A 56,814-nucleotide genomic window follows, 5' to 3' on the forward strand; every position below is an offset into this window, starting at 1 on the left:
ATCTTAGTTCCATCCTAGTCATACTGCCTTCCAGAATTTCTCCTACAGGGATTTTAATGCAGAGGGAAGATATTATTTTAGAGTGGATATTTATACCTCATAAACCAAGTAAAAAATTAAAAACTTATGTAGAAAAGGTTTCAGAATTAATTATAAAAGGTAAACTGAGACTTCGTCAACTAGCAGGTATAGACCCAGCAGAAATTATAGTGCCTTTTACTACTGAGGAAATAAGAAAGTTATGGGAAGATAATGAACCATGGCAAAGAGCTTGTGCTAATTTTTTGGGAGAAATTAGCAGCAACTATCCCAAAAGTGATAGACTTAACCTCATAAAGAGAACTTCTTGGATTCTTCCTAGAATTGTACGTGATGCTCCAATAACTGGAGCTCGGACATTTTATACCGATGCAAATAAATCAGGGAAAGCAGGTTATAAATCAGAAGAATTGAGTAAGGTGGAACAAAGCCCTTATAATTCTGTCCAGAAGGCAGAATTATATGCCATTCTTATGGTGCTAAGGGATTTTAAAGAACCTCTTAATATAGTTACAGATTCACAATATGCAGAAAGAGTTATCTTGCATATTGAAACCGCTGAATTCATACCAGATGACACAGAGTTGACTTCATTGTTTATCGAGGTACAGGACATAATTAGGAATAGGCTTTGTCCAATGTACATAACACACATCCGGTCCCATACCGGTCTGCCTGGGCCTCTAGCACAAGGTAACGCTGAAATTGACCAATTATTGATTGGAAGCGTTCTGCAGGCCTCAGAATTTCATAAAAAACATCATGTCAATAGTAAAGGCTTAAAGAAAGAGTTTTCCATTACATGGCAACAAGCTAAGGACATTATAAAGAGATGTCCTACTTGTTCTTTCTATAATCAAACACCATTGCCTGCAGGGAGTAACCCAAAGGGTACTCAAAGGAATGAAATCTGGCAGATGGATGTGTTCCACTTTATGGAATTTGGTAAATTAAAATATGTACACCACACCATAGACACGTATTCAGGTTTTCAATGGGCAACTGCCCTGAGCTCAGAAAAGGCTGATTCGGTAATCACACATTTATTGGAAGTTATGGCCATCATGGGTATACCTGCACAAATAAAGACAGACAATGGTCCAGCATATGTATCTAAGAAAATGAAACGCTTCTTTGCTTATTATAATATAAAACACGTTACAGGTATACCAAATAATCCTACAGGTCAGGCAGTTATAGAAAGATCAAATCGTACTATAAAGGATATGCTAAACAAACAGAAAGGGATGAAAGATACCCCCAGAAATAGATTGCATAATGCTTTATTAACCTTGAATTTTCTTAATGCTAATGAGAAAGGAACAACAGCAGCAGAGAGGCATTGGATAATGGAAAAAACTTCTGAACTAAACCAACCTGTTTATTTCAAAGACGTGCTGACCTCTCAATGGAAGCCAGGAGATGTGCTACGTTGGGGAAGGGGTTTTGCTCTTGTTTCCACAGGAGAAGAAAAATTGTGGATACCATCAAAATTAATAAAGGTTCGATTTGAAGAGGAGAAACCTCTTGGAAAGGAGAAATGACAGCATCTACAATGATGATAACCATACAGGTGGTAAGAAAAGCATATAGAATGGGGGCAGGGTTCTGTTCTTATCTCCACAGGAAAACACTGATCTTTGAAAAGTTCAAGGGACCCTGGATATTTGAATACTGACAGATGGAAAATAACGGCCCAATAGGGACTATCAAGAAAACTGAATAGGTTCTGTAAGTACCATATACTAAATCATATTTCTAAATTTATAGAGCTGGTTTTAGAGTTGAACTCTGGCTCAGTCCCTCTCTAATTCCAAGCCTGTTGTTTAAAGAAAAACCCAGAGTTTCTGGAGTTTCTGTCTCATGTCAAGAGCCATGATATGGGACAGAAAGAAATATGAGTTTAGAAAACATCTTTACTTTTCTTCATATCTATCATACCTTCATTAAATATATCTATCATGTCTCTCATTGAATATAGGTATTCATGTATATGTCTATATAATTAATGTTTAAGTTTTCCACAATGAACAATGAGTTTTTCCTACAGTGACATTTGAAGTTTCCAGGAAGAAGATGGGGCCCCATAACAACAACTCCACCTGGTTGATATGACGTCATGATACTGATAGCGCTACTACAAGACCTGTTTTGGGTACCAGCTGCACAAGACGGTTCCAACGTGCTGAAATGGTGCACATCTTGTACAACATTCTGGCCAGACCTCCACAAAATACTCAGAGACTATTTGCAATTTTAAAAGACATTGATCTTGAAATTTAACCATCATTTTACTTTCACAGGATCCCCCAGAAAGAACGTCGCCCCCATGACAGCTGGAAGTAATTCTAGAGAACGACGTCCCCTCTCCCAATAAAGTTTGTCCTTGGGTTTAGGGACATCATTTAGGGGTTGGTTATAATTAGTATACGGTTGAGGGTTGGGGGAGGAATTTTATAAGCACAGGAATCTTAAAAAAAAAAAAAAAAAAAAAGGAGGGATAATTGGATTATGGGATAAATAGATTTGTACTTGTGAGTTATTGCTTTTAGACAAACATATTGGTATCGATTCTTATATATTGATACAAAGTTAAATTATGTTGACTATTTTATGCATGCATGCTTCATGCTTCTACCTCTGTTTAAAACATTTTTATGTATTTGTATATATATATTGTATTGATATATGTATATTTACCATATTGCATTGTACACTTCTACCTCTGATTAAGATACTTATATATTGTTTATGTATTGATATATATTTACCATATTGCAATGTATACTTGCACATTGTTTATATTTGGAGGTCTCATTGTCCTCATTTATTGCACACTTGTTTATTATCTCAGTCTTTAAGTTAGATAGATATTGAGAATTATATAGATCAACAGTCATCTAAGTTTGTCATTTATAATTAGACTAATCAGGTTCTTTAGATATATAGAGATTATATTCAGTATAGATAGATAATCTTCAACCTCTTCAAAGAGCTGTAGAAAATGGCCTTTAATCTAATTCAGAGTTCTATGGTAGGGAGACACAATCACTCCTGGCAACACTGATCTATGCCCGAGAGAATGTTGAGCACCAAAGACACTCCACCTGGAGCCTTTCTTCTTGGCAGAACTGGCCTTTGGGTAAAAAAATGCTCATACCTCAACTACTGACAGAGTTACAGAATATCCGTAAATGGATAAAACAAGACTGTCATATCCTGCCAAGACAGGGTAAGATAGTTTTGAAGTTTCTTGCCTTTGAAAATGGTATGTCAGTTACATCAGGCCTTAGCCAAAGTTGGTTGCTTCAACGCTGCAAATGTGACTTTGGGTGTTTGTCCAGGTAGCCAGTTGTCTCTGCGATTTGGTACATGTTCTGGAAGTTGTTTGATTGCACTTCCTAATTACTCAGATAACATTATTTCCCTTCTCAGATCTTCGATGGGATTGAAGATTATATAAATGTAGTTACTTTCCTTTCATGACTTGGCCAAGTTATTTGTTATACAAGACTTAAGCTAGTTAGAATAGGATATTTGTATTTATTGTGTATAATTTCGTAGGTTTGTACTTATTGTATATAATTGCGTAGTAGGCTTAGAACTCTCTTACTTAAACAAAAGGGGGAGATGCTGTGGGAGTTCCTTCAGCTCCTTCAGCCAATCGCCGCTGAGTTACCAGCCCATTGGGGCGTGGTCTCTCCCTTTAAAAAAAGCAGCGGCTGTCCTCCACTCTCTCTTTGTCTTCCGGCTCCGTTTCCGGCCCCTGGACTCCTTTCCTGTTCGCGCGGAGGGGCTGTTGTCTGGGACGGTAATCTGTAAGTTTTTTCCCCTTTGAATAAATAACCATTCTATTAATCATAATTCCAAACTGGTGTGGGATTGTCTGTGACTTACGCCTTCAGCGGGGCACGTAGGATCCTTCTGCAGAACAGCTTTTTAATGCATCTTGAGAGCGAGAGCATAAGCCGACATGGCGGAGACCCAGAGCGAGGTGAACCCAGCCCTTATAAAGGAAACAGTCCCCACCTCGGACGTGTCACTCTCAGATTGGTCAGCTGCCCATCATCCCAGATGACGCCTCGGGAGAGGCAGGGACTACAGCGTTGGAAATTTGCCAACACATGCGCATTATCCTGTTCACCGGGCGGGGGAACCGGATGTCAGCGCCATCTTGCAATGGCGAATGTGGTTGCGGTCCTCTACACCCTCCCTCCCTCCATCTTCTTTCCTTACTTCCCTCTTCCCTTCCTCCTTATTTCCCCCCTCCTTCCTTGAGTTGCCTTTGTCAGGTACGTGTCATAGCAGTGAGAAAAGTCACCCCAGAATTTGTGTACACCAGGCAAGATCTCTATCAATAAGTTGTTATTTCTCTCTGGTTGAAATTGGAAGGGCAATCTGGTAGGATGTCCTCCTGGGGTGCAGGCAGGGAGAAAGTGGGTCAAGAACTTTCGGGCCACCATGAGAAACAGGAAGCGGCTAGACCTGCTGCAAGAGTCCACACTGTGACAGTGCTGCTCTTGACAGACGGGATGATCTGGCAAAGGTCCCCTTCCCCATCTGCCTGGTTCTCGGCAGCTGGAACTTAGCAGCACATACTGTGGTGGGCAGGTGTGCTTCGGACTGGCCCTGAGGACGGCGGGTAGGGAGCTTAGGAACCCTAAAGAACAGCACATGGTCCTCAAAGCAGGGTGACGCTTGTAACAGCAAGTCCCTTCAAACAGGGCTGGTTTCACCCTGGGGCCTGGGAGGGGAGGAGAGGGAGGTGTGATTAAATCCTGGACTCTGTCCTTCTGACAAGGTCTCAGGTACCACTAATGCTGGGCCTAGAACCGCACTTGAGATCCTCGTGACCCTCTGAAAGGGACACTCCTCAAAGGTATTCCCATGACCTGGGAAAGCCATGTATTGTTTCCCCCACTTCAGTCCTGGGGATCAACTCTAGGGCTTCGAGAACTCCTGGCAAGCTAACACCTGACACCACTGAATTTATACCCAGCCCTATTTGTGTTTTATGTTTACTTCTTTTATTTGTGTGTGTGGGTGGGGCATGTGTACAGGATTGCACACTTGAGGAGGGTGGAGGATGACTTTGGGGAAGTCAGTTTTCTTGGTCTACCATGTAGAACATGGGGATCAAACTCAGGTTGTCAGGTGTGACGGCAGGTGCCTGTACTGCTAAGCCATTTCACCAGCCCCAGCCCTGTTTGGTTTTTTTTTTTTTTTTGACAGAGGGTCTCAGTAAATTGCTTAGGCAATTCTCCTGTTCCAGTGTTGTCAATCTACCCAAATAACTGGCATGACAGGCCTAAATTTTGATCAGATTTCAGGGTTCCTAGGCCTTCAGGAAGACTGCTTGGCAGATACCTGCTTTCCTTGGTCAAGGTCACCAGCGGTTGGTCTCTAGTGCTCAGTAGAACCATGGATAATTTTAAGGCAGTGGCAGAAGCCAGGGAATGGGATGAACCCAAGTGCTCTTCTGAAGTTGAGCTCAGCAGGATTAAGAGTTTGGTTGGAAGTTTAGGGTGAACATTGCAGGATATTTGATTGAACTGACACTCTAAGACTGTTAATAAAGTTAACCTTGAATGAGGAGGCAGACTCAAGGACTAGCTGACCGAAATGAACTACAGGGATGCCAGGAATATGTATAGAGACATACATATTCAGAGACAGGAATATGCACAGGAAAGAAGGGATGGACTTGGATCTCTCTGAGGTCTTTTTTGATCTGGGAAGCATGGAGAGGTCAGCTGGTCATCCCTCCACTGCTTTCTTGCTCTATCAGGTTATTACCCCATCTGACTCCTGACTCCTGAGGCTTTTTTGGGGGGAAGGGGTAATAGGACAACTTAGATGAGCACATCAGGTGAAGGAGAAGTTACACGTCTCAGACTTTCTCATCAGATCACCTGGAGGTCTGAATGCAGGTATCTCCCTAAGATGCTTTGGGAACCAACTATTCTGAGGACTTGAGTCTTGAATTCACATCCTAAAAAAGCCTGCAGTGAGCACTTGCTGCTCTAGCAGAAGGCTTGAATTTGATTCTCAGCACCCTGCTGTTTAATAATAACACTGGTTGGTGTGACCCCATCTTGGTCCGTGGTCTAATTTTGATGACTTTTCCAGAGTATGTGGCAGTAGCTCTATTTCCCAACTAAGACTCTAGTGACCTAACCTGGCCTGGCCGAGTCCATCTGATGTGGCACTGTGAGCCAAGGGCAGTAGCTCTCATCCAGCTGGATGGGATGTGGGAAGTCATTTGGCAATGCCTGAGGACATCTTTGGTGCTGTGTTAGTGTGTCCATCGCTGTGAAGAGACACCGTAACCACAACTCTTATGAAGGAGGGTGTTTCATTTGAGTTGGCCTACAGTTCAGAGGCTTAGCCCATTGTCATCATGGCAGGAAGCATGGTTTGGCACACAGGCAGACATGATGCTGGAGAGGTAGCTGAGAGGCCTGCGTCTGGATCAGCAGACGGTAGGAAGGGAGAGTGCCACACTAGGCCTAGCTTGAGCATCTGAGACCTCAAATCCCTCCTCCAACAAGGCCATATCTACTACAACAAGGCCACACCTCCTAATCGTGCCATTCCCTATGCACCTACGGGGCCATTTCTTTCTAACTGGCACAGGTGGTGTCCCAGCTGTGGTGGGAGAGACCCGGAGCCACATGGTCACATGCTGGACAAGGCACAGGGGCAGCCGCTTGCAGCAGAGACACGTCAGGTGCGAAGGTTCTGTTGGTCTGCCTGTGCACTAATGACAAAACTCTGAGCCCACGTTGTTTATAAATAAACATACCTGTTCATTGTTCTGGGGGTGTCTACATCCAGACCAAGGCTTTGGAGACCCACGTCGGACAAGGACGGAGTCTTTGCTGCCAATGGCAATACAGGGAATTGAACAAAAATGTGGGAATATTCAGTCTAGTTCTAAGGGGTCTACTGGGTTTGGGAGAACAAAGTAATTATTTGGTATCCCCAAATCACTGTCCACCATAGCAGTTATTTATGGCCTGAAAAACTCAATACAAAGTCACCAGAGGGCCACCAGGTATCTCATTGCGTCTGTCCTGTGATGTGCATTTTCTCTTTTAATGACGGCTTGCGGGATCCATGGTTAGATTGCCCATTGCTCACATGTGGAATCTTGACACACGTGTTATGTGATGAGAGAGCATCTTGGCCTGGACCTTAAGCAACCCACATCCTAGTTCTGCTTCCGTAATGTCCTAGAGCGATGGCCTCAGAGAAGTCAGTTCCCCTCTCCAGGCCTCAAGTCTCCTTTTCCTCTAGACGTGTGTTTGTCTAGGGGAACACTACGTGTGTCATCTACCCTAGTCTTCTCTCACCTGTATGGCTTGCACAGTCTACTTTGTTTTCAGCAAAGTATAATTGTGAAGCTTAATGAGAATCAACATGTGTTCAGTGGGAAGGGGACAGCAGTGCTCGCCGTTGCCTCTTCTTGCCTTAGTTGTGTTGCTTGAATTCCTTATTAACCTAAGACCATTTACATTTCACTCAGTATGGATCACCAACTTCCCAAACAGATTTCAGATCTTCACAATATAAGATACAGTTAGACTATTAATGTATAAGTGAGACTAATGTAATTTTGATTGCCTTAGAAGCTAAAGTAAAAGTGATAGATAATGCAGAAAAATTTTCAGACTTCTTCCAATCCAAAGTCCTAGAAGGAATGTATCATGTGAATTTTTTCCTTATTTTACAGGAACTGCGGATAGACATTAAAACTGATCTTTCTGGCTGAGTGATTGTTACAGGGAGTGAGGAAGAATCAAACTACAACAGTTTGGCTAGTTCCGATCATTAGAAAGCAGCAATCCTTTCTACTGACGCCTTAAAATTTCACACAGATAAATGTCACTTAGTAAGTCTGAGTCCTCAGAGCCGGGAGCTATTTATATCTCACAGGCATGGATATGTGCTTACCTTGTATAACTTGGCCACAAATATCAGATTTTTAAATACTGGCAGCTGTTCTCATCCCCTGAACTCACTCTGAGGCAAGCCTGTACAGATGAGGATGTAATTATGAAGATGCCCGTGGTGGACTTAACTTAGAAAATGACTAGAAAGTACATACTGTTGGAGGCTACAATAAGTCCTATCGTGGTGAAGGGTATCTGTGTGTTTGGATATGGGAAAATGTTCAGAGACATAAAGTCAAATAAGAAAGTGAGGCGTTGACGCTGAATGAATCTTCTTCTCTATAAAAAGACTGGGAGATGCAGTTTATAAATTGAGATGTATGTTTATATGCACTGATGTGTATTTTCCAGAAGCTGTAAGCAGCAGTTTCCTTTGGAAGGCAGAGTGATCACCTTGGGAGGGAAAAAGACCTCGCTTCTAAGACTTATTTTACTCTCTAGACCTTTACGAAGGATACCCGCTAGGTTGATGGCGCAGAGATGACGCAGACTCTGTGGACGCGGATGACGGCTACTGATGACGCGCTCGCTAGGTGAGCGGCGCGGGGGTGATGACGCATAGCTCTACGGACAACGCCTTGCCCGGAGCGCCTGGTTTGAAGCCTGCTCTCATAGCAGGCGTGGTCGCGCGTACGCCGTCGCCATGGAGACTGTCGGCGTGTTCTGATGACGCATCTCAATGTGGCGGGCGCCGCTGTGATGACGCGAATCTTCGGCGCCGCAGACGAGACAGTTCTGAACCAGCACTGCACAGGGGGCGTGTCCGCGCGTCAGTCACCGCCCCCGTGGTCCGCCATGTTGAGGGCTGAAGCGCCGTGATGACACAATCCTCTGTATTCCCGGTGCTGCTCTGATGACGTAGTTCTTCCGCGCCGCGGACGCTCCCGTTCTGAAGCTACGCTGAGCAGCAGGCGTGTCCGCGCTTCTGCTACCGCTGTCCCCGTCCGTCCGCTTTTCCGGTCCGCGTGTTCGTTGCCCTCCCGGTCCGTCCACGCGCACTTCCGCCCGTCATGCCGCCGCTACAGCCCGTCCTGAAGCGGAAGGTGGACGAGCTCTTCCTACGCTGGCTCAGCGACCCCAACACCCAGCGCGCGCTGCACGACAGCCTGCGCCGCATCCGGGACGCGCCGGGGAGCGATGACGCCACCCGCGGGGGCCCGGGAACGCCCCCTGACGTCACCCGCCACAGACCAGAGCCACCTGATGTCATCTGCGCCCTGCCCCTGGCCTGCTCCCGCCCTGTGCGTACCTCCTGCAGGAGCCCTGGACATAGGAAGGTAAGTGCACAGGACAGGGGACCCCAGGGACATGCCTGCAGACGTGTTCACACGTGCAGAAACATGTACACGCATGTTCACACGTGCAGACACCTGTACACACATGCTCACCCATGTGCTCTGTTCATCTGTGCTCACGTGTGCTCACCCTGTGCTTACCATGACCCCCAACCCCCAGGTGCAGCCTCCCCAGGAGGACCCGCCCCCACCGGCCTCCAGCTGCTGCATCCCCACTTTCTACTTCCCACATGGGCACCCACCAGAGACACTAGACGTGGACGCTGTCCTCAGCCGTATCAAGAGAGTCTTCGCGGAGTTCCCGCAGGAGCGGGCCACTGTAGGAGACATGGGCCGCGTGGCCAAGGTGGGTGTTGGGGGTGCATGGAAACCACGGGAGATGCCATGGCACGGAACATGGGATGAATGACCAGGGTGGGGATGGAGGCCATGGGTACTGGCCATGGATGGGGAAGTTGCCCCTCCCCCCAACCCTTCCCCTTGGCAACCCTGCCCCTCCCACCAGCCCCACCCACCGAGTCTCCCGCTCTTCCCCCCCCAGGCCTGCGGCTGCCCGCTCTACTGGAAGGGGCCACTGTTCTACAGTGCGGGCGGGGAGCACACGGGCTCTGTGTCCATGCACAAGTTTGTGGTCATGTGGAGGAAGTGAGTGGGAGAACGTGGCAGGAAGTGGGGGTGGTGACATAGTCGGAATGGGCATGACTAGAAGCAGGGGGCATGGCCGGGAGCAGGGCTGGTGACATCATTGGTGGGGGGCGTGGCCAGGATCCATGTCCCTGCACATATTCGTTGCCCATTGCCCATGGTGAAGGGAGTGCCGCGAGGCTCGTGGTCATGTCTGGAAGTGGGGTGGGCGTGTGACATCGTCGGGTTGGGCGTGCCCCCCAGGATCCTCCTCACGTGCCACGACGAGGCCGCCAGGTTCGTGCAGCTGCTGATGGCGCCGGGGAGCAAGGGGCTGGTGCAGGAGGATTTTGTGCCACTGCTGCAGGTGCGGGGGACCGGGGGACAGATGTGTGGACAGGTGGATACGTGAACAGACAGGCAGGCACACAGTTACCCAGGCACACACAGACATGCACATACGGACAGATGGGCACGCAGATAGACGGGCACAGAAGTGGAAGGACACACAGACAGACCCACAGAAGGAGAGATTTGCACGCGGTCACAGACACAGAGGGACACAAGGACCGACGGACATGCAGGCTGACACAAACACGGACTGACAGACGCATACACACACGGTCCCTCCCCCAACCGTCAGGGACCCTTCATGTTCCCCAGGATGTGGTGAACACGCACCCTGGCCTGTCTTTCCTGAAGGAGGCGCCTGAGTTTCATTCCCGCTATATCACCACGGTAAGTAATGACCACGACTGCATGATCCCCGTGACCCCCTCCCCATGATCATCACTGTGGGGTTGGTGAGCGGGCCTGACATAGGCTGTCACTCAAAGTACATCGCCATGGTGAGTCATGGCCACGTGTCTCTGTGCCAATACCGTGACACCCCCCCCCCCACAGACACCCTAACCCCCACCCTGACCCTCAGACCAACCGACCCCCTGACCCCACGCTGAACCCCTGACCCACAGGTCATCCAGAGGATTTTCTACACTGTGAACAGGTCGTGGTCCGGTTGGATCACATGCACCGAGCTGCGGAGGAGCAACTTCCTGCAGGTGGGGGCAGGACCTGGAGCCAGTGGGCGGGGCCTTGAGCCAGTGGGTGGGGCCTCCCGTGACCTCACCCATACATTTCCAGAATGTGGCGCTGCTGGAGGTAGAGCCTGACATCAACCAGCTGACTGAGTTCTTCTCCTATGAGCATTTCTACGTCATCTACTGCAAGTTCTGGGAGCTGGACACGGACCATGACCTGCAGGTGGATGCACAGGACCTGGGTCGCCACTCCGACCATGGTGAGGGGTGGGAGGGGAGGGGTTCCGGGTCTGGGCGGGGCTTGAGTGGGAGGGGCTTTGGAATGGGGGTAGGGCCTGCAGGTGGACGAGCAAGACCACAGTGAGGGGGAAGATCCATGAGGCCTGCGGGTTTGAGCGGGGCCTGGACAGGAGGGACTTGAGTATGTGGGAGGAACCTGCAGGTGGACACTCCGACCTAATGTGCCAAGGCAACCACAGTCAGCTGTGGAGGAGGGGCAGCTACTGCATTGGGGCTAGGTGGGGGTGGGGCATTGGATGGGATGAAGCCTGCATGGGCGTGGCTGACCCGGTCCTGTCAGTCATCAGCCGTGACCCTCCCGTCCTGCCTTTCTCCCACAGCCATCTCCTCCCGGATGATTGACAGGATCTTCTCAGGTGCGGTGACACGGTATGTGTGGGGTGGAGGAGGGTGTGTTGGTGTAGCAGGTGGGTCCCTGGGTGTGGGGGGCACTGCTCATGGTCTCCGTCACATGACCAAGGTTGTGACATCCATGGGTTTGGGTGTGGCCGCTGGGCCTGATGTTGCTGGGATGTGAGTTTGGCCACATGGTGCTGTCGCTGGGAGGGTGTGAACTGTGATGCCACTCATAGGTGGGCGTGGCCACTCCACCAGTTGTGACCCCACCCCCACGTGAGGCCCTTGCCCCCCCCCCAGAGACCGGAAGATGCAGAAGAACGGGAAGATCAGCTACGCAGACTTCGTGTGGTTCTTGCTTTCCGAAGAGGACAAGAAGACTCCAACCAGGTGGGCATGGTCCCATGTGGGTTCCTCCATGGCTTGTGGTACCCTTGTGTCCCATGTCCGTGACCCATGTGTGGTGCATGTGCATGTCACCCTATGCCCCATTGCGGGTCACTGCACGTCTCGTGCCTGTAGGCCCACATGTCCGTGTGTATGGGAACCCTGTTCCATGTCTATAAACTGTGGCTGCATATGTCTGTTTGTGTTCCTGTTGCCGTGTCCCTTGTCGTTCCAGGCTGACATGGCCCCCCTACTCCCCACAGCATTGAATACTGGTTCCGCTGCATGGACTTGGATGGTGATGGCGTGCTCTCCCTATATGAGCTCGAGTATTTCTACAAGGAGCAGATGCGGCGCCTGGACGCCCGGGCCATCGAGCCACTGCCCTTAGAGGACTGTGTGTGCCAGATGTTGGACCTGGTGCAGCCACGGATCCCAGGTGAGTGTGATGCGCGTGGCTGGATGCTGTGCTCCGTGGGCATAACCCTGTCGTTCATGGTCTCCTCTCCCGTGTCTGTGTGATCCTGGGTGAGTACCACACATGTGGCTATGTATCGTTCCTTATGGCTGTGACTTCCATCACATGTGGTCAACCCTCACGTGTCTATGTGGTCCTGGGCGAGCAGGACACGAGTGGGTGGCTTTTCACATGGACTGATCCCTCTACATGGCTCGGATTCGTCCTGTGTGGCCACGTCTCCCACGGGGCTACTTCCTCCCACTTTTCGGTGAAACCTGGTCATGAACCCAATGACCTCCACAGCCCCACTGCCCCTCCCCTCTCACTCGGTGGCCCCACTCTCCTTCCCCTGTGACTCCGACGCCCCACCTTCCTTACCCCAGACACTGCAGCCCCACCCTCCCGCCCCTGTCACCCCACGGCCCACCCACCCCGCAGGGAAGATCACGCTGCCTGACCTGAAGCGCTGCAAGCTCGCCCACGTGTTCTTCGACACGTTTTTCAATGTGGACAAGTACCTGGACTACGAGCAGCGAGAGCAGGCGTCCCTGCTGCGGGTGCGTGTCCTGTGTTCCCCTTGTGTTCCCGCGTGAGCCCCCACACTTCTCCACATCTCATGGACTCTCTTGCACCTCGCAGGAGAGCGACCCCGATGGGCCTGAGCTCTCAGACTGGGAGAAGTATGCGGCGGAGGAATACGACTTCCTCGTCACCGAGGAGGTGGCCGGGGACCCTTGGGATGATGGGTGAGCACGTGGGCTTGGGTAGACGTCAGGTGATGGGTGTGGGCATGGGGTTCTTGGGTGGGCACCAGGTGGTGGGTGATGATGTGATGGTTGTGAACGAGTCTCAGGTGGCTGCATGGTCATGGGCATGGTTCAGCTGGACAAGGGGTGACCGGTGAGCATGTGTGACTGCCTGCCCTTGGTCCTGGTGTTGCTCGAGTGACGTGGCGCCCTCCAGCATGTGGTGTCTGTATCACGTGTCTCCAGCCCAGGGCATGACTTGTTTTGGGAGCCCCTACACCCTGCCAGGAGACTTCCAGGAACAGCGGGGGACCAGGCTCCTCTGCTCCCACCAGACATCCTAGCCCTGCCCACAGCCCTGACCCTATCATCTTCCCACAGCCTCCCCTCTGAGCTCAGCCCTGTGGAGCAGAAACTGTGGTCCCCGCTAGCCCAGAGGTCGATCGAAACACTCGCCCCGTTGGGGAAGGTGGACCTGTATGCATGTGTGGACAGGGACCACGTGTGACTGGGGAGACCACATGACATGAGAGACACTGAAGATTGCCCGCTGCTGCTCTGCCCGCATGGTCACGTGACACTGGAGGCTGCTGCCCGCCCTGCCTACGTGGTCACTTGACATGATGGGACTGGCCCAGGTGGCCACATGTGGGTCTTTGCGGACAGACTTGTATCATAAACTGCTATTTATTTGACATGGAATTTTTCTGTGCCTCCCATGTGCCCGAGGTCATCATGCGATCTTTTGTGTGTGTCTGTGTGGACTGTGTCCCGTGTAGTGCTGTTGTGTGTCCTGGTGGGTACTGTTCTGTGTGTCCGTGGACTGTGTCCCCTGTGGCACTATCATGTGACTGTGTGGATACTGGCCCGTGTGACCACGTGGACCACAAATGTCATGTGGCCACCTCCTCCATGTCCTCCACACAGCTGTGCATGTGGGACAGTGTCCACACAGACACATGATAGTGCCACACTGGACACAGTCCACACAGTCACGTGGGCCAGCAATCTGCCATGCTCTTGAGTCAGTAGGATCAACATAATAAAAATGGCAATCCTACCAAAAGCAATCTATAGATTCAATGCAATCCCCATCAAAATCCCAGCACAATTCTTCATAGACCTTCAAAGAACAATAATCAACTTTATATGGAAAAACAAAAAAGCCAGGATAGCCAAAACAATACTGTATAATAAAGGAACTGCTTGAGGCATTACCATCCCTGACATCAAGCTCTATTACAGAGCTACAGTGATGAAAACAGCTGGTATTGGCATAAAAACAGATGTTGACCAATGGAATTGAGTTGAAGACCTGGATATTAACCCACAAACCTAGGAACACGATTTTTCGACAAGCTAAAATTGTTCAACGGAAAAAAGAAAGCATCTTCAACAAATGGTGCTGGCATAACTGGATGTCAACATGTAGAAGAATGAAAATAGATCCATATCTATCACCATGCACAAAACTGATGTCCAAATGGATAAAAGACCTCAATATAGGTCTGACCACAATGAACCTGAAAGAAGAGAAAATGGGAAGTAGCATGCGATGCAGGGGCACAGTAAACCACTTTCTACATATAACCCCAGTAGCACAGACAATAAGAGCAACAATGAATAAATGAGACCTCCTGAAACTGAGAAGCTTCTGTAAAGCAAAGGACACAGTCAATAAGACAAAAGGACAGCCTACTGAGTAGATCTTCACCAACCCCACATCTGACAGGGGACTTATCTCCAAAATATATAAAGAACTCAAGAAATTAGATGTTAAAATTCTAAATGATGCAATTAAAAAATGGTGTACTGAACTAAACAGAATTCTCAAGAGAATTTCAAATGGCCAAAAGATACTTAAGGAAATGTTCAACATCCTTAGCTATCAGGGAAATGCAAATCAAAACAACTCTGGGATACCATCTTACACCTGTAAGAATGGCTAAGATCAAAAACTAATAATAACTTATGCTGGAGAGGATGTGGAATAAGGAGAATGAACACTCATCCATTGCTGGTGGGAATGCAAACCTGTACAACCAGTTTGGAAATCAGTATGGTGATTTCTCAGAAAATTGGGAATCCACCTACCTTAGGCTTCAGCAATGCCACTCTTTGGAATATACCCAAAAGATGCTCATTCTACTACAAAAGCATTTGTTCAACTATGTTCATAGCAGCACTATTTGTAATAGAGCCTGGAGACAACCTAGATGCCCTGCAACTGAACAATGAATAAAGAAAGTGTGGCACATCTACACATTAGAGTACTACTCAGCAGTAATAAACAATGACGTCTTGAGTTTTGCATGGAAATGGATGGAATTAGAAAACACTGTGCTGAGTGAGGTAACCCAAACACCCCAAAAATAAATATGGTATGTGCTTACTCATAAGTGGATACTAGCCATAAACAAAGGACATTGAGCCTATAGTTCGTGATCCTTGAGAAACGGGTGAATCCAAAGAAAAAACATATATAGACCCACCTGAGAATTGGAAACAGACAAGATCGCCTAACAAAATTGGGAGCATGGGGCTGGGGAGTAGTAGGAAGGGGAGGAAAAGAGGGTTGAGAACTTAAAGGAATGGGATAGTCAAGAGGGAGGAAGAACAGATATGCGAGCAAGAAAAGAGATATCTTAATTGAGGGAGCCATTATAAGGTTAGCAAGAAACATGGCTCTAGAGAAATTCCCAGGAATCTACAAGGATGACCCCAGTTAGGACCCTAAGCAATAGAGGAGAGGGTTCCTGAACTAGCCTTGCCCTGTAGTCAGACTGATGATTATCTTAAATATCACCATAGAAACTTCGTTCAACAACAGATGGAAACAGAGGCAGAGAACCACATTGGAGCACTGGACTGAGTTCCTAAGGTCCAGTTGAAGAGTGGAAGGAGTGAAAATACGAACAAGGAAGTCAAGACCATGAGGGGTTCACCTACTGGGACAGTTTGCTTGAGCTGATGGGAACTCACCAGCTCCAACCGGACTGGGAGTGAAAGAGCATGGGATCAAATTAGTCCCTCTGAATGTTGGGGCAGACTGAGGGGCCACTGACAGTTGCCACGGATCAGGTCAGGGGAGCCACTCAGACCATGGAAAAAGCAGGGTCTTGGTACACAGGAAGGCACAAGTTCGGCGAATGACAGACAGAGACAACACACAAGAGAGTTGTTGGAATCTGCTGCGATTTTACTGAATTCATGTTTTCATTATATAGTTTTCAAACAAAGAACAAATCAGAAGATCATGTATGATTAGTTGGCACAGTATGAAAGCTTTTAGTTACATCAGCAATATTTAAGAAAAGCATATTATGAGGACAGGTGTTAGACATAAAGCATCCTTAGAAGAGGAAATCTTGTCCTTGGGAACGTAAATCTCAGACAAGTGGTCTCATCTTATGAATAGAAAGTTTCTGTCTCATTATCACTATCATGGCCCTTCCTCTTTCTAACCCTTTCTTTATCTCATATAGTGACCAAATATGCCTAATCAGTTCTCTGCACCTGCTGAAATATACTTTTTTTGTGCCTTCTAATGCAGCAGTCATGATGGAGGTTGGGATCTAGCAAGCCTATCCATTAAGTTCAAAGTATAATATAACACTCTTTGTCCATCAACATTAACCCATCTATTCCCTTGCTCATCATACACCCCATGTATGATAAGGGTTTTGCTGTAGTCTTATACATTCCCATACTGTGCTTCCCTATCCCAGAGCTGTTCCTGAAGAGATAATCCTTGTCTTGTAGATATATAAAATATCATTATTAAAAGAGATTGTGCAAAGCCCATATCCCGCATAGCCAGCTAATCGAGAAGCCCGTCTATGCTTCAGTGGTGGTTAATACCGGGCCATCTGTCATTGACCTTCAAGAAGCCTCGTCCCATAGGACACGTAGCTCCCATCTGGCATAATGACATATGTCATGTCATACAGGCGACACTGGAGTTGGTGTGGCAGGCAGAGGCACTGGGATTTGTCTCTACTGCATGTGCTTGCTTTTTTGGGATCCTATTCTCATTGAATGTATACCTTGCTCAATCTAGATGTAGTAGGGAGGGCCTTCGACTTTCCACAGGACAAGGTGCCCTCTCATAGGATTGGAGGGGGAGTGGTGGGAGGGTGGGTGGAAGGAGTGGTAGGAGGGGATGGAGTAGGAGTTTGGATTGGTATTTTTTTTAAGTAATAAAACTAAAAGAAAAAATAAAATAAAACATTATCTGTGCAAACGGCTCTTGGAACTTGCATATCAGCACAAGAGTTTGTAGGACATTCAAAATCTGATCACGAGTCTCCAGAAATGTCCGCATCTTCCCAAGAGGCTTTTTTTTTTTTTTTTTAAGCTCAAGAGGCTTTAGCACATTCATTATCTACTCCACGAGATTGTGGACTTCCTCAATCTTTAAAAGATACTTTAGGAACATCACTATCTACACAAGGTGCTAGAAAAACACCATCATCTGCTCAAGGGTCTATAGTAATTGCACCATCATCTCAAAGTGTTCTAGGAATTCAGACTTCTTTGGAACAGCCTCTGGGTACTTCCCAATTTGCTTCAGAGATGTCAGAACTTTTGCCATCTTCTGAAGAGGTTTATAGTACTGTAAAATCTATCTCAAGGTCTCTAAAACATCTATCGTAGAGGCACTGAGACTTTCAACATCTGCCAAAGGTGCAGTGGGCCCTTCTATAAGTGACCAAGTGACACTGAGATCACCAACAGTTTCCCACAAAGTTCTGGAATTTTCTCCATCTGACCAATGGTTCGTGAAATCTACCTCATCTTAAATGGGGCCTATTAGACCTTCACTAACAGATAAAGGTTTACAGGAAATGTCTTCGGGTGAGAACGCATCTTTACAAGATTCACCACTGCAGAAAATCTATTCAGGAAATGCATTGTCTACACAAGGGGCTCTAGGACTGTCCATATCCTAGAATCTCTTGGACATTCACCATCTGCTCAAGGGTCTCCAGATACTTCCTTGTCATCTGAAGAGGCTTCAGGCACTTGTTTAGACCAAGGGCCTTTAGGACAGTCATTATCATTGTCTGATCTAGGAGATCTTGGACTATCTGAATCTTCACAGGGAACACTAGAAACAGCACCATCTACACATAGCACTCTAGAAATACCATCTACCCATGGGATTATAGAAACTTCACCACCTGCCCAAGACTCTCTAGGACATCTACCTTCTCACTGCAGATTCTACAACAGTATCCCCTTATGCCAGAGACTTCTGAACCTCTGCCATCTACCAAAGAGGCTTGTAATATATCAGACTTTTCCCCAGGAACTTCAGAAACTTTTCCATCTACCCCAGGATCTCTGGGAATTTCCTTCTCTCCCCAAAATACTATGGGACCTTCCGTATCTGAAAAAGAAATTTTAGGACCATTAGTATCTCCTGAAGAACCCTGGGACCTTTCCCTCCTGAACAAGACTCTCTGAGACCCATTCCATCTGCATCTGGGATTGGGTCACTCTCCCCCTCAGAACAAGGTTGCCAGGAAATATTTTCAGGTATACAAGGAGCTTCACCATCTTAGCAAGGCTATGGAGGAAATTCATTACATTCACAAGAGTTATGGGACTGTCCATATCAGCACAGGAATCACTTGGACATTTACAAAGTATCTGCTTAAGAGTCTCCAGATACTTCTTTGTTATCCCAAGAGGCTTCAGACTCTTGTTTGGATCATGGGTCTTTAGGATATTTGTCATCTGATCCAGAAAAGCTTGGATTTTCTGACTATGATCAGGGGACACTAGAAACTCCACTATTTACCCAGAGTATTCTAGAAATACCATCTTATAACAATGGGATTACAGAAACTTCACCAACTTCCCAAGATTCTTTAGAACATCTGCCTCCTTCAGGGCAGACTCTGCAACCTTCTCTTACACCAGAGACCTCAGAGCCTTTTCCAATAGCCAAAGAGGTTTTTAAGACTTTAGAATCTGTGTCAGATACTCCAGAATCTTTTCCATCTTTGTTAGAGGTTCTGAGACTTTTGAATTCTGACCAAGGTCCTCTGAGTCCTTCAGTATACGGACAAGGGATACTGGAGCCATCATCACCTCTCTATGACACTCTTGAAAATCCCAAACCATCCCAAGGGATTCTAGAACCTATACCATATACCCAAAAAGGTGTAGGACCTTTCTTTTCAACAGAGTTTCTGGGACTATCCATTTATGTACATGGTGATTTTATTTCTATTCCTTCTCATGATAACTGCCTAAGATATTCCTCTTATCCCAAAACAAGTCATAGACTTTCCAATTCTAACAAAAAAGTAGCAAGACGTGCTCTATTTCATGAAGGGAATATCAGATATTCACTTTCAGAACTTGATGCCTTAAGATCATTCCCTTCTGCTAAAAAAAAAGGCTCACATCTTGCATATATGTCAGAAAGGACTCAAGCTCTCCAAGGAGTTTCCCACCCCCAGTATCATCAGAATTGAACTTCAGTTCTAGTTACCCTCCTAAAGATCTCAGATGTTCTCCTTTTCCACAGGTGGCTTCAGACATTTATAATCAAAGAAAGCAAAATCGAGAAATGCTTCTAAAGAATCAGGCCTCAAATCTGTCCCATCAGAAGATTAGGCTTGAAATTTCACCATTCTTCCAAAAGGGGGGACAGAGCTTCCGTTTCTGACAAAGGTGGTGCAAGGCTTAAAACTGAGCCCCAAAAGAGCCTCACTACTACTTCTGCCAAGGGAGTTTGTAGATCCTCACAATCTCGTGAGGAGCGCCTCAAAAGTTCTCTGTTCCCAAGGCATCTCTAGACCTTCCAGATCTACCAAAACCAAATTGGAACAGGCTTCCTCTAACAAAACAGATGTTCATGTTTCCCATACAGAACATGAGGGCTGTAAGCAACTCTATTTGTCATAAAGAGGAACTAGACATTCTTCATCTGCCAAAAGGGACCAGAAACCAAACGCTACTCCCCAAGAGAACAAAGAAATTTCCACTTCTAGAGAAGGTGACATGGGAACTACTCCATCTCATGAAGAGAACTTCAGACATTCCACCTCTCCTCATGGGACTTCCAGCCTTACTTCTACTTCTACCAGGACAAGACTCAGATATTCCCCTTTACACCCGAAATAATTACACAGAAACTGTATTCTTTTAAACACTGCCTGGCTCATTACCTCCAGCCTCTTATTGGCTAATTCTCACATATTGACTCAACCCATTTCTAATAATCTGTATCTCACCATGAGGTCATGGCTTACCAGGAAAGATTCAGCATGTCTGACCTGGCAGCTTCATGGCAGGCAGCTCTCTCACTCTGCTTCTGTCTCCCAGCATTCTGTTCTGTCTTCCCCGCCTACTTATGTTCTGACCTATCAGGCCAAGCAGTTTTCTTTATTAATTAACCAATGAAAGCAACAGATAGATAGAAGACCCTCCTACATCATGTCTCTACTGGAGGAGTCTGAGACATGCCTGTTTGATAAAGTAAGCTACAGAACTGGCCCTGTGCCTGAAGAATGTGTCTCAAATATTCAGATTTGGTTGACAGGTACTTGAGACTGAGTCCCTATTACCAGGAAAACATAGGAGCTTCTCTTTGTGTTCATGCCGGACTCAGGCCTACCAAATGCAACTAAGAGAGGCTGGAGCTTCTCCCTCAGAACTGAATGGCTAGGAAATACACTTCTGACCACCAAAGAAACCTCGTGGAACTCTAGATTGAAGTTGCATGGCAGAAGAATAAGAACTACCCTGGATCTGAGATCATCTGTTTTCAAGCTGCATACCAGAAAGGTGCCTGTCCTCCATGTCTACACCTGTGCTGCTTATCCAAAGTTTAAGTAGGGAACAGACAATGGGACTATGATTCAAATTGTCAGAAGAATCCTCTGATTGCTATCAAGCCTCAAAAGGAGTCCTCAGAGAAAAGGATTTTCTAGAGTTCACTGAAGAGTTAGAGACTGACTAGGGAATGCCTGTACCTTCTCCTTTATAGAAGGTAAGCAGTGGCATTCCCCCTTAACTAACTAAGGATCTGTCTCCTTCCCATACTTTACCATTTTTGCTCTGAAAACTTAGGATATAAAATATCCACCTTGGCCCAAATGGCCTTCAGAAATTTCCCTCTGAGGACGGGCACAAAGAATAGTTCACCATTGACCAAAGAGCATTGGTCCCTCTGGTTAGAGTTCACAGAAGTCAAGAAGAGCAAACAAATCCAGGAACCCATTTCCACTTCCTTAAGTAAAGTCACCAGTCATGCTGTAGACTGCTCAGTCCCACCCAGTTCTTATGAGTCAACCACACTGTTCCTCCCACCCAGTATCTTACTGAATCCTGACATTGATGCTTGGTCTGTTGTAGATTCAGCTAAAGATACAGACATCCTAAACTATGAAGAAGAGGTAGATGGTGAGGCAATTCTAAGAGCTTATGAGGTATAGAAGTCAATTGAATTTTTGCTTATAGTTATGTGGGATTTTCACATTTTGATCATATCTCCCCTGCCTCATGGGTACAGAAACTCCTTTCTTCCCAAGAGTAGTCACTCCTCCCTTTGATCAAGGAGACATCCGATCTTCATCCTGGAACAAAGGGAACCCTACATCTTTCCAGTTTGTTCAAAGGAGGCTTATATGTTCCTTTTGTATGAGGGGCCCATATAATTTCTGATATTATGGAGTAGACCTCAGACATTATTCTTAATAAATGGGTCCTAGATTTGCACTTCAGTCCAACGTAAGCTGTAGGCCCAATATTGATCCAATGAGGATCTTCTGACAATAAATACCCTGTCAAGGATGGTGTTTATATTCTACTTCCCTTGAAAAAGGAGACTTTAGACACACCATTTCCCTTCAAGGGTACTGATAGAAACTCATCTGATTAAGGGGATACAGACCAGGCCAATGATATGAAGACTCACTCAGATGTTCATCTTTTGTCACGTAAACTCCAAATAAGCACTCCTGGACCTTGGCTTCCTCAGAAAAACCACTTTTATCTGCAGAGACCTCAGCTCTATTTCTCTAACTGAGAAGATGTCAATCTTTCCCTTCTGACACCTGGGTGTCCAGGTATGCCCATATAGCCAAATAAATGTCAGATCACTCTGAACTGATATCCTCGGAAAAACAATAACAATCCAATCCCTGATTAAACACCTTTTACTTTTAATATTCTCACCAGAAATGGGGTAGTCCCATTTCTTGTCTTATATGCCTGTGCTACTGATAAAAAGGCTTGCGGAGGACACAGAGCTAGGGATTACCAACCAACCTGTAGGAAAAACACTCTGATTGCTGGCAATCAAGCTTCAGAGCCCCAAAACACATGGGTATTCCATAATGTGAAGATGTTTGGACCTGATAAGGTATTGGCTGATCCTTCCTCCAGTCCCCAAGGTAACCTGGGAGTTACCCTCTTCTGCCTGAGGGTTTAGAGGTATATCTGAAGGGCTAAAGCTTCATGATATTTATCAAGTCAACTTTGGCATTCTTATTGTTAATATTGCTTACACTGCTGTTCAGGCAGTCATATAGGTCACAATTCTTGGGTTTGTTTTCTGATACTACAAGGATAAAGAATATCATACCAAATTCCCTGATATTCTGGCTCTTTCTAAATTTCTGTTCTTACACTTTGTGCCATCAAACTTATGTAAGGAAATGGCTTTAATGAAATTCACTTGGGTGAGACTCCACCACTCTGCTTTTTGATTGGTTGTGGTTTCCTATAATGTTTCACTGTTTTGAAAACAGAATCTTCCTCTATGAGTGATAAAGAATACAGCTTTTGTGAGAATAAACACAAAATTGTGTATGGTGTGTGTGTGTGTGTGTGTGTGTGTGTGTGATTGTTAGGGAATATTCTGCTGTAGCAAAGTTATTTATACTGGAAAAATGCTACTAGTCCTATATAGGATGTTTTTATCATTTTGGCTCTATAGATATCTTCAAAACTGAAATGCTGATACCTCCCATATTAATATTTTATTTAAAGAATATTTTATAATCTAAACACTTCTCTGGTTCCATATAAAAATCTTATTTCTATTAAGAATGTTAATTTTTGTTTTCTGTTTTTTTTAATCTTGGGATTTAATTTTATATTAAATTGCTTTTTGGATGACAGTTAACCCCATTACTAATTCTTTGACTATTAAATGTCTTAAATTTTTGAAGGACTTTTTTCCCTCAAACATTGCCCTGAAATATAAAGTTTACATTCTTTGTTTTGGTTATGGTTAACCCAAGATATTTTATTCTTTTTTATGATATTGTAAATTGGATTATGTCAATGATATCCCTCATAGTGGCTTTGTATTTGGTATAATGAAAGGTTGTTGAATGTCTTTAATTAATTATTTCCTTTTCATGAAATTGTTTTCTCTGCTACCTGTATTCTGCTACAATTTATGCATGTATTAGTATAATATCATGTCATCTGAAAATAGGAATAATTTAAATTAGTCTTTTGTTATGGGTGTCCTGTACTCTTCAGGAAAGTGTTTCCAACATACCATTGTGACTTAGTGGCAATAGTGACCTAGCTGTCTCCATCAAGATTTTAGTAGGTTTCCTTGCAGTATGTCTACATATACAATGGTATTGGCAGTATGTCTGCCAAGGATAGCTTTTATTATGTTGAAGCATGTTCTCTATATTCCTACTCCTTCTGGGATGTTTATCTTGGAAGCATGATACATTTTAGCAAAGGTTTTGTCTTTATCTGTTGATTTAATCATGTGGCTCATATCTTTAATTCCTTTTATATTTTATTCTATTTCTAAACATCTGTATGCTTAACCAAACATTCAAACCACCATAATAATGGTGGATTGTACTCTAGATAAAAGTGTATATTCATTTTTTCTAGTATTTTATAAATTATTTTTCCTACTCTCTTCAGGTATGTTTTCCTCCTCATTTATGTGTGTGTGTTTTGTATTATTTGGTGGAGAATGAATCAATTCTGGGTGTATACAACATATTTTAAATATTTTGTGTTTCAAATAAAACAGTATGAGAATTTAGATGCAAATAAAATAATTTATATGAAATCTTTTACTGTGATAGGACACTTTACCTCATTTCACATATACAGCTGAAAGTAAATATGAAGTCCAACAAAAAAATCATTTCTGAGTGTTCTTACCCAGAAATTATGACATGGCCAATATTGCATCATTTTTTAGTTATACAGATGCCATTTGTTACACTAGAGTAATTATTTTAATTAGCTTAATTGAATATTTGTGTTTTTTAATGAGATTCTTTTCACAGGTTTTTATAGTTTCTTGAAGTACTTTAATCATTTAAAACAGTTAAAGTTCATTATGTAGAAAGGAAAAGAAAGGTCAGGAATTTGCAATGAGGTATTCTGGAATTCATAGGAGAGGAGACAATTCACTTATAAGTGGTGATTCATAAACTAGATATTTGTCAAGAGGGTATTCTGCATAATTCTCATTCTGTTGTCATCTGTGGAGACATGAAAGAAACATTTTGCACGTGTTTGAACTGACAGGAAATGTCCCATACTTAAGAGTACAAGAATGCAAAATTAAAAGCAGAGAAGGGGTGGTACACAAACTGCTCCTGTCTTAGAAATCCAAGTACCTTGTAATTTTAATTCTAAAGGAAAAAACTATAGTAAATATTAAAGTTCTGAGTCTCTATATGATAACATAGATTAAGGTATTTCAAAGAATATGTTAAAAGATCAACACTGTTCTACAATATCTGAGACAAATATTATTCCCCAAACATACTTTTCAGATGATAAGATGTATTTTTGATTGATTATTCCCCAGTATAAAAATATTAGCAATTCTCAAAAAGATAAAAGCCCTTCACATTGCTTTATAAGTAAAAATTATTCTACCCAAATTTTTGTCACTAAGATTTTCAACTTTAATTGATAAATAATATTCTGTCTTTATTTTGCTTAATTTTGAGTTCATGTTTTCCTTGTCACATACCTGTTTTAATTTTTATGAAAAAAGAATAAATTCAGTCCTGTATCAAGATTTTATGGTATGTCTTCTGTTTCTACTCACCTATTGAAGGTCATTACTTAGGACAATTATCTGTAAAAGAACATGTGTGAGGTAAGGACTGACAGAAATGTTATCATAAGTATTTAAGAACAGCTCTTGAATGATTATTGTTAAACAACAACTGATAGTTAGCACAGGACTAGATAAGTTCTGATTTGGGGACCATATATTTGATTGATAGGTAGGTAGGTAGGTAGGTAGATAGATAGATAGATAGATAGATAGATAGATAGATAGATAGATAGATAGACAGATAGGTGATAGATAGATGAATAGATAACAAATAGATAGAAACATGGATACTTACATATATAAATACATAGATACATAGACATATGAATATATAGATATATTTAGTGTAGATGAATACATATATTTATAAAAAATGCATAAATAAACATACACATGTATTTATTTATAGAAGCTATAGCCAAAATAATTATTGATGTTACCTGTATCCAGAACTTGCATAATGTTTTCTGTTGGAATATTCGATTGTTTAACACCTTTCTCAAAATTTTCAAGTTGTTCTGGTGTCAAAGGATCACCTTTTCCTGTATTGCATAAATGTCAATGTCACAGACACATTCAGGGAACTCTGCGGAGATTGCATTGCTGCCCTAGTGACACTCGATATGCAAATTCAGTAACCATGGGTCCATCAGTACTGTCTATAATAATTTACCCAAGACCATGAACACATTTTATAAAGTCTAATTGGTGGCATGACATGTCTACAGAAAACTCTGATTGTCCTTAATGGACAGGAACACAGAAATCCCATTATTCCTTATTTGGGGAGGGAAACTGACTTAATACTTATCTACATTATGGTGATGTTTATGCTACTTTTTGGAGAATTTATTACCATTCTTACCTAGAACAAAAATCAACTTTGTTTTCCGACCAGCTCTATCCACATTCTCACTGAAAAAACCTAGGTTCTTTGGTGTCACACACACAAGTTTAAATTTATTGTCACCTTCATCTGCAAAGTTAATGGAAATATGTCAAAACTTAGTGTCACTTATTTTACCACTTTTTTAAAGTCAACTTTTTGATAAACATTAATATTGATCCTGACTCAATCATCACTGATTGATAATATATGACTCATGTATGCTTAACTATTCCTATAGGCATTAGTTTGATATATTTCACCACAAAATGGTAACCAAATGTTTCCATTCTTCAAACATAATTGTTATTGCTGAGAAGAGACATTTCCCTTCTCTGTAGATGCCTTGTCTCAAGACATGTGGGACAATGTCAAGATATGTATTAGGTATTACTTCCATTTTTCCTTTGATTTCAAAGACCAATACTTGTCAGTTTCATGAAATCATACAACTTTGTTGTCATATAATGATAATACTTGTTGGACAAATGTGTACATATATATATATACAAAGAACATATTAATTAATCATACACGCAAATATTTTCACCTTAAAAGATTATTAATAGAAAGGATGTAAAGATAAAAATTTTGAGTTTACCAAACATTCGTATTGTTTGTTTGTGTGTGTGTGTGTGTGTGTGTGTGTGTGTGTGTGCATGTGTGATGTTTCTACTAAGTAAGTTACTTTTACTTTTAGGATCTGGTCATTTTGTATTATAGTATTTCTTTTAATATGAATATAATGATTGTAAGCATTAAAATTACTAGAAATCTCTCCCCTCTCTTCACTTAATATTATTCCAATGGTCAAACTGTGTATAATTTAGTTAAATAGTGGGACTATTATTTTAGAAATTCTTACAAAATTGAACTAGTCAATCTGTAATTTTTTAACAGATTTTACCTTATTGCTGGGGCAGCTGACCTGTTGAACTGTACTTGAATAGAAGAGTTAGAATCAAGAAAGAAAAAGACAGAAGATAGAATCTGTATGTCTCTTAGTGAATACTGAAGCAGTTCCAAATTTATTTCTCATAGCATTTTTATAAACAAAACAAAATTGGGAGGCCAAAATAATTCCTTCCATGCTTCAAGGAACAAACAAGTATAATAACCTCCTTTTTTCCTCAATACATCTGCTAACCATGCCTTTGGCCAAGCATCCTGTTATTTTGCTGTGCGGACCAAGACAAGATTGAACTTTCTGAACTTAATTCAAGACAGAGAGCAGTCACTGTGCAACTCCTGGATCCTAAGTGCATTTAAAAATTTAAGTTTTCCATCTACTGATATAAATGTTCTGATTTCTACAAAATATGAGAAAAGTTTCAAATAGCACTGTTAATTTATATTTTTCTTGAATCAAGGATGACAGATAATGTCTCTAATATTAGTACTGGAGCACCTGAGGCATAAAGTTTGCAAAGATGTTTGAGTTACGGGGACCTATTGGAGAGTGGCACACCTGCCCATTACCAGAGGTACTATTTTAATAAAACACCAAATACTAACTAGAAATAGATTTTCATGTGGTCAAATTAATTGGAGCCTTTTTGTTAGAATTATTCACATTGTTATTTAATAGCATTCTTCTCCTTGTAAACTTCAAATGATCTACAATGTGTTCTGGCATTGTAGAATATCTCAGTTGCTTGGAAGGATTGGTAACATTTAAAGTAGCAAAATTCTTTATTTTTTTATTTTTTTTTCAAATTTTTTTTTAATATTTTATTTATTTATTATGTATCCAACATTCTGTCTGCATGTAAGCCTGCAGGCCAGAAGAAGGCACCAGACCTCATTACAGATGGTTGTGAGCCACCATGTGGTTGCTGGGAATTGAACTCAGGACCTTTGGAAGAACAGACAATGCTCTTAACCTCTGAGCCATCTCTCCAGCCCAGCAAAATTCTTTGAAACTTATTTACCTATGTGTGACTGAAGTATCACCATGAATTAGCACACTCACAATGCTTTAGTTCATAGAGGAGCTACTAAACCCTGTACTTACACTGGGTTCTGTAGGAGCCATCTTCTTGCTTGTATCCAATGACTTTTGTCTTTGAGCACTGACCATTCAAACTAAAATAAAACAAAATAACCATAACTTATTCTCTATGATCTTTGAATTTACATTAAAGATCTTAAAATGTTAATGAACTTGAAGAAGTTATAGTATCTATGGACAGTTTAGGAGCTAGGGCCTAATAGCTATGCTTAATTAATCTTTCCAAATTCTTCTCAAAATGTCATCCTCTGTGTAATCATATAGATCACTTCATTTATTTTTCCCAATTTTGATAAGTGCCATGAAGCATTTAAGGGCATCCTTATCCAAAATTCAGTATTCACTGTATATGAGTTTCAATACGCTTATTCTATTGTTCTAACCCAATGAGAATATATACGCAGATTTGGATGCATGTGTTTTATGTGCTTTTATTTGTTTCTAAAACTTACATTTGTGGCTATAATGTAGACGTTGTCATAAGGATTTTCAATCTTCATGGTGTTATGAAGTCTTTCCTTGAACATATTCACACAAATACCAAAATGAGAATTTTTGAATCCAGAATATCAGAGGATGTATTTGGCAAACTAGATCTATCTCACCTGTTTGTGAAAGACTTTTTATGCCATCACTGATTGAATAATATAGCATGTATAACCTTGACACCAATGCTCACAAATTCCTTTCAAATTACTAGAAATTAAATCCTTAGGGTTTTCTGCATCTATTATTAGAACATGAAATTTAACCACAGGCCTCAAATCAGAGGATTTCTAAGGAAACATGAATGGAATTGGGGAGAGTATCTAAGCTTTGTGTGATGTACAGAGCTAACCCATCATGGAATACTATAATAATAATGCTAAAGATGAAGCCTTGCGTTTTATGAACAGAAGTAAAACATCCCCTTGTAAATTTAATTTAAAAAGAAATGTAAATAGTCTCCTTATTTTACAAGATTGACAATTCACTTACTCTACATAAAATGTGATTTCCATTTGAAGACATCTTTCATTACAAGTAAGTTTACGAACATAAATCCTCAAAGGTCCACCTTTATCTATCTTGTCAACATTGTCAGCAGCAATAGCAGTTGTAACCCATTCTCCATCAATCTGAAAAAATAGCAAAGGCAAAAATGACCCCACAGTCCATTCGAATGTGAATTGGTATTTGCATCTCTGATGCCAGTCCTCAGACATAAGTAATCTGACTAGAAAAATCCGTCATTAATATTTTGTTCATTAGTTCAAGATTATGTTTCCAGGGATGTAGAGTAAAACACGATAATATGATGACTCAGTTAACAATGCATTTTGTACCGGAAACTTTTGGGAACTGCTCATGTTTTGGCCTCATATGCTCTACAAACAGCCCATTTTCCCATATTTCACTTTTTTCATTCTAGAGAAAATTTGATTGGAAATGCGTACCTGAATGAAAGTCAGAAGTGTTATTTCATGAATATGCACTTGCACCGACTAACTGAATCGCACATCACACCCAGAAAAGTATGCTTTTGTTGAACCTCAGACATAAACACAGAATAATTGAGTTTACCTCAGCATGAGCCAGTCCAAATACAAAAGCCAGCAGGAGAAAATTTACCATGGTGGTGCTGGCCTTTGTTCTTCTGAAGAAGCTCAAAGTAGGTTATTGTTTGTGAAGGAAATAGACAGACAACACTTTTTATACAGCTGATTAGAGGGAGTTTCAGGGAATCAACCAATTGTTCTTACAGCACAAAAATATCTGTTCAGTATTTCCTCTTGCCCAGGCTGAATAGTGTATGAGCTCATATATGTAAACTAACAAACTTAGCTTCAAGGTCAAGTTATGTTGACATGATTGAATTTCCTGTTAGAATAAAAAGGATTAACTCTGAAAAATCATGTACAGTTAAATGGTTTGGCCTTTAGAACTATACTGGTGGATAAATGTCACAATGCACATGCCTATATCCTATATGATTCATTTAAGCAATGTGAAATGCTTTTATAATACTTTCCAAGTCTCAGCATAAGCACAATACTGTGCAGTTAACTGAAGTTAAAATTGTGGCCTGAGTAATCACATTCTTGGAAGATAAAATGCAAGAACTTAAGGAGGATTTCCTACAAGGATACTGATATGTCTTATGCTACCTTTTAGCCTTTCTGTATATTGACTATTCTTCCAGTACATTGAATTCAACCAACATGGGTACAGAGCTATGTAAGATATCATTAAAAAATTGTAAGTAGGGGGCTGGAGAAATGGCTCAGAGGTTAAGAGCACTGACTGCTCTTCCAGAGGACCCGGGTTCAATTCCCAGCACCCACATGGCAGCTCACAACTGTCTGAAAATCCAGTTCCAGGGGATCTGACACCTTCACACCAATGCACATAAAAATAAAAAGATAAATAAATCATTAAAAAAATTTAAAAAAAAATTGTAAGTAGTAGAAAATTTCTATTAGATGTCCAATGGTAATAAATATAGTTTTCATTAATTAAAGGAAATCAAATCAAATGGAATAGTCTATAAAAATAATAATGCTCAGAAATTCTGTCCAATTGTACAAATAGACTCTAAATTGAGGCTGCAGATATGCTTTAAATTTGATAAAATGAGGACTTTATCTAGATGACTTCCTTATACATCAAAAGCAAGGTCTGCATTGTGCTTAGCCATAGGAACTTTTACTCTGTGGTACTTGTTTGTGTTCTCTGGCTTCCTTCTGTAACATATGGAATGACCAAAAACTTAGCCTTATGGTAGGTTTTTATTTTTCACAATGCATGGTTTTAATTGCACAGTTATAATGCATTAGTCTGTCTTTCACAACACTATTTTAAATTAAATTCTATTATTATTTCTATTTCTTTTATTTTTGAGATTAGAAAGTAATTACATTATTCCCAACTTCCCTTTCCTCCGTCTAAACTCTCCAATATTAATAATCCCCTTTATCTTGATAATTTTGTGGTGACATTGTTCACTGAGTTTTTTAAACATGCATATGACTTCTAAGGTCTCATGTGATTACTAAATTTTTTTTCATTTTTTTATTTATTAAAAATTTCTACCTCCTCCCCACCTCCCATTTCCCTCCCACTCCCCCCTCCCCTCTCCCTCCCCCTCCATCTCCAGTCCTAAGAGCAGTCAGGGTTCCCTGCCCTGTGGGAAGTCCAGGGTCCTCCCCCCTCCATCCAGGTCTAGGAAGGTGAGCATTCAAACAAACCAGACTCCCACAAAGCCAGTCCATGCAGTAGAATCAAAACCCAGTGCCATTGTCCTTGGCTTATCAGTCAATCCTCATTGACAGTCACATTCAGATAGTCCGGTTTGATCACAGGCTCCATCACTCCCAGTCCAGCTGGCCTTGGTGAGCTCCCATTACATCAGTCCCACCATCTCCGTGGGTGGACGCACCCCTCGCCGTCCTGACTTCCTTGCTCATGTTCTCCCTCCTTCTGCTCCTCATTTGGACCAGTGCTCCAATGTGGGTCTCTGTCTCTATTTCCATCCATCGCCAGATGAAGGTTCTATGGTGATATGAAAGATATTAATCAGTGTGGCTATGGGACAAGGCAAGTTCAGGCACCCTTTCCTCTGCTGCTCAAGGAACAAGCTGGGGACATCTCCATCGACCTGGGAACCCCTCTAGAGTCAAGTCTCTTGCAAACCCTAAAATGGCTCTCTTAATTAAGATATCCACTTCCCTGCTCCCATTTCCACTTTTCCTCCATCTTAACCATCCCCTTCCCGCAAGCTCTCCCGAATTCTCCCCTTCTCTCTCCCCATCTCCCCTTATCCCCACCCCACCTCCACCCCTGTGCACCCAACTTTTGCCTGGCAATCTTGTCTACTTCCAATATCCAGGAGGATAACTATATGATTTTCTTTGGGTTCACCTTCCTATTTAGCTTCTCTAGGATCACGAATTATATGAAGATTTGGAGATAGGAATAAGAAAACTGAAAAAACATGTCACATTTCTCTTTTTAGATCTGGGTTACAGCACTCCGTAGAATCTTTTTATTGTACCTTTTATTTACCTGCAGGTGTCATGATTTCATTTTTCTTTACTATGTAATATTATTACATTGTGCATATGTACCACTATTGCTTTGTCAATTAGATAATTTTAGAAAATTTGTTACCATTTCCTTCCTGCATCGGATAGAATAACAATTAACATAGATAAGAAAGTATGTGTAAAATAGTATATCAAGTCATTTAGGCACATTTTAAAGAGCTGTATGACTGGATCACATGGTATGTATTTGCTTTTTAGAAAATTAAGAATTCTACAGTCTTTTTCAGATAACTATAAACAATTTTGTGATTCCCCTTAAAAGATGTCTCTGGGCTCCTTGTTGAATCTCTCTCTCTCTCTCTCTCTCTCTCTCTCTCTCTCTCTCTCTCTCTTTCTCTCTGTATGTGTCTCTCTGTGTGTGTGTGTATGTTCTTATCAAATGATTCTCATGTCCCAGGAATATTTTGACTGGATAGTGTTTTTTTCAAAAACTTTATGTTTTAAATATCTTTTATATTCTGGATATTTATTCACACCTAGCATATTTGCTTACACTGCACATGAACCAGCAATTTCCTGTCTGCTGAGGTCTATGGAAGAAGGAGTGGCTCATGAGATAGTACACTTCATTAACAAACCGGAAACCATTGATAGACTGGGATAGGAATAACACTGGCCAGACTTTTTATTTCTACTTGTGAGTCCAATAGGGCATGATAAATAGTTCTAAAGCTAAAGGCACACAAATAGCCCTGATTAACTGCATACAACTACAGATGAAGTGTAATAAATCATACTGCAAAAGGGAATTTGGGGGTTTGTGGGGTTAAAAAAGATTGAGTTGAAAAGTTTAGACAGCAGAGAGAAGAATAATCAGAATATTTTATATATATGGAAAATTGCCCACAAACAATTTTAAAAGAACATTAATGCAGATATTCATGGCAAACAACAAGTTTGAATAATTTAAAAGGATAAATTGTGGAGTATAGAATGTAATCTTAAATACTGAGACATTCTGTGCATTCAGGCTCATAGAGCTGGGTCCCTGAGTCACAAATACTCTTTTTTTTTTTTTTGCTTAACCATTTATTAGATTATAGTGCTTGAAATTTGGAAAGAGGCAGACTATACAAAAGTGGGTAACTCAAGGATGTTCATTGCTACACTGGTTGGTGGTATTCAGTTACGTATATTTTGTGCCCCTGCTACTAATTTCTTAACAGTAATGTATACATTTATGTATTGCTTATGTTTGTTTTCAAAATTTAAATTTCCCTTGCATAAGAACTGGCATATATTTTTAAAAATAATAGGTGACTTGACCTTGAATAAGAACAAAAAAGGCATACCCTGATCACAGAGGAATCACATAATTCCACTTGTTTTCACACTGTAAAGTTGATAGTGTGAGCATGTATTCCTTGATTCTCATTTAAATTAGATTAGTTGAATTGCCTCAATCACCAAAGACACTCATTTAAAGATAATTCTGTAAAAATAATGATAGTATATCTAAAGGAATAATCTAAGAAGATTTTGATAAATTAAAAAAATGAATGCCCAGAGAATCACAGAAGCTATTTATAAAGTATTTAGAATGTTGCACCTTTAATATTGGGTAGAGTAGATACTTCTTATCTGTCACTGACAAACCAACCTTCTAATCAGCCACCAGTGAGTCATGGTAAGTTTTTCAATTGCTACATTAAAGGTTAAACATAATTGATGATAATTTAACTTCCTTTTTTTATTAAAAATTTCCACCTCATGGAATCTCTCCACTCTGTCCCAAGACCCAATCTTTGATTTTATAGCATACATGCGATTTGTGTGTGTTCTTCAAAATCTTAGAATTATAAAAGTAACAGTTGAAGGTACCTTATATTTTATTCTTCTTCATTTGCTTTTGTTTGTTGCTACTAGTCAGTAACAATGAGTGGAGATTCCACTTTATAAACCAATCACTGGTTAATGATAATCTTCTTTGTTGAACTTTTCAAAGCTATTGGGTGATTCACTGACTGCTGTTTCTCAAGAACTCAGCTCCTTTATTTTTTGGCTTCATGCTCAGGACTAGTATGAAGTGTGGCATACATACACCTGTATTACTTCACAGTTACCAAACACCTATCAGAGAATTTAATAGCCTCCATCATTTTGCCAATACTAATCCATTGACCACAGATATATTGCAATATATTGTCATAACTTTCTGGGGGAAATTTATTTTATATTTTCAGAAAGAGTAAAGTGTCTTGTTAAGTGATTTCTCATTTCATTATTTTATATGGTCTTTAAATCAAGTCATTACTATTTTATATTAACTATGTTCATTTTTACTAATAATATTAGGGATTACATTATACATTAAACATCCACTATACATTTAAATACATAAAAATGTATTTAAATACCATCTCAGTAATTGAAATTTCTATCAATTATTTTCCAGTGTATCCCAGAGTCCAAATACCTATATTTTGATTAAGTATATCTCTTTCCCTCTGCCTCCCTCTCTATTTCAGAGGTTAATATAAAAATTCAATAATGATATTCCTTAAAACATTTTTCTCTATACTATATCCAAAATTTTTAAGTTTAAAGTGATCAGTTATTCTGAATTTTGTTCAGATTGGCCCTTAAATATGTGGATTTTGCATTTTCCTGTATATATCTATATATACTTTGGAAAGTCAATCAGGAGTTTCTTGTTACACTTATTCATTTTCTGCTGAACAAAAAAAAATATGTTTTAAGGAGAGATTTGCTTACCTAAATGTTTATCAATATCCTTCTCCAATAAATATTCACCAACAATATTCTCCTTAATATTTTAAATAAAAGAATTGGTTTTACTGTTCCAAAATTAATAATGTATATTTTCAATTCAATACATTATAAAAGAGATGTTCTTTTTGTTTAATACAAACTATTATTTAAACAACATCAAAATGCATTAACCATGATGTTTCAAAAAGACATTAGTACTTAATTTTCAGGTAGATGGCAAATCATCTCATGTTTCCCAACAGTGTCGTTGGCTTAGGATTCCTGTGTCATCATATTCAACTTCATCATTTATTAGAGATTAAAGTATGGAGTTTATTTTATTATTTTCTCCTTACATCATTTTGCCTCTTCTGTATGGCAGGAACATGACCCACTGTCCTGCTGGGTAAACACATATGCATTCTCTATTTACTCCATCAACATTATGTCCAAGATACCCAAGGGTTAACAGAATTTCCCCTCCTCTCCGCCTCTTTGTATATCCTAGTATAAAATTTTGATCCACTGATATTTTCCCTATAGGAATTCAGATGTTCATTGTTGAGTTACTTATCCTTTAGCAGGATCTGTTATTCTAAAGTCTCTTGTGCTTCCCTTCATAAATATCTAGATGCATGTTGATATATGCATCTGGATATAGCTCTACTTTATTGGAAATAATGTCTCTAAAATTTTTGAATTCTGTTATTCATCACTCCTCAAAATATGTTTATAGTTAATATTTTCTCTTGATCTTATTAAAATTCTTCTAGCTTTCCATTGATAACTGTCTCCATTATATTTTTCATTATGCAATTTATTTTAAATTCCAAAACTAATATCTACATTTTGCCTTATACTGTTAAAAAGAGAAAAAATTCTTTTAAAAATGTACTAATCTCAAAAGTTGAGTGAAAAATCAACTCAAAGTCGTCAAACTCAAGAACTCCCTGTGACTTTAGCTTCATGAGAAACCTAGGCCATTTGCCTCACCCATTCAGTTTGAAGAAAAATCAGGATTTACAACAAGCTTTTAGATATTTTCTTCTTCTCTCATCTTTGTCTTCTCTGTGTCATTAGTGATCTATGAAAATCCATGTATCTTTGCTTGACTATAAGCCTATGCATAGGCTTAGTTAATTATTTGTTTTTTTGAAATGCTTCTTGGAACACTTAAATATTTATTCATCCCAATTCATTGTTTCTATCTATATGCACAAGACAGTCATATTAATTTATCAAATTTTCACCAATTTAAAGGTGATACCAACAATTTTAAAAGGAATCCTAAGTAATCAAGGCGAAAAAAGAATGTGGGATGGCTCAGAAGGAGTAAATATAAGAAGCAGATGATTTGACTATAACATAATATCTTAAATTTGAAGAAATAAAATTTTTATGACTTTAAATTAATATCTAGAATAAATATAATTTTATAACTGTTGATTTTAAACAGTGTAAAAGATTTTTGTCATTTCTTTCACATTCTGTTGATTTTTGTTTTATAGCAATCTTAAGATTTATTAATATTTAGGGCTTATTTTAATCTTGAATTTACTATTTAACTAAGAGTAGTAACCATGAATTTGATGGTCACAGAGATAAAAACATGTTATTGACACTTGAGATTCTTATCTAAGGACTCTGCATTCTCAGAACCTCTCTTACTATCAGCGCTAACCTGATACTAAGGTTTGGCTAGAAGGAGAAATTCCAGACAACACCTTTTAAGGTAAATACATTTTGATGCACAATTTGAACTATTTTTCCTTTTTTGAATATTTCGTTTTGTTCTTAGTTTCATACATCCCCCACATATAACAATGTACTCTTGTGAATTATGCATTCCTAAGTTTCTGCTTTTCTTAGTATTTTTCTTTTCACATGGGAAATTTGGTAGATAGTATCTTCAAGAGCCATGGCTCAGAGGAAAGGCATCTGTTTAGAGGAACTCAAACGAACTGTGTTTGGAAATATCTTAAACAATCTTCAAAATGTAGAATGAAAAATAAAATAAAGTTGTCAATCAAAAGAAAAATTACATAATTAGTATTGAAAAGATTGAAATCAACTTTAATCATGTTACATATGGTCATAACTATAATACATATGAGGTTTAATGATCTGTTATATTAAAAAGAAAATCTCTACTCAAATGTCAATTATTTAACACATGTATGTAGTACACATATATTGATATATATATACAGTTTATCAATAATAATCCGATATATAATATACAATTATACATATATGTGAATGTACACACACACACACAGAGAGAGAGAGAGAGAGAGAGAGAGAGAGAGAGAGAGAACCTGACGAGTACCATTTATTTCCTTAAGTATATATGGTTACAGACTTACTATTCTGAATTGAACTAGTCTCAGTTTCATTCTTCCTTAGTGATATAATTTCTCCTTCTTCTTGCACTTATTTGATTTCTGTGGATATTGTCTAGGAGTGGGACAGTACATAATTTATTCCCTTCTAAGTGAACATGTTCATTGATATTGACATTTCTCACACATTATATATTCTACCATTTCCAGGGGAAACATTTTTAGAGCAGAATTTGTGATTTTCTGGCTTTTATTATCTTTCTCCTCTCTTTTCAGAGCTGTTCTCTGGTCTATAGTTTTAGAAGCCAAAAGCTTAATGTATTCATTTGATCTTGACCCCCTAACAATCTGTTTCACTCAGCCTTTTGCCTTGCCCTGGATTTCTGTGATGGTTTTCACTTGTTATATTGAGAATTTTTTTTTTTACAGGAGTGGATTTTACCTTGACTCATCGGTGTTTATAAAGTTAAGATTTAAAATGTAGGAACAAATTTTGATAGTTGCACAAGTTTGCATTCCCATCAGCAATGGATGTATGTTCCCCTTACTCCACATCCTCTTGAGCAAAGGCTATCATTGGCGTTTTTGATTTTAGCCATTCTGACAGGTGTAAAATGGTATCTCAAAGTTGTTTTGATTTGCGTTTCCCTGATCGCTAAGAAAGTTGAACATGACCTTAAGTGTCGCTTGGCCATTTGAATTTCTTCTGTTGAGAATTCTCTGTTCAGTTCAGTGCCCCATTTTTTAAGTGGGTTAATTGGAAATCAGTGTGGCGGCTTCTCAGGAAATTCGGAATCAACCTACCTCAGGATCCAGTGGTAACCCTTGGGAATATACCCAAGAGATGCCCTAGCATACTACAAAAGCATTTGTTCAACTATGTTCATAGCAGCACTATTTGTAATAGCCAGAACCTGGAAACAACCTAGGTGCCCCTCAATAGAAGAATGGTTAAAGAAGGTGTGGAACATATACACATTCGAGTTTTACTCAGCGGTAAAAAACAATGACATCTTGAATTTTGCATGCAAATGGATGGAAATAGAAAACACTTTACTGAGTGAGGTAACCCAGACCCAAAAAGAGGAATATGGTGTGTACTCACTCATTTGTGGACTTTAGCTATAAACCAAGGTCATTAAGCCTATAGTTTACAAGCCTAGAGAAGTCAAATAACAAGGTGAACCCAAAGAAAAACATATATAGATCCTCCTGGAAATTGGAAGCAAACAAGATTTCAGGGCAAAAGTTATGAGCATGGGGGGGAAGGGGATGAGATTTGGGGAAAGGGGAAAGGGGGAGAGGGAAGGGAGAAGGGAAGAACTAGCAAGAGCTTGGGGGAGTGGGAGGGTGGAGATGGAGGAAGGGCGGATATAGGAGCAGGGAAGACAATACCTACATTAAGGGATCCATTTTAGGGTTGGCAAGAGGCTTGGCTCTAGAGGGGATCCCAGGTGTCCACGGGGATGTCCCTAGCTAGGTTCTTGGACAGCAGAGGAGAAGGTGCCTGAACTGTCCTTGCCTCACTATCACGCTGATGATTATCTCGAATATCACCATAGAATCTTCCTCTGGCGACGGATGGAGATAGTGACAGAGACCCTCATCAGAGCAACAGACTGGGCTCCCAAGGCCCAGTTGAAAGGCAGAAGGAGGGAGAAGACGAGCATGGAGGTCAGTACCGCGAGGGGTTGGTCCACCAACTGAGGCAGTATGCCTGGTCTAATGGTAGCTCACCAAATCCAGCTGGAACGGGTCTGAATGAGCAGGTGATCAAACTGGACTCTCTGAATGTGGCTGACAATGGGGGCTGACTGAGAAGCCATTGATAAAGGCACTGGGGCTTGTTTTTATGGCATGTTCTGGCTTTTGGGGATCCTAGTCTACATGGATGCACAGCTCCCTAGACCTGGATGGAGGGGAGAGGGCCTTGGACTTCTCACAGGGCAGGATTCCCTGCCCTCTCTTAAGCAGGGTGGGAGAGGAAGGAGGGGATGTGGGGGAGCGGGAGGGGATTTGGAGGAGGGAAGGGAGTGTAAATAATTGATTGAAAAAATAAAATAAAATACTTCTCCATTTTTAAATGTATAATTTTTTGATAGTTTAGCAAAGTTGTTGTAGTAGACTCTTATCTGACATCCATGATCTCACTCACCCTGGGCACATAAACATTTTCAGTACCAGGAAATTTTTTCCTGATGTAGAATGTTCCCTGTGTTCTTTCAGACAGCCAGGTGATGATTGCTAACAATACATGAGAATAACTTCTTGTATCTTTTGTTTATCTTGCCTTTCTTCTATCTGTCATTATTCATAGGTATTTATCTGGGTAGGACTGTTTGTTCCCTTCCCTTGTCATCCTTAGTAGTGGAACCAGGGAACTGAAATGACAGGTATGAACACTTAGTACCCTAGATCCAGTTAGAGTTATTTGAGTCTTTTGTATTAATGGTTTAGTGCCTTTAGTCATAGGGTCCCTCCCAACCACAAATTCTGAAATGGAAAAACTTCAAAATATATAATTGTGTTGTTTTTACGGTCACATTGACAAAAATAATCCCAAAGGAATTTTCTTATTTCAGATACTGCCTAATATTTAATCTATTGATCTTGTGGGTAGTTTATCAGTCCAAATGGTTTAGCTTCTTTTAAGGTACAATTGGTAAGCACATATATACCTACATGCATATGTATTGTTTATAATTTTACATGAATATAAGATATAAATACAAAATAAAATTTTAAATGAATTTAAATATGATCTCTTGTGGCTTGATCAAAACGTGCTCTTTCTGACCCAGGATTCCACTATTGTACTAAATTATCTTTCTCATCCCCACTTGGAACCTTGACTCTATAATTCTGTTTTTGTTTTCATAGCACTGTTATCCTTCATTAACCTCTCAATCCTCTGCCCCACCATACACATGATCTCTTTAACCTTTCCTGATAGCTGTGCTTTTTCAACACTGTACGCTTATTCTGGATTTGAGGCTAGTGACTGCTTACAAAAAAGAAAATGTGATGTTTTGGTGTCTTGGTATGGGTTACCTCACTCAGTATGTTCTTTCCTCCTTCACTTAATTTACCTGCAAAGTTAAAGATGTCATTTTTATTTACACATTAATCAAGTTCCATATTCTGTGTGAAACACATATTCATTATCCATTCTGGAGTTGAGGAGTATTTAGGTGGTTCCCATTCCTAGCTGTTGTGAGTAGTAGAGTAATAAATATGACTTGAAAGTGTCCATGGGATTGAATGGCAACTCCTTTGGGCATGAGACAAGGAGGGATTCAATTGTTCTTATGGTCGATTTGCTATCAGCTTCTTGAGAATGATTCATACACGCTTCATGGTTTGTAAAATTTTGCCAGTTCTCCAAGAGTGAATGAGTGTTGCATTTTCCCTGTACCCCATCTAAAGTTTGTTATTTGTTGTCATTTTAATCTTTGCTCTTCTACCTGGAGTAAGAATAAATCTCAGAAGTATTTTGACTTACAATCCTAGAATCGCTAGCATAAATGGGCATTTTTTAATGAGATGATTTTGAGCAATGTCTCTCCCGTCCTTTAAAACCTAATACTCTCATCTGGTAGAAGGACATTTTTGAAAAGACTATTTTCTGATTCAGTTTTTGAGTGTATTACATATTTTGTATATTAATGCTGTCAGAAGTAGAGCTTATAATGATTACAAACCATTCTGTGGGCTTCCTCTTCCACATGATTATTTCCTTAACTCTTATTTTTTTTGAGAAATCCTACTTCTAAATGTTCACCTTAATTCATGTCTTACATGTTTGCCTGCACTGAACCAGTATTTGACTTAGTCCATATGTTGGGAGGTCTGCATGACCATATTTGTGATTTTGACATTCATTTCTGAACTATAGGCTTTGAACTACTTCTTTCTGTAGGAAGAGGTTTTGCTTTCACTCTTGAACCCATTGGTTAGGACCATGGAGGTCACTGTTTCCCAAAGCTAACTACAGTCACACTGATTGAATAACTTTACAGAATAAGGCAGTAAAATTGAAAAAAAAATGTGGATTTTTTAAAGGGTTCTGTCAGTTAGGGAAGCTTTTTTGAGCCTGGAATGAAGAAATATGAAGTAATAGTAAGCAGAATAAGAATAGTCTTTGTCTGTGTTTGTTTGAAAGAGCCAAAGTACTATTTTATTTAATCAATAACTGTTACTGTGGATACACCTGAAAAACACCTATGTTATTAAGTAAAAATTGCAGAGTCATAAATAAAGTATGTAATATATTGATATGTGATGTTTTTAGGTTCATGGAAATGGCACATGGCTCATGCAGAGTCCATGAAATCACATCACCCTGCCCAAAAGCCTATTAAGGTTTGTGACTTTCTTGGTATTTGCATATCTCTTAAATTCTAGAGTTCAGAGTGAAACAATGATTAATTTCAACACTGATCATGTGGAATATTTTTCTGCAATTTTGTTTCTGATGGTCTTGAAAGTTTGACTTCCATCTATCAATGTGTAATAGTGAGTGACTCAAATGCCAAGTAGTCATTGCATTAATAATTTATGTATACATTTTTAAGGCTGTTGACCTTTTTCAAAGTAACAGGAAGAATCACTCACTATGTGTTCTCAAGAACAATTTTGTTGTATTTCTTGGCTTGATACTCAGTACTGTCATAAGTACTGAGTACATTTAATGCATCATTTCAGTATCTTAATCTGTTGGTATTTTTGCCAATTTGTTTTACTTTCTACACAGTTCAATTTCTTAAAATCTAAAGTGATCATTTCCACTAAATCGTTTCCAGATTTCTTCTTAAGTAGTCAGGTCTATGACATGTAAGCTCTGAAAAATATCTTTTCTTACAGATTTTAATTTTCTAGTGGCAAAAACAAATAAACAAAGAAAAAAAAAGCAAGGTCTCACTTTGCCAAACCATTCTTTATCAAAGAACCACTCACAACAAGATTCCTCAGATTTCCATTAATGCAGAATACTTTTACTATTCATAAATTTCTCTGTACAGTTTGAGCACTGTTACAATATGAAAGAGATATAAACCCTGTTTCACAAAAATAAAGTTTAACCAATGCCAACATTATTCTACCATAACAAGTCAAGTAAGTAAGCACACTTTCATTTTGTTTGAGTAAGAAATCCCCCCAGAGACAGCAGCTTCAAGCAGTGCCTTTGACTTTAGCTTGTTCCAGAGTCAAAGGCAAATTGTCTAATCTTTCCAGGTAGAAGTTAAATCAGAACAGATTTGTATTACTAATTCCTTTATCCTCTTCTTACTATTCTGAATAAAATAATATTCTATGGACATTTTCTGTGTCCTGGTGAGATAAAAGATTGTTTACAAACTAAAAGCAAGATGAATGAGAGGAGAGAGTAGTATGGTTGTAAAAGTAACTAGCTAAGTAAATAAATATTTTTTTATGGAAACATTTTTGGAACACTGAAATATTCCTTAATTGACTGTCTCATGTCTCTTCACCAAACACTCACAGTTTCTAACTTACAATTGAAACTGTATTATTTCACTACATTTGCTTATTTGAAAAATAAAAAACCAATGTATTTCAATTTCTTTCAAACTCCCTTGTATTTTCATTATATTATATACTAACTTTAAGAGCAAGGAGTCATAAGGGCATATTGCATCTAGTCTGCAAGATTCAATTAACAATAAATTTCAAGTTTAGTGAATGAAAATACATGGAATACTGATATCTCACATTCTTTTCTTATTTTTACATCTGAACCAAATCTTCCCATCTTTCTTCTTTTCACAACCTCTCTACCTCCAATCTCCCTCTGATCACCCTATCTACTCACCCTCCAAATTTTCTCTACAGATGCTGTCTGACATACCTTCCTTTTTAGTCAGTCATGGTGTATCAAGCTGCACTGAGATCAGGCAGCCCCTCCTCAAGCAGGTGTGTATGATCAATCCTGCAGGAGAAAAGATTCCATAAATCAGGCAACAGAATTAGAGACATTTCCTGCCATCACTGTTTGGATTCCCAGAGTAATAGCAAGCTACTAAACTGTAACATATGTGCAAAGCACTAGGTGAGTCCCACATAGGTTCTCTGGTTGTCAGTTCATTCCCTTTTATCCCTAAGAGCTCAGGTTTGTTTCTGCTATGAAATTTCACCCTTGCCAACACTGTAACTTAGGATCCTTCCCCCCAGTACTATGCAGGATTCTTTCAGTTACACCTAATGCTTGGCTGTGGGTCTCAGACTCTGTTTCCACTTTATGCTAGGTTAAGCTTCTATGATGACAGTTTGTCTAGGCAGCAATTAGTTCTTGATGTTGTATCCTGCTTCTGTGTGGCTGCTGTGTTAAAATTTGTGGCAAAGTTCAGTGGCAGGATCATGGAAGTGCTGGGACAACATAAGCATTGGGAAGGGACCCAGGAAACAGAAATCAGAGAGAGATATAATCCTACTGGAAAGCAGGTCACCCTCTGATTCTGCTCTTGAATTACAAATGTCCATTAGCATTGAAGACTGGGCCCATCTGCTGGACCAGAAGTGGTCTGGGAGAGTGTGGCACAAGGTAATCTAATGATACATTGCATCCTAAGAAGTTCTTTATCTGATGGCTCACCTTAGAGGAAAAGGCTGGTCAAAGAAAGTCTCAGACACCACATTCCAAGGAAAATTTTACTTTATATACATAGAGAAGATCATGCTACAATCCTTATCCTGTTTGGTTGCTGTTAGATTGTTATTCTCCTATACTTTTCCCAAAATGCTTCTCAATAACTCTTTCTATTTCTACATGTCTATGCATTCCTCTTTTCACAGAACAACTACTGGCCTACACTATTCCCGATGGGTAGGAAATGTGGTAGAAGAGGTGGTAGGAGATGCTAGCTTTAAAAGGTACATACACATAATTTATGAAATACTTTCTATATTTGTAAAAAGTTATTTAATGATTCCCCTCATCTTTTATTCAGTGGTTCTCTTATGCTTTCTCTACACAACTGAATTCCTCAGTTGTTTAAGACTGATCTGCTTTGTCTTGCCTGGCATGCCTCTCCTAAGTTTCAGTTGAATATTTACCATAGCATGTTGGTGATCTAACCCTAATTGAGCACTAGGAAATAATTGGTTGTTTTGGATGCTAGATAAGAGTTTTCTTCTGAGCAGAATGTAGTCAATTTGGCTGTATGTGCATTTGTCAAGGGATTCCCATGTACAGATCCCGAGTGGTTGACCTGTTTGAGTTTTGTTTGGATATGTACAAATCATTTGTACGGCAGAGGTGAAGCAGTCATTCTGACCATTGTGCCTTTGTCCCCTGGTAGCTGCCTCTTTGACAGCAAGACTGGTAATGGACAGTTAGGTCCTCTGGAAATCTGGAGAAATTCTTACTTGGGTAGAAAGTGTTCCAACTAGTCAGCTAAAGGCCACCACATAAAGAGGAAGAGACATGATCAGTTATCCTCATCAGCTCAGAGCATGAAATACAATATGGCCAAGTTCAACAGAAATATCTTGGTAAAAGTATAAGAATGCTATGGGAACTCCTTCAGCCAACAGTTGTTAAGATGTTTTTCACTCAGAGTGGGAATTACTCAATATTAAATGTCCCTTCATGGAAATGTTTTTATTTTCCCTAATAGTGGGAATAATTCATTATTGATAGTCCCTTCATGGAAGAAGGGTGGATTTATAACAAGCCCAACTTCTAATAAGAACAACTGAGTTCAGGCCATAAACTATTAAGTAAATGCTATTTAAATTTCAGACACATTAATCATAGAGGACTGTATAGAAGATGTTCTCTTTGGATGGCCTAATTAGTGTTTTTATGAATCCTTAATTTTAATTTCAATGAACTAAAAGAACAAAGTTCATGATTTAACAATATTGTTGGGTATGATCTTGTCTGTTCATCATTACTGAAAATTTGGCTCCACTCTTTAAACTGCTTTCTAAAAAATTCATGGTTAAATTCTATGAAAATATAACACCTGTAACATATTGGGCTATTAGGATATTAGACAACTTGGCTACTAATTCAAAAGCTCATAGAAGAAATCTTTTACTCATAAAGAGGCTACAGAATTGATTCTTCATTAAATAAAATGCAGATAAATTGCTTGTTGCACTCTGTTAATGACTGGCAGGTTGCATAAACACGTTAATTGGGCTCTATTAAAAAAAGAATTCCCTTTTTAAGATTTTATAAAAATGCTCTATAAATGTTGCCTAAAATTACCACTTAAAATCCTGTTTAGATTTTTAAAAGACTTTTTATATGACTTATGTATAAAAAACTATGCATATAGAAGGTGTGTTATTCTTTTAAATCAGTAGGTGACACAGAAGCTTGGCAAAGTGGCGGTGGGTTACCCAAGGGACAGTGGTTCCTCTGACGGGCAGCAGCAGGCCATGAGGGTTAGCTAGTCCCACCACACAAGGTCCCAGGTGGGTGGAAGACCACAGTGATTGAGGAATGGACAAATATGCCGTGCAGAGAGAGTTTGGGTATAGAGTTTATTTAGTGGGTTATGGAGAAGAAAGGGAAAGAGGGAGAGAGAGAAAGAAGGAGAGAGAGAGAGAGAGAGAGAGAGAGAGAGAGAGAGAGAGAGAGAGAGAGGCAGCAGTTATCTCTTCATAAGAGGGAAGAAGAGAGAAAAAGAGTGCACAGGCAGGAGGAGGCAGAAGATTCTCTTGCCTTGACAGAAGGGGGGGGGTGTACGGGGCTTGTCTCTTAAGAGGACAGGGTACCCCAGTGACAGAACAGATCATAACAAAGTGGTGATAGAATTGTGCAGCTGATTATTCTTCCTTCCTATTAAAGGGAAAGCAGTTCTAATTACAGAATGGAAACTTTAAAAAAAATGGATAAAACTGTTGTGACAAACTGTTAAAATTGCAAGTAAATGACATTAAAATTCAGGCTTACTAAAAGCTAAAAAATAATGTATCTGTGATTTTTGAAAATCCTTAAATTCCCAATTGGCCTTTGCAAGAGGTTTTCACTCAGCTTTTAGACATTGAAAATTTATCTCAGGTGGAACAATTGTAAAGTGGATTAAATGTGTAGGAACTAAAGGACAGAAAAGGAGGTTAAAGCCTATGTAAGTAAAGCAGTGGCCCTCAACTAAAAAATGTTTACAGGCATTAAAATACCTCATAAAAGAGCAGTTAGAAGTTAAGCACATGGAGAAAACTACTAGCACTTGGAAATCTCCTGGACTTTTAATACACAGGAATCTGAAAAATAAAAAGCGTTCATTGACCTAAGAGCTATTAACAAGATAATTTATTCTATTAGATCTTTATAGCTTGGAATTGGGATTCTTTTACAAGAACAGGATAGAGAAAAGTTGTCTTTACAGTGCTGATTTATAATAATGCCTATCCAGTAAAGAGATATCAATAAAGTTATTTCCTTAAAAATTAGTAAATAGCCAGCTGTTGTTGGGGTTTTTGTTCTGCCCAGTTCCCACAATCGCTAAGTCCCAAAGAAATCACACAGAGGTCTACATGAGTTATAAACTGGCCCCAGTGTGGCGGTTTCTCAGGAAACTGGGAGTCAATCTTCCTCAGGACCCAGCAATTCCACTCTTGGGAATATACCCAAGAGATGCCCTAGCATACTACAAAAGCATTTGTTCAACTATGTTCATAGCAGCACTATTTGTAATAGCCAGAACCTGGAAACAACCTAGGTGCCCCTCAATAGAAGAATGGTTAAAGAAGGTGTGGAACATATACACATTCGAGTTTTACTCAGCGGTAAAAAAACAATGACATCTTGAATTTTGCATGCAAATGGATGGAAATAGAAAACGCTTTACTGAGTGAGGTAACCCAGACCCAAAAAGAGGAATATGGTATGTACTCACTCATAAGTGGATTCTAGCCACAATTAAAGGACATTGAGCCTATAATTCGTGATCCAAGAGAAACTAAATAAGAAGGTGAACCCGAAGAAAATCAAAAATCATATAGTTATCCTTCTGGATATTGGAAGTAGACAAAGATACCAGGCAAAATATGGGTGTACAGGGGTGTGGGGGTGTGGAAGTAAGGGGAGATGGGTAGAGAGAAGGGAGAAGGGGAGAATTGGGGATAGCTTGGGGGAATGGGATGGGTGGGATGGAGGAAAGGTAGATATGGGAGCAGGGAAGTAAATATCTTAATTAAGGGAGTAATTTTAGGGTTTGCAAGAGGTCCCCAGATTGTTCTTTGGGCAGCAGAGGAAAGGGTGCCTGAATTGGCCTTGTCCCATAGCCACACTGATGAATATCTTGCATGTCACCGTAGAACCTTCATCTGGCGATGAATGGAGATAGAGACAGAGACCCACACTGGAGCACTGGACTTAGCTCCCAAGGTCCAAATAAGGAGCAGAAGGAGGGAGAACATGAGTAAGGAAGTCAGGACCACGAGGGGTGCATCCACCCACTGATGGACTGCAGTGGGACTGATGTAATGGGAGCTCACCAAGGTCAACTGGACTGGGAGTGATGGAGCATGTGATCAAAATGGACACTCTGAATGTGGCTGGCAATGAAGGCTGACTGATAAGTCAAGGACAATGGCACTGGGTTTTGATTCTACTGCATGGACTGACTTTGTGGGAGCCTGGTTTGTTTGTATGCTCACCTTTATAGACCTGGATGAAGGGGGAGGACCTTGGACTTCCCACGGGGCAGGAAACCCTGACTGCTCTTAGGACTAGAGACGGAGGGGGAGGTGCGGAGGGGGAGGGAAAAGGGAGGCAGGGAGGAGGTGGAACTTTTTAATAAATTAATTAATAAATAATTTTTTAAAAATAAATAAATAAATAAATAAGCTGATTGGCTCATTAACTCAGGCTTCTTATTAACTCTTCTAACTTATATTAACCCATTATTCTTGTCTATGATAGCCATGTGGCTTGGTACCTTATTCAGCGAAGCAGTCATATCTTACTTCTTCTGTGGCTGGGTCACGACTGTGAACCAAGCTTTCCTCTTCTCAGAATTCTCCTGTTCTTGTCACTCTGCCTCTACTTCCTGCCTGGTTGTCCTGCCTATACTTCCTGCCTGGCTACTGGCCAATCATCATTTTATTAAAATACAATTGGCAGGGTACAAATCATTGTCCCACAGCACTTCCCCCCCCCCTTTAAAAAAAAACTCTGAATCTAATATCCTTTGTTTAGCTTTTCTCCTGACCATTATCCATAACAACTTGTAATCAACAGTCTAAAAGAAGGAAAATATCCATAATCCATTTTGGGGAATGTGGGCGTAGTATTTCAGGCTATGTCCTTCTGGTTGGGGGACACTGATAATCTTTTTTTTTTTAAGTTTTCTATGTTGGTATTTTATTTGTGCTGTTTAGCAATGTACAAATTATGTATTTAGTACTGTAGAACCCTAAACACCAAAATACAACTTACAAGCTGTTTGCTTAGCTTTAATACAGTGACTCAGGGCTCTAGTGTATGTATGTTCCTAGAATTCGCCAAGCACCTGGCTAACAGGATTCACACTGTTGCCCTATAATGTTTCTTTCATTTATTTATTTATTTATTTATTTATTTATTTATTTATAGAAATTTCCACTTCCTCCCTTCCTCCCAATACCCTCCCACTTCCCCCACTCCCTCTCCTCCTCCCTCTCCAGTCCTAAGAGCAGTCATGGTTTCCTGCCCTGTGGGAAGTTCAAGTTCCTCCCCCCTCCCTCCAGGTCTAGGAAGATGAACATCCAAACAGACTAGGATCCCAAAAAGCCAGTACATGCAGATGAAACAAGTCCCAGTGACATTATCAATAGCTTCTCAGTCAGCCCCCATGTCAGCCACATTCAGAGAATCTGGTTTGATCACATGCCCATTCTGTCCCAGTCCAGCTGGTCTTGGTGAGCTCTCCTTAGATCAGTCCCCTTGTATCAGTGGGTGAACGCTCCCCTCACGGTCCTGATTTCTTTGTTCATGTTCTCCTTCCTTCTGCTCCTCATTTGGACCTTGGGGGCTCAGTCCGGTGCTCCAATGTGGGTCTCTGTCTCTATCTCCATCCATCGTCGGATGAAGGTTCCCTCTGATCCTGATTTCCTTGCTCACGTTCTCCCTCCTTCTGCTTCTCATTTGGACCTAGGGAATTAAGTCCAGTGTTCCAATGTGGGTCTCGGTCTCTATCTCCATGTATTGCCAGATGAAGGTTCTATGGTGGTATGCAAAATATTCATCAGTATGGTTATGGGCCAAGACCAGTTCAGGTAACCTCTCCTCTGCTGCCCAGGGAACAATCTGGGGACCTCTCCTTGGACCTGGGAACCTCTCTAAAATCAAGTTTCCTGCAAACCCTAAAATGGTTCCCTTAGTTGAGATATATACTTCCCTGCTCCCATATCCATCCTTCCTCCCTCCCCTCATCCCATTCCCCCAAGCTATCCCCAATCCTTCCCTTCTCCCTTCTCTCTAACCATCTCCCCTTACTTCCACCCCCCCCCCACCCCCCATGCAGCCAAGTTTGCCTGGCAATCTTGTCTACTTCCAATATTTAGGAGGATAACTATATGATTTTCTTCAGCTTCACCTTCTTATTTAGCTTCTCTAGGATTATGAATTATAGGCTCAATGTCCTTTAATTATGACTAGAATCCACTTATGAGTGAGTACATACCATATTCCTCTTTTTGGGTCTGGGTTACCTCACTCAGTAAAGCGTTTTCTATTTCCATCCATTTGCATGCAAAATTCAAGATGTCATTGTTTTTTACCGCTGAGTAAAACTCTAATGTGTATATGTTTCACACCTTTTTTTAACCATTCTTCTATTGAGGGGCACCTAGGTTGTTTCCAGGTTCTGGCTATTACAAATAATGCTGCTATGAACATAGTTGAACAAATGCTTTTGTAGTATGCTAGGGCATCTTTTGGGTATATTCCCAAGAGTGAAATTGCTGGGTTCTGAGGAAGGTTGACTCCCAGTTTCCCGAGAAACCGCCACACTGATTTCCACAGTGGCTGCACAAGTTTGCATTCCCACCAACAATGGATGAGTGTTCCCTTCACTCCACATTCTCTCCAGTATAGGCTATCATTGGTGTTTTTGAGTTTAGCTATTCTGACAGGTGTAAGATTGTATCTCAAAGTTGTTTTGATTTGCATTTCCCTGATCAATAAGGAGGTTGAGCATGACCTCAAGTGCCTTTTGGCCATTCGAAGTTTTTCTGTTGAGCACTCTCTGTTCAGTTCGGTACCCCCATTTTTTAATTGGATTAATTAGAGTTTTAGTGTCTAGTTTCTTGAGTTCTTTATATATTTTGGAGATCAGACCTTTGTCTGATGAGGGGTTGGTGAAGATCTTCTCCCAGTCGGAAGTTAGCCTTTTTGTCTTACTGACAGTGTCCTTTGCTTTACAGAAGCTTCTCAGTTTCAGGAGGTCCCATTTATTCATTGATTCTCTTATTGTCTGTGCTACTTGGGTTCTACCTAGGAAGTAGTCTCCTGTGCCTATGTCTTGTAGACTACTTCCCACTTTCTCTTCTATCAGGTTCAAAGTGGTCAGATTAATGTTGAGGTCTTTAATCCATTTGGACTTGAGTTTTGTGCATGGTGATAGATAAGGATCTACTTTCATTCTTGTACAGGTTGACATCCTGTTTTGCCCACACCATTTGTTAAAGATGCTTTCCTTCTTCCATTGTATACCTTTAGCTCCCTTGTCGAAAATCAAGTGTTCATAGGTTTGTGGGTTAATATCCGGGTCTTCTATTCGATTCCATAGGTCGACTTCTCTGTTCTTGTGCCAATACCAAGCTGTTTTCAATACTGTAGCTCTGTAATAGAGTTTGAAGTCAGGGATGGTAATGCCTCCAGAAGTTTCTTTATTGTATAAGATTTTTTTGGCTATCCTGGGTTTTTTGTTTCTCCATATAAAGTTGATTATTGTTCTCTCAAGGTCTGTGAATAATTTTGATGGAATTTTGATGGGGATTGCATTGAATCTATAGACTGCTTTTGGTAGAATTGCCATTTTTACTATGTTGATCCTTCCAATCCAAGAGCAAGGGAGATCTCTCCATTTTCTGGTATTCTCCTCAATTTCTTTCTTCAAAGACTTAAAGTTCTTGTCAAATAGGCCTTTCACTTCCTTGGTTAGAGTTATCCCAAGATATTTTATGCTATTTGTGGCTATCGTGAAAGGTGAAGTTTCTCTGATTTTCCTCTCTGCTTCTTTATCCTTTGTGTATAGGAGGGCAACTGATTTTTTGGAGTTGATCTTGTACCCTGCCACATTACTAAAGGTGTTTATCAGCTGTAGGAGTTCTTTGGTAGAGTTTTTGGGGTCGCTTATGTACACTATCATATCATCTGCAAATAACGAGAGTTTAACTTCTTCCTTTCCAAGTCGAATCCCCTTGATCCCCTTATGTTGTCTTATTGCTATTGCTAGAACTTCAAGCACTATATTGAAGAAGTATGGAGAGAGTGGACAGCCTTGTCGTGTTCCTGATTTTAGTGGAATGGCTTTGAGTTTCTCTCCATTCAATTTGATGTTACCTGTCGGCTTGTTGTAAATAGCTTTTATTATATTTAGTTATGATCCTTGTATCCCCAATCTCTTCAACACCTTTATAATAAAGGGGTGTTGAATTTTGTCAAATGCTTTTTCAGCATCCAATGAAATGATAATATGGTTTTTTCTTTCAGTTTATTTATATGATGGATTACATTGATAGATTTGCATATGTTGAACCAGCCCTGCATCTCTGGGATGAAGCCTACTTGATCATACGGATATTTTTTCTAATGTGTTCTTGGATTTGGTTTTCCAGTATTTTGTTGAGAATTTTTGCATCGATGTTCATGAGTGAGATTGGCCTGTAATTCTCTTTCTTGGTTGTGTCTTTGTGTGGTTTTGGTATCAGGGTAACTGTAGCTTCATAAAAAGAATTTGGCAATGACTGTTCTGTTTCCATATTGTGAAATACATTAAGGAGTATAGGTATTAGCTCTTCTTGGAAGTTCTGGTAGAATTCTGCATTGAAACAATCTGGTCCTGTGCTTTTTTTGGTAGGGAGATTTTTGATAACAGCTTCTATTTCTTCGCTACTAATAGATCTATTTAGATTATTCACCTGGTCTTGATTTAACTTTGGTAAATGGTACTTATCTAAAAACAAGTCCATTTCTTGTACATTTTCCAACTTTGTGGCATATAAGCTTTTGTAGTAAGATCTAATGATTCTCTGAATTTCCTCTGTGTCTCTGGTTATGTCCCCCTTTTCATTTCTGATCTTATTAATTTGCGTGTTCTCTCTGCCATTTGATTAGTTTGGCTAGGAGTTTGTCAATCTTGTTGATTTTCTCCAAGAACCAGTTTTTTGTTTCATTGATTCTTTGGATTGTTTTCTGTGTTTCTATTTTGTTGATTTCAGCCCTCAGTTTGATTATTTCCAGTCTTCTACTCCTCCTGGGTGAGTCTGCTTCTTTTTTTCCAGAGCTTTCAGGTGTGCTGTTAAGTCTCCAATGTGTGCTTTCTCTGTTTTCTTTAATTGGGCACTTAATGCTATAAACTTTCATCTTAGCACTGCTTCCATTGTGTCCCATAGGTTTGAGTATGTTGTGTCTTTATTTTCATTAAATTCAAGGAAGACTTTTATTTCTTTCTTTATTTCTTCCTTGACCCAGGGGTGATTCAGTAGTTGACTGTTCAGCTTCAACTGAAAGTTTGTAGGCTTTCTGGGGTTAGAATTGTTGTTGAATTCTAACTTTATTCCATGGTGATCTGACAAGACACCGGTGTTTATTAATATTTTTTTTGTATCTGTGGAAATTTGCTTTGTTACTGAGTATGTGGTCAATTTTCGAGAAGGTTCCATGAGCTGCCCAGAAGAAGGTATATTCTTTCCCATTTGGGTGGAATGTTCTATAGATGTCTGTTAAGTTCATTTGATTCAATACCTCCAATAATTCTCTTATTTCTCTGTTAGGTTTCTGTCTGATTGACCTGTCCATTGGTGAAAGAGGGGTGTTGAAGTCTCCTACTATTAGTGTGTGTGGATTGATGACTGCCTTGAGTTCTAGAAGTGTTTCTTTTACATAAGTGGGTGCCCTTATATTAGGGGCATAGATATTCAGGATTGAGACTTCCTCCTGATGAATTGATCCTGTTATGAGTATGAAATGTCCATCTCCATCTCTTCTGATTGATTTTAGTTTGAAGTCAATTTTGTTAGAAATTAGAATGGCCACACCCGCTTGTTTCTTATGTCCATTTGCTTGAAAACCTTTTCCCAACCATTTACTCTGAGTAGGTGTCTGTCTTTGTGGTTGAGGTGTGTTTCTTGTAAACAGCAGAATGTTGGATCCTGTTTTCGTATCCAGTCTCTTAGTCTGTGCCTTTTTATAGGTGAATTGAGTCCATTAATATTAAGTGATATTTGGTGTGGGAGAATTGTCTGTATTCTGTCAATCATATCTTAAATAGATGATGATTGGCCAGGCAGGAAGTATAGGTGGAAAAACCAGACAGAAGTAGAGGTGGAGCAAAGAGAATGGGAGTATTTTGGGAAGCAGGAAGCTCCCTCTGCATTCCTGCCCAGATCACCGAAGAAGCAACATGTGAGCTGACAGCTGGAAAAGGTACTGAGCCACATGGCTAGCATAGACAAGAGTTATGGGTTACTGTAAGATGTAAGAATTAGTTAATAAGAGGACTGAGCTAATGGGTCAATCAGTTTATAACCTAATGTAGACTATGTGTGATTTTCTTTGGGACTTGCCGGCTGCGGGTACCAGGCGGGACAGAAACCCCAACAAGCCGGCCCTTATGTTACAGATATTAATGACCAGTGGTTGTTGACTCCGGTTATTTTCTTTATTTCTTTTTTTTGTGGGGGTAGTAGAGTTTGTGTGTTTCCCTTTGAGTTGTGCTTGTGAAGGGTTGCTAGATGTCTGAGTTATTGTAGGCAGTGTTGGCAATGTTGGATTCCTTGGGTTGTGATTTTCCTTTTACTACTTTCTGTAAGGCTGGATTTGTGGCTATGTATTGTTTAAATTTGTTTTTATCTTGGAATATTTTGTTTTCTCCATTGATAGTGAATGATAGTTTTGCAGGGTATAGTAGTCTGGGCTTGCATCCATGGTCTCTTAGTTTCTGCAGTACCTCTATCCAGGACCTTCTGGCTTTCATGGTTTCCATAGAGAAGTCCGGTATAAGTCTTATAGGTTTATCTTTATAAGTTACTTGACTTTTTTCCTTTGCAGCTCTTAATATTCTTTCTTTAATCTGAATGTTTTGTGTTTTGATTATTATATGGCAAGGGGATTATTTTTTAATCCAGTCTATTTGGTGTTCTGTATGCTTCTTGAACCTTCATAGGAATATTGTTCTTTAGGTTGAGAAAGTTTTCTTCTATAATTTTGTTGAATATATTTTCTGGGCCTTTGATCTGCAATTCTTCTCCTTCTTCTACCCCTATTATTCTTAGATTTGGTGTTTTTTATTGTGTTCCAGATTTCTTGAATGTTTTGTGATGAGAATTTGTTGGATTTGCTGTTTTCTTTGATCAGAGCATTTATTTTCTCTATGGTATATTCAGATTCTGAGATTCGTTCTCTATCTCTTGTATTCTATTGGTTATGCTTGTTTCTGTAGTCTCTGTTCATTTATCTAGATTTTCCATATCCAGCCGGCCCTCGGTTTGTGTTTTCTTCATTGCCTCCATTTCAGTTTTCAATTCTTGAACTGTTTCCATTACCTGTTTGATTGTTTTTTCTTGGTTTCCCAGGGTGTCATTTACGGATTTACTCATTTCTTCAAATTTTTTGTTATACTTCTCTTCCATTTCTTTAAGTGAGTTATTCCATACCCTGTTTAAGGGACTTTATTGCTTTCTTAATGACACTGCTTTCCACTTCTTCCAGAATAGGGTGTTCAAGTCCTTCTGTTGTAAGATCGCTGGGATTTGGCGTTTTCATGTTGTTTTTCAGATTGTTGGAGCAATTCTTGCCTTGGCACCTGCCCACCTCTTCCTTCAGATGCTCTCCAATGGATCTTCTGGTACAGGTTCAGGTTCCCTTGTTGGCCAGGGACCTTGCCCTCTGATGGTTCTTCTGCTACAGGATCAGTGCCCCTTGCTGACCAGGGAATCTCCCTGACTGAAGGCCTACCTTGCTGCAGGCAGGTTATTAAAACAAAGGATCTCCCTCCTGCCCAGTTGCACTCACCACCCCATCCCAGTGCCCACACAGGCTGGACTGGGAGATTTTATGGCCCTGAAAAAAGGGATGGAGGAAAGGAAGGGTTACCTGGGTGAAAGCTAGGATGGGATAGGAGGAGAGAGGGCTTAGCAGGGTGGAACAGCCCCTGCAGAATGACCAGGGAGATAAGGGTGGTGGGGAAATTCTGTGTTCCCTTGCCTGGCTTCTGCCGCAGGTCAGGAGCACACTTACCCCTCCACTGGATCTTCTGCTACAGGATAAGTGCCCCTTGCTGGCCTGAAATCTCCCTGACTGAAGGCCTACCTTGCTGCAGGCAGGCTATTAAAACAAAGGAACTGCTTCCTGCCTGGTTGCACTCACCACCCCATCCTGGCCTCTTTTTCTGAGATTTCTTTAAGGAAAATTTTTATTTTCTCTTTAAGACCCTCGTATCATTTTCATAAAGTTATTTTTAAGGTTATTTTCTTGTGCTTCAGCTGTGATGGAATGTTCAGGTCTTAATGTTGTAGGATCATTGGGTTCTGGTGGTACCTTATTGCCCAATATGGAATTGAATGCATTCTTGCACTGACATTTACCCATCCGGGTTTCGAATGATCATAGGTATGAGTGTTGATTCTTGTGTTGCGTTTGTTGGATGGATGTTTTGTTCTTTTATTATTTCTTTACTGTCTTCTGAACTGAATGAACAAGGATTCTGATAATTGGCAGGTCTCCACTCCATGTTCCTCAGGATTTTTTCAGCTGAGGTTTGTGGGGGTTTGGGTGCCTAGTGTAACATGAGGGGGCCGGCTTGTTGGGGTTTCCGTCCCACCCGGTACCCCCCAGCTGGCAAACCCCAAAGAAAATCATAGACGGGACACTATAAGGTTATAAACTGATTGGCCCATTAGGTCAGGCTTCTTGTTAACTCTTATAACTTATATTAACCCATTATTTTCATCTATGTTAGCCATAATGGCTCTGTACCTTTCTCAGCTGGGCATGTTACATGTTGCCTCTTTGGTGGTCTGCACAGGAGTGGCGGAGGGAGTTTCCTCCTCCCTAGTCTTATCCTATTCTCATTGCCCCGCCTCTACTTTCTGTCTGGTTGACCCACCTATAATTCCTGTCTGGCCAATCAGCGTTTTATTAAAATATATGATTGACAGAATACAGATAATTCATCCGCACCATTTCCCTCTTTTTTTTTTTTTAAAGAAAGGAAAATACCCATAGTCCATTTGTTGGGAATGTGGGCGTAGTATTGGCTCTGTACCTTTCTCAGCTGGGCATGTTACATGTTGCCTCTTTGGTGGTCTGCACAGGAATGGTGGAGGGAGTT

At 40.5% G+C, this 56,814-nt stretch overlaps 2 protein-coding genes and 1 long non-coding RNA gene across 4 annotated transcripts; 1 reads left to right on the top strand and 2 right to left on the bottom strand.

The window, feature by feature from the left end:
• Window positions 1-3,958: 3,958 nt before the first annotated feature.
• On the bottom strand, window positions 3,959-8,601 carry LOC148122057 (uncharacterized). Its single transcript, XR_015737869.1, has 2 exons — window positions 7,996-8,601; window positions 3,959-6,920 (listed from the first exon to the last, which is right to left on the bottom strand). It is a non-coding gene; the product is annotated as an uncharacterized LOC148122057 (long non-coding RNA).
• A 262-nt stretch (window positions 8,602-8,863) lies between these two features.
• Ppp2r3b (protein phosphatase 2 regulatory subunit B''beta) lies at window positions 8,864-14,248 on the top strand. 2 transcript variants are annotated; one of them, XM_048421222.3, is made up of 13 exons: window positions 8,864-9,271; window positions 9,450-9,635; window positions 9,831-9,934; window positions 10,178-10,280; window positions 10,577-10,651; window positions 10,888-10,974; window positions 11,057-11,213; window positions 11,574-11,622; window positions 11,890-11,979; window positions 12,240-12,415; window positions 12,875-12,993; window positions 13,076-13,182; window positions 13,564-14,248. In XM_048421222.3, the coding sequence occupies exons 1-13, from the start codon at window positions 9,005-9,007 to the stop codon at window positions 13,688-13,690; spliced, it is 1,647 nt and encodes a 548-aa protein (XP_048277179.2). In that variant the 5' UTR covers window positions 8,864-9,004; the 3' UTR covers window positions 13,691-14,248. The 2 variants fall into 2 exon arrangements, with proteins under 2 accessions (XP_048277179.2, XP_048277180.2); XM_048421223.3 differs by lacking the exons at window positions 9,831-9,934; window positions 10,178-10,280 and having other exon boundaries at window positions 8,865-9,271.
• Window positions 14,249-22,649: 8,401 nt separating this feature from the next.
• LOC125391559 (odorant-binding protein-like) lies at window positions 22,650-29,885 on the bottom strand. The gene is made up of 6 exons (XM_087906638.1): window positions 29,725-29,885; window positions 29,140-29,279; window positions 28,165-28,235; window positions 26,130-26,240; window positions 25,705-25,806; window positions 22,650-22,762 (listed from the first exon to the last, which is right to left on the bottom strand). Exons 1-6 carry the CDS (start codon window positions 29,773-29,775, stop codon window positions 22,650-22,652), a joined length of 588 nt encoding a protein of 195 aa, XP_087762764.1. The 5' UTR covers window positions 29,776-29,885.
• Window positions 29,886-56,814: the final 26,929 nt, after the last annotated feature.

Source organism: Myodes glareolus, chromosome 5, assembly GCF_982192425.1.
Source record: "Myodes glareolus chromosome 5, mMyoGla1.1, whole genome shotgun sequence".
NCBI classification, from domain to species: domain Eukaryota; kingdom Metazoa; phylum Chordata; class Mammalia; order Rodentia; family Cricetidae; genus Myodes; species Myodes glareolus.

Coding starts and splice junctions, on each gene's coding strand:
- LOC125391559 (XM_087906638.1), bottom strand. CDS start 29,775: ATGGTAAATTTTCTCCTGCTGGCTTTTGTATTTGGACTGGCTCATGCT. Junction 29,280..29,724: donor TTGGACTGGCTCATGCTGAG/GTAAACTCAATT, acceptor CTATTTTTTCAG/ATTGATGGAGAATGGGTTAC. Junction 28,236..29,139: donor GAAATCACATTTTATGTAGA/GTAAGTGAATTG, acceptor GTTTTATTTTAG/TTTGAATGGTCAGTGCTCAA.
- Ppp2r3b (XM_048421222.3), top strand. CDS start 9,005: ATGCCGCCGCTACAGCCCGTCCTGAAGCGGAAGGTGGACGAGCTCTTC. Junction 9,636..9,830: donor ACATGGGCCGCGTGGCCAAG/GTGGGTGTTGGG, acceptor TTCCCCCCCCAG/GCCTGCGGCTGCCCGCTCTA. Junction 10,281..10,576: donor ATTTTGTGCCACTGCTGCAG/GTGCGGGGGACC, acceptor CATGTTCCCCAG/GATGTGGTGAACACGCACCC.